This window comes from Parambassis ranga, chromosome 7, assembly GCF_900634625.1.
Source record: "Parambassis ranga chromosome 7, fParRan2.1, whole genome shotgun sequence".
Lineage (NCBI taxonomy): Eukaryota > Metazoa > Chordata > Actinopteri > Ambassidae > Parambassis > Parambassis ranga.
This window is the reverse complement of record NC_041028.1, coordinates 7630956-7689021: the sequence shown is the minus strand read 5'-3', so window position 1 is coordinate 7689021 and position 58066 is coordinate 7630956. Positions and strand designations below refer to the sequence as shown.

The window sequence follows — 58066 nt, the reverse complement described above, 5'->3', positions numbered from 1 at the left end:
ATAGCTTTGATGTTGTGGAATCTAAAAGTTAGCTTTTTTCCCATGTTAACACTGCATGGATGAAGGTTTACTTGTAGCTCCGGGGGGGGGGGCAGAAAATATGAATTATGAATAATGTTTAGGAACATATATATTTTATTAGTATGATAGAATAAACAGCAGTTACAAAAAGGAGACCAGATTCTTAGTATAAAGTATGTTGACATTGACATGTACAAGTTAAACCTCTATGTACTGTGTGGTCCACAGTACAGTACAGACAGATGGCAGTGTGATTGGTCTGCAGGTGATCATGGCTTTGTATTACACCCCACAACTTGCTGTTCGCTCTACTCTACACAAGAGTGCACGCAGTAGGGAGTACTACAGTACACAAAGGGGTACTGACGCAGGTTTCTAAAATCAGACACACTATGTCTCTGAGTTCCACCTGATGATTGCCGTAGATGGCACTATATTATGTGCCGAATTCAGTGCCACAAGGCTTCAAGGTGGCACAGAGGAAATTATTCTGATGAATCAGGCCACTGAGTCACACTGAAGACCATGACTGTACAAAACTCTGCTGTAATCGATGCAGTAATTGGATAGGTACTGACAGGGTGACCGATGGACCAATTTTGAAACACCATGGTAGTTTCTGCGCTATTGTACCGTCTCGGGGTGAAGACATGGGGTCTGACTGAAAAATCCTTACCCCACCACACAGCAACTTCTCCTACACACACACCTCCAACAAAAATGACTTTGTGACCTCTGTGTTACAGTACAGCCTGAGCTTTAACCTCTTATATCAGAAGTGTGCGTGTAAGCCACCACACTGGAAATAGACAATTTCACAGAGGATGAGAGGCTAATCTCACTGTAATGAGTATTCTTGGGCAAAACATCACACATGTACAAGACCGATATAGGACACTCATGTATTACTGTGTGTGTGTGAGTACCAAGTCAAATTCTGATACATCACTCTTTTTTTCACAGGGTAGGTCTGACCATATTTATTTTCCTTTTACCTTCCCAAAATAGGACATTAAAATCCTTGTCAGACACCCAGGGCCCATACATCAGCATTGCTCTCTTTTTGTCTCTCTCTAACTGATGAATGAAGAACAATATTGATCAAAGCTGACATCCAAAACTTTGCAAACACTAGGAATAGGCACCTATTCACATTTAACCACTATAACAGCTGGCATCCAGTTGGTGTGTTGTGCTGGCATTCGTTTTTGAGGTCTTAGCCACGGGCATTTGTTCTATAAAGGTAAGAGTGAAATGTACAAACTCACTATATCTATGCATCTATACTGAAGGGCAACATCAAGCTAATGGATGGATATGTTTTTTGTGGATTCAGTTTTAAGTGTATCTATGCTCTCGAGCTACGTTGAAAGAACTTTCCACCCCAGGGTAAGCCGTAAGCTCGTGTGTTATTGTGATATAACTTAAGATGTCTGAAAATGGATTCCAGGGACACTCCCTATTGCACAGCTTCAACTTCCCATGGCATCAGTATGAAATACCATTATGCCTCAACATACATATGACCTTCACATAGGAATGTGAATTTTTAACAGGAATAAAATTGGCCTGTCGTGTCTGCTTGCTAATGCTCTGTATTATTCATGAATGTAGCAGTAATGTTCTTGAACCATCCCTTACTTTCTGTTGCAGCATTTCATACCGCACACTTCTATACCACATTAATATGGATAATATAGATTTTATTCAACTGAGAACTTGGCTGGCTATTGAATAAGAAACAATTCAGTCTAACATTTGATTCATTTTTTTGCTACGATATCATTAATGTGCACACATAGGATAAGGCACTGAGAGCCAGCACAGCCTTTCTTCCTGAAGCGTGGCGTGCACTGCACCTGGTTCCTCTGGAAATGTTCCTGGATCAATAACTCATACAAGATATGCTGTTAAAACACAAACTCCTGTTCCTTCCAGTATTAATAACCATACAAATTAATTTCCATTATAACAAGAGGCACGGAATATTTGACTAAAGACTCATGTATAAAAATACTTTCATTCTCACTCTAGTATGCCTGCTAACATGATAATCAAAGTGACCTGTAGTTTTACAGCAAACACGCAGCAGATGCACCACACTCTCAGTCCACATTAAGGCTTTACACCCTCATTAGTATGCAATACAGTCCATCTCCACTTAAGAAATGGATTAGTAATTGATGACGTTATCAGTTCTGCATCAGATGATGACGAACACCATCACTAAAGGCATTTATCCAGTTGGAACATGGCAGCTGAGTTATTATTCTCATGTCTGTTAGGAGAGTTATTTTCTGTCAGAGACACCATGTCCTATCAGATCTTCAAGAAAAAACAGCCATTAGGAGCTCACCATGCAATCCGAGCCTCTCACATCCACCCAATTTTCCCTGGAAAGTGACAGCAAACAGCCAGATTATTCAAAGCAGCAAGAGGCTTTTTTTTTTTAGCTGTAAAGAAACCCCACCCTCAATCAGCCCCCAACTTCCCCTAAAGCACAATCAATGCTTACCAACAAGGTTGCCTAGCACCAGTTGCTTAGTAACCACTGGTCCATTGCTTTCTACTACAAAACGTCTCACTAATTCTATGTCAGAACTAAATTTAGAAACGCTTTTGATTCATCCCCCCTCCCTCTCCCCCCCACTGGATTGACAGAAGGAGTCTTTCTTGAACGGCAACGTGCTGCTTGATTTTCTCCCTCATCGCTGCCGTTCTGGTGTCGAAATCAGAAGCTGGCAGCTATCATAAACAGGTATGTTCTCATTAAATCAGCGCCAAGAAGAACAAATGATTCACACACCCGTGTGTTACAGATTGCAGCCATTGGTTTTGTAGCTGACTCAGATATAAAAAGGAATACTCTTTACTCAAAAGTCAAAAACACAGATTTACATTCTGCAAGCACGTTCTGCAAGCTTGATTAAAAATGATGCATTATTCGTCAGTTAAAGAGCTCAATCGTCAACATAAAAGGGATGAAATCATTTCCAAGCAAATACATTTAGAGAAATTCTTCAGGATACATAACATTCCATTCACCAAATGTCTTTCCAGGCCAACACAATAGACTGACAAGTTAGAGCTGCTGACACATCCCTCTCACTCCAAATTCACAGAGACAGAGAGGGAAAAGTAAAGAGAGAGGCTGAGGAAGGAAAAACAAGTGGGGGATGTGCCAAATAATGAAGCAGATGAAAGTGAGCAGAACAGAAAGAAATTGAGCAGAACTAATAATGCAGGACTATCATTTAGTAGGAGCCCCCCTTATGTTAATGAACTTAAAGTTAAACGTGTTGTGTGCTTGCATAAAAGGTATCTCTGTCCTGTGTGTGTGTGTGTGTGTTCACATGTTGGCTTATTAAGATGTAGTAGCATTCACCTCCTTGCCTTCCAGACATCCATCAATGTGCTAAACATTTAGATTGATGACAGGGCCACAGACAGAGCCCAGCAAACTGCATCATAACATGCAACAATCACATCGAGACCAGTTTTAGATCAGGCACTTTAATCTTTTTGAATGTGTCTCACAAACCAACATATGGCATCGTATAGTTCCTTTTCTTTACTTCCCTTGTGCTGCATGTTTTATATTTATATATCACTTGACCCTTATTTTCATAGATGTTTTCAATAGTCTAATCCCTTTTAATACCTTAGCTCATCATGCTATGTATATAGGTGTGGCAAAGCCTGAAATGCTTAGTCACTTCGGGGGTGACTGCAGAACTCCAGGCATCCCCGCGGATCCCCGCCGCTGGGGGTTAGGCACGCCCCTTACTCCCATGACTCCCTGAGAACTTTAGGACTATTTGTATGGTGTTCGCACGCCATGTCGTTGCCAGATCGTCTTCGAATTCCCTGCGTTCCAGCGATTCTCTTTGATTACTTACCTGTGTATGACTTCCTTGCCTGGTTTTGGATTCTCCTCTTTTCCTTGTCGGTACTTTTGCCACTCTCGGACTGCCATACAGTATTGAATGGAGTTTGTTTGTTTGGACTGCCTTTGCCTCTGCCCCACGGTCTTACCTGTTGGCTTCGAACTCAGACTGGACTACGTTACTGCCTTGGTCATGCTTCCCATATAGTTTGCTTTGGAGGACTGATTTCCTGTGTACCGACCTGTGTTTGAACTGTGTTTCTCTCTGCCTTCGTCCTGCACTGTGAGTCCTAGCTCCCGGCCCTGACATTTTATAGTTCTAAGAATACTTATTTGACTCTTTAGACAGCCTTGCAGTGGAAACACCTCCACCCCTACCAGGCCGCTGATTGTAAGCCTCTAAATTAAAAACAACAGGAAACATCCAGGCTCACCTAATGCCTAAATAATGCAGAAATGTTTTTCCAAGCGTCTTCTTTTAACCATTATACCATTTAACCACCATTAGATTCTTACACCACAATCAACATTTCCCTTAATTGAGCTAAGCACGGAGACCTTTTGCTAAATGTTACAACAATTATTTCCAGACAGCCACACACGCATTCACACGCACACACACTGAATGATAATGTCGCTGATTTGATTATGACACAGCTGTCATTTTCTTCAGAGACACAGCCAGGAACACTTCACATTGACAAACAAGCCAAAACTGAGGTAAATTGACAGAGTCACAGGCGTCTGCAGTTAACAAATATTACATTAGCTGAAGGTTATGGAACCGTGCTGGATTAGAAGAGACAGGTCATCAGAATCTCAATCAGGACTGTTTGATCGTGTTGCAGCGGCGCTGATGAGGCAGCTAACAGGTTTGCTGTGTCTGCTCTTCAGGAGCCTTGACAGTTTTATCTGCTGGGTTTTTTTTGTGCAAGGGGAAATGAACGGTCTGAACAACACATGCCATGTTCTCATTAGTTCGATACGGCATGGTGTGCAGTTTAGTGACAGAGGTGGTTGGCCTGACAATGTCATCATGTAATACCCGGGCTGATGTCATTGCAAACAGCCAATGAATGGATGAATGAATGCCAGGAAATGGTTTTTGGCAATCACATCTTCAAAAAAAAAAAAAAAAAAATTTAAAGAGATTTCTTCCAGTCATGATGGAATTTGTCACCATTGTAGCCAAAGAAGGTGGAGAATACAAAGGTCATTGGTTTGTGATAAATAATTGGTGTTAGATGAATTCAACACGATGGTTACAGTTAATAATGCAGACATGAATGTGTGTGTGAGTGTGTAATTTCATGGCAGTCCATGGAGATATATCACACATGTCAGACTCATGACTGACTCATGAGATCATGACACCAGGCTGCACACTGTAGGAACCATGTATAATATCTCATGGTGACTTGAGCTGATGTGATCTGATGTACTTTGACCTACAGTCACACTTCCCTCCTGACTAAACTCTAATCTCATCATAATTCATAATTCATCATAACTAGTCATCACAGCTAATCAAGATATAGTAACCATGTAATATATATGTTACCATATACACAAAACCATACAGTATGGTTCAACAAGGCTGAAAACTTTAGCTCCAAGTTTTGAACCTTACTACTGAGGAAATAACCTGAAATGTGTCATTGATTTTCATTGGTTTTCAGTGTCTAGCAAGACCTCCACAGTAAGAGTCTACACAGGAAAATTGGAAAATTGACTACAAATCATCAATAAACCAAATAAAAAAGTGTCTTTTAATTCCAACCTTAACTTTTTCATCTGTCTAACCTCTCTGCACCACTTCCTTCAGATGGACAGAGAGGACAGGTGTGGAAAGACAGACATGTCAGACTCTTGTATTGTCCGGCTCCCACCAAACCATTATGTGGCACTCTGCTGTGTGTTATTGTGACACCGGCCCTGCTGCTGTCAGTGTGCACACTCCACAGTGCTTTGACATACACTGTGATATGACAGAATGACTGCGCTGTATGACGGGGGAAAAAAGCCTCTGCTGCACATGATGGATTTAAGAGAAGGAGGCAATATACTGTACTATATTACATGACCTCTAAAGGCAGTGTGTTCCTTTACTGACAGCAGACAGCATAGAGACAGCATAGAGTAACACACTGATTTCTTATTAGATTTCTAACACTTCAGTAAAGTAGCAGGAAAGAATTTATCTAATAACATTAATCCTGCATTTTATTTACCTTACTACTCCTGTTTTGATGCAGTCTGCTGTGTGCACTTACAGTTCACTCCTTGCACAACAACAATACCGGTAGTGCAGACATGCAGAAATTCAGGCACTGAACCTATTGGACACCATGTTAAATGTCTTTTTATTTAATTCGAATGAATTAAATTAAACACCTTAAATTAAATTGATTGACCAAAATTTAACTGAACGCCCTGACTGTTCTTAAGTGCTCTGACTCCATTTGAACTAAAGCAACATTTCAAATAGAAGCTCTTTATCTGCTGTGATCTTCCTACTCTGCTCTTCTGCTCTGTTTCCATAATGAGACCTTGAGAGGGCCCGGTTGGGCTGTCTGCGTGCAATACAGATCAGTCCAGATGTCTACACTTGGCTGATTGCTTTCCTTTGAATCAGAGTGAATGACTTTTCCTCCTCTATCCTCCTGCTATGATTTCCCATGAGTTCCACCTTTCCCTGAAAGCTTGTGTATGTGCTTGTGTGTGCTACAGGTTGTATGCTTGCATGGTTGTACATTATTGTCTTATTCTATTTATGTGTTTATTTTCCAATCAGCACTATGAGGGTTTCCCTGTAATCATTGACATTGCTGTCCAGTGTGCACCAGCTCTGTTTGTCTCTACAGCGATGAGTCGTGTGCGCTGCTTCAGCTGAACCCAGTGAAATAAAAAATAATCCTACTCACAATCTGTTAGGGTAAGATGATCAAAAATATATTTTTAAGGTTGTTTTGCTTTTCTTTTTTCTTCTTGTCTTTTTTTTATTTTGTGAACTTCCATTTGTACACATACATGAGGTACCATGAACACACCATGTACCAGGACAGTACGTATTTACATAATAGGATCCCTGCTATCTTAGCATGTGTATAAGTAGCTGGCCCGATAACTTACTATCCTCAACCGTAACCATTTTCAATGTCATGTAACAGTTGCTGTGCAGTTGTAAATTACTATTATCTGTTCATCCTTTGTACCTGATGGGCTTATCAAGATAATGACTGATAAATGAACTCATTAAACGCTTATGACTTCTATTCAGCAATAATATGTGATATTTTGGACTTTGTGTTTTTGCACTGTTCACTGTGTCATCTGCAGCAAACTGGTGATCCCTTCTCTTCTGCTTCATAGCCAAAATGGCAGCCATTAATTACATATGAAGCCACACATCCTCACGAATAAACAACACATTCAGTCAATAATTAAATCCCCCAGATACAACGTTTATGCTGCATCGCCAGAACAAGACATATGCACACACAGCTCAGTCATCTGACCACACAAGATGCATACAGCCAGGTAAGGAGGTTGGAGGAGCGGGTTGTTGACACCAACCCTGCAGCGGACCTTCAGCCAGAAGTCCTCCCACACAAAGTCGGGCATTCAGAAACAAGTTTAGGGGTTTATAACAAGGAAAAACGCTGTCATGTTATACATTTATGTGTACATGTTTGCGTGATAGAGAGGTTCAGGAGGCAGGAGGCATCGTGATTAGTTATCTTCTCCCCGTATGCCACATGCAGGACTGTGTGCGCATGCAGTGACAGCTCTGCGATACAGCAGATAAGAGCAATGAGTAATATCTCATGACACATGTACACACGTGAGCAGCAGATATGTAAGCAGTTGTCTTTTAAGGACTGGAAATATCACCCTCATATGACTTTTTCCTGGAGATGATGGGCTGGTAATAAGTGTCAACACTCAACACTGTTTCAAGTATAACATCCAGATACTCACAGTGCACCACATGTCAGTGTAAATACATTTATGAATGCAAAATAGCAAGCAGGAGAATGTGAGCAGAATGGAAAGCAGAGGGCTACATTTTTTGAAGTATGTACAGATTCAGGTTCAAAGTAACTCTTTTTTTCTGCATGTACCAAAAACAGCGCAGAGACCAGGCAGAGTTAGTCTGCTGTGGTACCATCAATGTAGCTGCCTCACAATTACAGCCTTATGGTGAGAAGGAAAAAGAGCTTGAAGGTGGAAAGGTCTCTGTGATGGAGCAGTGGGTTGAGAGCACCTTACAAAGGCTCAGCTCTCCACATGACACTTTATAGCATGACCTTCGATCACAGCATGACTGTGTCTTTTGTGCTGTACATTTTCAAGCACCAGCTAAAAGCTTTTTCAGGCTCCTTTGAGGAAATAGATTTGATCATGGAGAGATGAGAGTGACACAGAACAGCAATCTATACTCTCAGATCTACAATATCTCCCCTTTCTCTCTCTCATATAGTTTCTCTCACATTGGAGGTATGTCTATGAATAAAAACATTCCTGTGAAAATTATGAATCTAGTGATAGAATATTTTTCATTTCTTATAAAAATATTAATGCACAGATATTCCTCTTTTTACCGTGCCGCCACATGTCTTCACATTTTTCCCTATATATTTGAGGCTGAATGAGAACAGCAGATCTGAGGATGTGGTGTTTACTTGGCTCCTTTTCTGATTCCTTTGAAAGATCACATGCTAAAGTATTTATTATTATTATTATTATTTCTCTCCTCTCTTTTACATTGTTTTGTAAAAAATAATAATATAATATATCTCGGAATAAAAAGAGTTTTGTGCTGCCATTGATGTGTGAAGTGGGACAGATGGGAGTTCCTGCAAGGTGTTTGCAATAACACAGATCTGGGTCATTCACTGATTATATCTGCATATTATTTATTCTGGTCACAGAGGCACAGAGTCTCCCCAAGGGTACCGATGTCTTTATAGAAAAGACAGCTTTATCCCTTGATGGTCTTTATTGACAGCCAAGATGGAACAGATCATAAAGTACAGGTTGTCCATTTGCAGCACTGTCTATGTTGAGATTAAACTTTGAAGCACCTCTGCCAGCCTTCTGCAGATACTCAGAACTCCTGTGTAATACATCCATGTGTACATGTTTTTGTGTGTTTGAGTAATGCGGCAGTTTACGAGGCAGGAGGCATCGCCGTATGTTACATGCAGGACTGTGTGTGCCTGCAGTGACAGCACTGAGAAATAAGTCATGAAGAGGCTGTCTTCCTCAAGTGACCACTCAGGCTTTTTAATTGTGTTTGTTTTGGAGGCAGTCACTGCATAAGCTTGCTCAGTAAATAAAAGTTTGTGTGGGTAAAGTGAATTTATCTGTCTTTGTGGCCTTAGTTAGCTCTTTCAGTCAAGTTTAAAGCCCATATTTTTTGTTGATTTTAAGAAATAAAAAAAAAACATTTGGGGTGGTTGTTCTTTCTTTCAGCGAGGTGAAGAAAACACCTAAAATATCCATGGAGGCCGAATATAATGAGGTCCACGGGTGAGATGATGGCCTCTATTTTTCTGGGATGCAAAGCTAGTGCTGCTAGTGAACAACTTGGAAATCCAGAAGATTCAATGTGTGAAGCTGCTTTAACAAGAGAAATGTTCTTCCAAAGTTCACAAATTTACTATTTATTCACCCCTTCTAGCAACCACAGTGAAATTCTGAGGATCTTGATATAATATTTACTGGTAGCAAAAACAGAAATAAAAGACATTATTCATTCCTGACACAACTACATGCTAGAAAATGACAAGAATGACAGTAACGCCAATACCCTCAACATCTTTGGAGAAACAGGAACGACAAAGGAACAGAAGTCTGACTGATTCTCAGTCAAAATGAAAAACAAAAAAATTATGCAAATGTCAAAATGAAACACCCCAGCAGAGACAGGAATCATCATTTTTTCCTGTCTGATAACAGCTGACAGGAAATGTGACATGTCTATAAAATGCAAAAGTTATTTTAAAATGCATCAGTCAGCTCTTACTGTAAAATAAATTCTACAACCCTAAGCTCTTAGTTTATATGCACTCCCGTTCAAAAGTTTGGGGTCACCAGGTCAGTTCTATAGCTTCTCTGATCAGCATAACAGTTCAGCTGTGCAAACAGGAGTTTTCTAATCATCAATTAGCCTTTTTAACATGACTAACACAATGTAGCATTAGAACACAGGAGTGATGGTTGCTGGAAAAGGGTCTCTGTATACCTTTGTATATATTCCATTAAAAATCAGCCTGTTCTAACTATATAGCATTGTACATGTGTATAAGTTCCTCCTTTTTCTGTTGTGTGCCATGCATTTGAGAGAAACTCAATATTAATATTCAAAGTCTTGTTAAATGCTAAGCTCTGCTCTTTCAGCACATTAGCCTTAGTTAAATCCCTCCATTAACACTTTGTTCTGTAGCCTCAAAAACAAATATGTGCTGTGAAAGTACAGGATCGTACTAAAAGTCTTTGTTTTTTTATTGTGTCATCTTATGTCTGTCAGTGTATGGTGATCAATTATTTATGTGTGTATGCTCTAACACCTTGAGCTACTCCAACAGGCAGCAGAGGAGCGTCAGAGAGGCATAAATAAGTCAGCAGCGTGCCCTTATAGACATATGCAGATAGACACACACATTAGAGATTGTAACAGTGTTCAACAGCAGCAGCATTTATAAAGAAAAAAAACACAACACAAGCCTGCAAGGACTTCAAACACTGTACAAAACAGAAAGAATGCCGCCGCCAGTACAAAGAAAAACACACACACACACACACACACTCACACACACACACACACTCCTGTTATATTCTTTTAAACACAAAATGACCCATGAAGTGGCTCTCAGTGAGCAATATCAAATATCTCAGCACGAGTCCTCAAATCCACGCTGGATTTTTAACGACCAAGCACTTGTGTTTATATGTGTGTGTGTGTGATTGTGTGTGTGTCGCACATGTGCTCCTACAGTGTGGCAATACTGATGATGGATGGTGGGTCAACATGGGAGGCTGTGTGATCCATGAGCAGTGCGAGTCCATCACCACACTGACAGGCTGGAGTATGATTAATTCCCTCTTCCTCTGGGCATTTGTCATGAAGCTTTGATGTATACGTATTTCCCATAATGTGCTTGTTTTCATGCTGACAGTTGAGGGTTTTTCTGAGAATGTTGTGTAATTTTTTTTTCCTCAAGATAGATAAAAAGTTTCCTTTTATTTGCACTTGAGTTTTATCTTCAAACTTGGCCATGGTGGCCTGAGGCATAATTGTTTTGGCTTGTTAATTCTAATGAATTCAATATCTCACAGAATGCATTGATGAAATTTCTCTAAATTTAGCACAAACATTATAGACTCATAGATGAAGCGGTTGACGTTACTGTGCACGGCTTTGGCCATAATTCAAGAATTATGTATGACTGAATACAACTGTCTCATCGTGTTCCTTTTGACTAGGCCATTACCACTGGGACTGGTCTCAATGTCAATAGGTGAATGACAGCCTGCAGGTAATTGTACATACAGTTATGGTTCTATGGGACTCTCAACCTCCCTGCACTAATCATAATAAAAATTTAATTCTTTCACCAAAAGAGTCAAAACACAATAATCCTTTTAATATTGTTATTATAAATGTGTCTAGACACAATAATTGCGTAGTGAAAATTAGAGCATAGAATGATATTTATCATATAAAATAAGTATCCAAAGTATAGGCTGTTTAATTTCATCTGTGCTTTGGGATCCTAGGCCCTATCAGAACCTTTACAACTGTTCAATGCTGCTCTCATGCACTCTGACAGATATAATTGACTCTAATAACAGCAGCTAACAAGGTAATCCAGGTTGTGTTGAGCCGGACAGTCTCTAATCTTCTGTGTTTGCCGCTCCCTGGTTGTGAGGTTAAATAAGAGAGAAGACAGAATTCTTTTCCATCAGTAAATCCGCATTACACTTGTAGAAGCAAGAGAGCCTAAATCCAACAAATGTATTTTATGGAACCTTTCCGTACTGTCCTTTGGGGATTATAGAGTCTACCTCAGAGGGCAGAGTGAGATGTGTGTGACACTTCTCACATAATAGTACATAGACAGATGTATACACACACACACAGTGTGTGTGTGTGCCTGTGTGTGTGTGTAATGTGAGCATTTTATATTTGAAAATCCCAAACTAGGATCAATGTCAGAGCGCCTGTCACAGTTGGGGGCTTTAGTATGATAACAGCTGCATCATCCTATACATCTCAATAAGCCTCAGAGTGCAGGGAGAGAGGCTGGGAGAGGCTCATTGTAACAGGGTGAGAGACAGACACTGAAATAGACATTGTCTTTTATGGGATTCAATATTTTGAGTTTGGGGAGGGGTGGGGTCTCGGGGTGATCAGACAGTTATGACAGCTGTCTGCGCAAAATGTCCCATGCACAGTATGAACATCTTTCTTGTGGTTTATAAAGCCAGATGAAAGTATGTCTTAGATTTGTGGGGTCCTGAAAAGGCTGTGCGTCACACACTGCTGCTGCTGCTGCTGCTGCTGCTGATAGAAGTGCAAAATTAAAAAAGTTGCTATTCTCCTGAATGTTAAGTAAGCACAAGGCCGTTTTATTTATACTTGCATCACTCAATAAATGTTCAATCTTTTCTGAATAAGCTGCAGCTTTTCTTTTTCAACAAACTGTGCTCATGTGGAGATGGATATTTTTCAGAATAAACTCATTGGATTCAGACTGACACACAGTCATATACCATACAGTATTTCAAAGTACACAAAAATACTGAAAACAAAGCCCATTAAATCAAAACATTATTTTAACTCATTAAATCTGTTTTTGTCATTCCAAGTCTCCATAAATCACCAAAGGACAGCACGATTTTGTGTTTGGGTGACAAAATAATTTATTATGAAAATAATGCCAGTAGCATCCTTTAATGTAGCCTCCAAACATGTGGTTACATTGGCTGACATATCAAAATATCTCCCAAAAGGATCACATGTGGACCATGTGGACACATCAAAATGTCAATGTGCATTCCTGTGTCCACTGTAAGTGAAATGTTACATACTAAGCAATAAACCCAGACTTTTTATGTCATTGCACACTATATACAGGAACTGAGGCCACAGGTCTAAAACTTTAGCATTAGCCACAGTTGCTTGGCTTTAAACACTCATGGTATTTCTCCTCATTAGGTTGTATTTGCCCACACACAGGTCATCATTGTCTAAGACTGATCCAGGTGCTACAGTGCATTGCCTCTACACTTTCTTTCTTATAATCAATTTGTACTACATATGCGTGATTTCTTGTCTGCATGCTAATCTCTATCATACTAGTAAGCAGGGTTACTTGTCACTTGGACAGTGGTCACACATCCTGAATGCAGACTCTAAACCTTTCAAAATAACCCAAAAATGGATTGAGGGATTATAATCTCTCATCTCCAAGCAGCTTTTTTCAGAATGCCCTCAGAGTTAGTGTTAGAGTCAAAAACCCTGCAGCCAGAACACATGTCTTTTTTGTACAAAGACTCAAAGCTGCTTAATTTTGCACTGAAGACACAATTTGAGATGAACAAGTGAGTGATGGTCAAGATTTACTGACTAATCATTTATTACCTTTACTGGTAGAGTAAACATTCTACACCTTGAAGTCAGAAGCCCTCCAGAGGGCCATAAATAAATGTGGCTATTATAATATGAAATGAGTGATTAATCTGACATATTCAATCAGATGCAGCTGAAAGGCTTGCAGGTACACAGCAGGGATATATCAACACACCACAAATGTAAAGTAGAAGCAGTTTGTGTTCCATTTTATGGTGTCAGTTTTGTGTTCAAAGGGACTTTTTTCCTCCATAACTAGTTCAACTTAGCAGGGATCGGATGGTAAGCACTACACTTGTAGAATTAATAGTAACAGTGCATTAAAACAGCAGTCAGATAAGGACACAGCTCTGACCAAATCTTTTCCCCCTCAGGCTGTTTTAAACCTCAGCTTGGCACTGCATGAAGCTGGGATTTAGAATTACATTTAACTCTGCACCTCTCAGAAATCTTTTTGGTAGGGCAAGTTGAATGTGGAGCAAGCAGATTTAGTGGAGTCATTGATTTTAGCACATGATGGTGGTGATGGAGTCTTGGTCTTCACGGTCTTGCTCTTTACAGTGGAGATCTATGAAGGTTTTTACTGCCTTCCCTGCTCACTCTGCACTTTCCAATGCATCAGACAAGAAACAATGTAATGGACTCTCAAGCTTTCTAACCCCATCAGCCTCAAAACTCTGGACCAGGCCACTCCCAGTGTCTGACAGAAGTGGAGTCTTATTTCATGTAGTGTACCGGTGTGTGTAATCAAGTACTGCTGTGAGAGAGAGAACGACAGGCAATTTAGGAATGATTAAAAACCACTAAATCACCCTGTCACTGTAGTGTGTGTGTGTGTGTGTGTGTGTGTGTGTGTGTGCTGTAAATCTATGTTCCTTCTTGCACTTTTCCCAGCAAAGTTGTCTTTCCTCAGCACACTTGGATGAGCAGTCATAGCTCATCGAAAGTGGCCAGCAGACATGATTTCCTGTCGAAACTAATGGGCCAGATTGGACACCGGAGTTGGCATCAGACAAGTAAACATTACACACAGCCTCAGAAGGTTGCATCAGTTGTGTTGTTATTCATGCACACAGATTCATCTCCATTTCTCTCTTCTTCAAATCACCTATACAGTTTTTTTTGTCACACACAAAAATGTGAAAAATATAAAGAGATGGTGTACAGTGTTGCAGGTGTGTGACTTTGCAGCAGCTCAGCCGGGACAGTCACAATGTTACTCAGCTCCCTCGGGTGGGGGTCCCTGAGCACGCTGCTGTACAGAAGCATATTGCACCAGGCTGACTGCCATTAACTGTCCCTGTATGACTGCCACCGTGACTTAACGTTGCCATGTGGCTCTTCCTGTGAGACATTAATGGGGATAGTGTATCCAGACCGATGCTCAGAGGACTAAAACTAATTGGCAAAAGGTGCAGCTGCTTGAAGAGAAGAAAAAAAAGTAAAGAGGCAAAGAGCAATGAGCTGCTGAAAAGATAAAGAACACAGAAAAGTGCGCAACTATTCAGAGCAAATGATGATAGAATTGGTGACCGTATTGTGAGATTAATAAGGCACCACTTATAAAGCAGTAAAAGGAGATAGCAGCTGTCTACAACTACCCACTGTAGGACCAACTCACATGTTACCCTGTACTGCCCTCTGCTGGCAAGTGTTCCTACACCCAGATTTATGTGGACACCATACTTTCTAAAAAGTACCGTGTGGTCAAACATTTCTGTTCCACAGCTACCTGATAGCTTCAATTGATGGCTGTGCCTCTAAGTTAGTGTGAGCTGTAACATGACTTTTCTCTTACCTTCACACCCAGGCACTAAGACTCATCTGCCTCCACTCCATGCTGCAATTTAAACATGTGTTTCTGCTCAGAGATGGCCAGACATTCCCACCTCTCTCCAGCATGACTCACCATGCACTGCTTACAAACACACAGCAGTAAAAGAGACAGATACACACACACACACACATACACTGGCTGGTTATAGAAGGTGACATTCACTGGGGCCGTCCGCCAAACCACCAGGCAAGCCAGGGTGGTCACAGCCGACCGCACATAGGCGCAATTAACTTTGGGAACCTCCTTGTTGATCTGCTACTAAATGTGTGTATTTGTGTGGGAAAGTGGTGGCTGGCTGATGAGAAATTTGTACACATTAACTCAACATGAAGGCAAAATCTCACATGGAGGAATGCACAGATATGAAAGTGTGTATAAATGACAGAGAGAGATGCTGTGTGCCTCATTACAGCTCAGGTTTGCTGTCATCTGGTCAGACAGGCAGGTGTCCCCTCCAATGTCACAGACTGTCTCTAATGTTCAGGGCTGACAGGAGGAGCCCAGACTTCATTAGCAGGTCAATTACTGTTTCCCAGACAACATCTGGAGGACACACTGGCCATCCAGCTGCTATTAAATACCCCTTAATATGTCCTCTTCTCAGAATAGCATCAGAAATTGTGCCTTCTCATGCAGTCAAATGTATACACACCAGTTTCCTTCACATAACATGTGTGTGTGCCCTCAATGGCCACAGGCGGCCTGGCACAGGAGGGATGTCTAGTCCACTGTCATACTGTATCATGTCAATCATATCAACAGTGAGTAGAAAAACACATGCATGCATCGAATGCATGAGAAATGGCCTGTACACCACTCATATGACTCTAGTCCACTTTTTGGGGGAAACAAAAGTATATCTAACAATTTGTATTCAAGTGTTTTACCTCTCTCTAAAATAGGGTACACTGTTGTTTATGTGAAACAGGTTGAGAAACTACTACTGCTACATTCTTCATTATGTGCTTAATAGCCTGACCAACCAATTCAACTTTTACTGTTCTGTAAAAAGAATTAGTGGATTACTTTTTAGTGGATTACTGGATTTCTAGGGAGCGGTACCAACAGACGCAGAATAAATTCCCTTATGGATGCATTTGGATGGCCCTACCCTCTCATCAGAGAAACAAAGCATGTGTGACTATTGTTTTGCCAAAATAAACATGAAAATCCAAGGTGTTATTAGCAAAGACAAGCAGCTACAGGTAGTGAACTAGGGTTTATACCATGGGGAAGTGACGGTGAAGGGGCTTTCTACAGAGTACAGCCCACAGAGAAAGGCCTTAATCACACTGGAACCAGGAACCTTTGTGCTGCATAGTGAATGTATGCTATCTAATACTGTCTTGCAATTAAATCCAAATCCAAAAAATCGTATCTATGGACTTTATAACTGGGATGTTAGGGATGAAAACCACAGTTTGATATATCATTGCATTATATTCTTCTTTCTGTGTGTTCAGACTTCACCATCCTTTGTTTCTTTCGGTCTCAACTCAATACCTTACCTGTCTCTCATGGCCTTCTCTCTCTACTGCTTGGAAACTCATCTTTACACAATTGATCTGAGCCAAACAGGAAAAAAAGGCACTGTTGCCACTCAGTGTAGTGCTGCGGGCAGGCAGGCAGCCTTTGTAAAATTGTGGGCACCTGAGCACACACAACACACACAGCCTGTTGACATTGATACATTCACATGGGATCACAGAAATACGAAACAGCACAGAAACAACTCTATTTATTCTCTGCTGACCCAGCAACAGCCAAAGGCAGCCTCCTCACATAACAATGAAAAATTTGTTCTACAAGCACGAGATGACAGGTGGGTCTGCCTCTCTTTTGGTGCTTTTATTTTATTTTATAAGGACAGTCATAAAAGCATCCAGAAGGAAATGTCATCAGTATGATACATGTTACATATTATTCAGTAACATGTTGTAAGTTGATGATAATAAAATTGAATGTGAAAGTTGATTTCTGTTAAATAATGCACAACCAACCACAAGGGAAATTAACTTTCTATGATATACTTTCTTACATCCTGTTCACCTTTTCCAGAGAGATGACAGTTTGATAACAGATGCTGAGATACACATGTACTGTGTTTTTACTTAGGACCAATATTTAATTGTTTTTCTGCCTTAATTTAGTGTCAAATGTCTGTCTTGTAATTTATATCCATTAAAATTACACAATATAATAGTTACATTCTGCATCAGCTGCAACAGCCAGCAGGGGGAGCTTTTGCTGTATGTGCTGTATCCTGCAATCTAATCTAATCTCCAATCTAAATAACTGAGCACTGTATTTTTTTTTACATTCAATTCATATTTCTATAATAGAGAAAAGGTGATCTGGCAGAAAGAAAGAATACAAGCACTTAAAGGCACACAGACACTCCACACTGCGGTGATTGATGCATTCAGTGGGGACCAGAAAGGGACCAGAAAGTAAATAGCATCGCCTTGCCTCTCTGTAGCACTCAGCACTGTTATATCCTTAGAAGATGATGACATTAAACACAAAAAAACTCTGCAACTGTGGTTATAAATCAATGAATCAATGAATGAACAAAAATCACAGACAGGAGACTAAGCTGAGGACAGATGCTGGTCTGTTCTTTCATCAGACAAAGCTGAGCTCAAAGTGGTTTTGTGGCACCATCAATTGAGAATCAGTGATTGTGTTGGTGCAGTCTCCTTTCTCAATGATAAGCTGACTGGCACTGAATGCACTGCTTCTTCCTTCTTCTGGCACATGGCCATTCAGGGGTCCCTCAGCTCCCACTTCCTCACAGGAGCAAAAAAATAGAATAAGTTCTAGTTAGTAGAGTAAAGTTTACTGGATGTGGGAACTTTCTACCAGCAACTAACATAATTTCCCATATCTTTGATAAGTTTAAGCTCTCCATCGCTCTGATTCTGTGTACATACATTTTTAAAATTTGTCAAAGATATATGGTAAAAAAAGACTATGAATTTAATGATAATGAGCTAATAACAAATATGTATCATATTCAGAAGTATCCCATGTGTGACACAGCTGTATATAATAATCTACTCCTGCTACCAGATAGTTCAGTTCATTTTTTGTCCAGTAAGCACAACGAAACATGTTACACAACAAGAGAGCCCACCTCCTTCCGGAGCTTACTTCCTGAGCTGGTCTGAGAGTAGTTGTAGATAGTAGTGTGTTCGCTGAAGAGAGAAGATGGGTTACTTTCTGGACTTTTCCATGGAGACCTGGACTTTAATAGTAATTGTCCTAACTCTCATCATGGTGTAAGTATATTCTAGATTTAATTACATTTTTACTTTATCTAAATGTCTTTACTTTATATGTATACAAAGTCTAAATGTGCATTTAGACTCATTGCGCATTAGGAACAAAGTCTAATGAGATATTTTCCCATCCAATCCAGAAATAATAATCAAACTGTCACACGAGATGCTGCACATTTAAAAGGACAGAATTCAACTTCACTCACAGCTGGCTGTTTGTTTGAAAGCATGACAACCTTTTCTGTAATGTGACGTCAAGGAAAGGAATGTTTGCAGTCCTGAGCACAGATCAGTCAGACAGATAACGTGCCTGTATAGAGGAAAGATGCACGAGAGATTTGGGAGAGTTCAGAATAGTTTCTTCTAAATAAATAAAGCCTTTATGTAGTAATACATTTTTAGGCATATGATTGGTGGAGGTAAAGAAAGTGTACACATAGCTTTCTCTACTTTAACTTCCTATGTGTTGGCAATCCATGTATAAGGTGGAGAAGCAGCTGTTTTCACAACACTGGTCAGGTTAAAGGTTGTGTGTGTAAATTCTTAATGGTACCAGACTACTTGAGTGTTGCCAAAATCTATTCATTATCCTGCAGGACCAGTTTGTTTGTGGTTTGAGGATTGTTTTCATATGTGGATGACATCAGCAGTTTTCTCTGTGAATGAGGAAACTGCTACCTTCTGCTACTGTCTTTCAAGCCTTACAAACACAACTTGATTCATGAGAAATTTAGTTGGGCACAGGAAATGATGTAAGGGGCTGCAACATGTTGTAATCAGGGAGTTTTATTATTACTACATGATCATGTGGATGATTGTTTGCTCTAATCCTTCTTTTCTACCTCAGGTATGGCTATGCTCCATATGGGTTTTTCAAGAAGTTAGGCATCCCCGGACCAAAACCTTTACCCTTTATTGGGACGTTTTTGGAGTACAGAAAGGTGAGACACATACTGACACTCTGCTGATGTTGGTTTTGACTGTTTTTAATACATTTCTTTCATATCTTTATTCCTCAGGGCGTCCACAACTTTGACACAAAATGCTATCAGGAGTATGGGAAGATTTGGGGGTAAGTGTTTAAAAGCAGAGACAGACTATGTGCCATGCATTTCTCATTCAAATTACTACTAAGACATTTTCCTACACGACAAGGTTGTATGACGGCAGGCAGCCTCTACTCGCTGTCATGGACACTGACATGTTAAAAACAATCCTGGTGAAGGAGTGCTACACTGTTTTCACCAACCGACGGGTGAGGACAAAACACAGCCGAGACAGTTTGTTAACCTAATAAATAAATCTCAGAAGAGCTCAGTTTATTTCTTACAGAGGAGTGTTTGTGTGTGTGTTATTAAGGATTTTGTCCTGAATGGACCATTACGTGATGCTGTATCAATAGTGGAAGATGATCAATGGAAGAGAATCCGCAGCATACTCTCTCCATCATTTACAAGTGGACGTCTGAAAGAGGTTAATAAGCACTTTTTATTATTATTTAGATTGACAGTAAAAGTGACTGTCATCATGTAGTAGTCTGATATTTTCTTTCTTTTTTTGACAGATGTACGGCATAATGTTGAAGCACTCTAGTAATTTGATCAATTGTTTGCGCAAAAAAGTGGAGGCAGATGAAGTCATTGAGGTCAAAGAGTGAGTAACTTGAAACAAATCAACAATTTATAGCACAAATGTTTGACGGTTTCACTTATTTTGCTCCATGTTTGCTTCATTCATTAGAGTATTTGGACCTTATAGTATGGATGTTGTGACCAGCACTGCCTTCAGTGTTGACATTGATTCCATCAATCATCCCTCTGACCCTTTTGTAGCAAACATTAAAAGAATGGTGAAGTTTAACTTCCTGAATCCTCTGGTTGTGTTTGTAGGTATGTGAAACATTATGCTATAAAAGTCAGTTCATGTTTTCTGCATGTCTTCTAGAGGGGTTGTGACATTTCATCACATGGGCTTCTGTGGGCACTCTTGCAAATGGCCACATTCAGCATATCATTTGTGGCTTCAACATGAATGGCCATTAGGCTTCAGGTAGAAATGGTCTGTATTTGTACTCAAAGGTACTCAAAGTGCTTTACAGTACTTTACACATTGCAACTACTGAGAGCAACTTGGGGTTGTGTCTTGGCCAAGGACATATAGGCAATCAGTCAGGGAATGGGATCGAACCACCACCCTCATGGTCAGTGGATGCTCTTGATTCTGCAGAGCGCAACTCTGTCTCATCCTACATTCATGCAACAGTCACAATCATCAGTTAGCTCTAAGCGACAGTGCCCATCACAGTTTTACCATAAAGAAACAGACTGATGCATAACCTACCATAATTCTACCATAAGCGGAACTGTTGCAGACAAACAAATGCAGAAGTCATGAATTGGCCTCAGCCTGTATTTTTATTCTGTTCTGTTGAGTTCTGAATTAACCATATTTTTTGATATTACTTTTTTCCAGTTCTGTTTCCATTCTTGTTACCAATTCTTGGAAAGATGGACGTGACATTCTTCCCTGCTGATGTGTTGAAGTTCTTCTACAGCTTTCTAAAGACAATCAAGTCAGACCGGAAAAAGAATGAACACAAAGTAATTCAAAACATCTACCATGGATGTGATGTTGTGTGTTGGCCAGTTTATCTTAATATCTTAGCTTGTTCCCCTTGAACATTCCTGCTCTTTGTCTGGCAGAGTCGAGTGGACTTCATGCAGCTGATGGTGGATTATCAAACTTCAGAGAACAACACAGAGAAAGGACAACAAAAAAGTAAAACGAGAGAGAGACAAATCATATAGAAAAGGTTTTATAAAGTGTCTGTAGTAAAAACAGACATAAGTGTTTTCTTTTCATTCATTGCTGTATAGACACTTAAGAGTACAACAGTCATTGGCTTCTAAAACACAAGGTTCACTAACATCATGACAGTAATCCAAGTTCATTACTGTGTCTGTGTTGCAGGCTTGAATGATAATGAGATTCTGGCTCAGGCCATGATATTCATCTTTGCTGGTTATGAAACCAGTAGCAGCGCACTGGGCTTCATATCTTACAACCTGGCAACCCACCCTGACATACAAAAGACCCTGCAAGAGGAGATTGATGAAACCTTCCCAGAGAAGGTTACCTTAGCTTTTCTTTTCTTACATATATGCTGATGTGTGATTTACCTTCATCTTTACATTTTCCATTACTGTTTCAGAGTCAGCCAACATATGAAGGCCTGATGGAGATGGAGTATCTGGACATGGTGGTGAATGAAACCATGAGGCTGTACCCTATTGCTAATCGACTTGAAAGAATGTCAAAGGTCTCTGTTGAAATAAACGGTGTGGCCATCCCTAAGGGAACCACCATCTTGGTACCAGTTTACACTCTCCATCGTGACCCTACTCTGTGGCCTGAGCCTGAGGTCTTCAAACCTGAGAGGTACTACACAGACATAAATAGCAGGTAAATGTTAGGTATTTATCTTTATTGGACATTTATTCATTGTTCTTTTTTAGGTTCAGCAAAGAGAACAAAGACAACATAGATCCCTACGCCTTCCTGCCCTTTGGAGCAGGACCAAGGAATTGTATTGGCATGAGATTTGCTGTCTTGATGATGAAGCTGGCCATTGTGGAGATCCTTCAGAACTTCAGTTTTGTCACCTGCGAGGAAACTGATGTGAGAAGACATAAGCAAATCTGTGCTTATGAAATATTTCTATTCTATACCAAGAACTGCTCTCTGTGAATTCAAGTTGGTAGTACCAACACAGACAGAATATACCACCAAGATATACAACATAGTCAAATATACATGTGACTGGTCTGGCTATTCATTTATAACTGAATGTATATATATATATTTCTGTGCCTTTTTAGATTCCAATGGAGCTGGGAAATAATGGATTTACCCAATCCAAGAATCCAATCAAGCTGAAGCTGGAGCCCAGAACAAGCTAACTGTGATCATCTTTAACCTGGCTTTACTTTCATGGGCTGACTCTCAAATAAAAGTTACCTGTAGCACATACTTGTTGTATTAAAAAACAAAACAAAAAAAAAACTGTATTGAAGGGTGTATTTTTAGCATGGACGGAGGGGATGCGTAGCCACCAATAACTTGATCCCTTCCTAAAAAGGAAGATTCTCATTGGGTGCAGCAAGGGTTAAATTCTACTTGAATCTTAAGTCCCCACCAATGTCAGAAACAAATATACACTCTTGACTGTATTTCATAGCCAAGATGAAGCCAACTCTGGATCAATAGCCTTCATTTAATCATGTAAGAACATGTAGTAAAATACACACGCCTTAATAAGCATTTCTTGAAACAAGTCACTGCTGATTTTTGTAGTATTTCCGATTTATTGATTATGTTCTATGTGATTGTTTGTAATCTTTTTGTAAATCTTGACAAATTCAATATATAACATTACTAATTCGGCATATGTTGTCTTTCTTTTTTTAATAAACATTTTAAATACATGTCACAGAGATGAGTTTTCCATGTTTAACATATTTTTATGAAACCATAATACCACAATTAACTGTATATCATTACTGTGTTCTAAAAAATATAATATGTGATACAGATTTGAGGGCATTGCTTGATGTGTCATCATGATGCACTGAACTGAAGACATTGTGAGGGAAGGTTAGCTACAACTGTTAAGGTTAAGGCCCTTTATTAAAGCAAAAGATGTGAAATGTATTGTGTGTTTGGGAGTACCGGGATCATGTTACAGCAGCTTTACTGGGAAAATACAAACACAGTGGAAGACACACCTTATGTGACAGTATGATACATAATAGTGTGTAATATGAGGAGTGGTAAATTGTAGTCAAAAACAGTCTTGTGCTAAAAACTGAGAGTCTTTGTAAGTGTTAGGTTTACAGGGAATTTAAGATCGACTAAACTGTGGTCTGTATTTACAGATTATTCAATACTTCAATGTGTATGGGGTGAATAAAAGAAGTGTAAACATAGCTGACAGAAAGGACTGCTTTTCAGCACACATCTTATGACAAAGTCTTCTCATCGGTCCAGTTTTAGTTCTTTATTTTCAATAAGACGGGTCTATAAAAGGATGGCAGAGGAACAAAAGCAAGATTAGACCATTCACTGCCATGACCTCTCTCTTGTTGAGCAACAAAACCAGTCCTTTCTTCACTATTTTTTTGTGTCTGTAGAAGGTGTGTTACATACCCTAAACAAATCAGGCTGACCCTAAAATAGAGCTAAAAAAATAGATTCCTGCTATCAGATAGTTCAGTTCATTCTTTGTCCAGTAAGCGCAACGAAACATGTTACATAACATGAGAGCCCGCCTCCTTCTGGAGCTTGAACTTCCAGCAGAGCTGGCCTGGGAGTAGTTGTAGATAGTGTGTTCGCTGAAGAGAAAAGATGGGTTACTTTCCGGACTTTTCCATGGAGACCTGGACATTAATAGTAATTGTCCTAACTCTCATCGCAGTGTAAGTATATTCTGGATTTAATTACATTTTTACTTTATCTAAATGTCTTTATTTGTGTACAAAGTCTACATGTGCATTCAGACTCATTGCGCAATAGGAACAAAGTCTAATGAGATATTTTCCTATCCAATCCAGAAATAATAATCAAACTGTCACACGAGATGCTGCACATTTAAAAGGACAGAATTCAACTTCACTCACAGCTGGCTGTTTGTTTGAAAGCATGACAACCTTTTCTGTAATGTGACGTCAAGGAAAGGAATGTTTGCAGTCCTGAGCACAGATCAGTCAGACAGATAACGTGCCTGTATTGGGGAAAGACGCACAAGAGATTTGGGAGAGTTCAGAATAGTTTCTTCTAAACAAATAAAGCCTTTATGTAGTAATACATTTTTAGGCATGTGATTGGTGGAGGTAAAGAAAGTGTACACATAGCTTTCTCTACTTTAACTTCCTATGTGTTGGCAATCCATGTATAAGGTGGAGAAGCAGCTGTTTTCACACCACTGGTCAGGTTAAAGGTTGTGTGTGTAAATTCTTAATGGTAGAAGACTACTTGAGGAAGATAAATGTGGTGTAACTATACAAATATTTTCTCACACAGTCCTGAGAAAAGCTCTAATCCTGCGTGATAATTACATTCAGATGTAGGACTGATGTAAGAGAACACCACTTGTGGACACAGGCATTTAGAATTGTCCAGGTGTTTGTAAAATCATATCTGTGACAAATCAAAGTACAAACACCAGCTTCACACACAGCACACACCCTGGGCCAAGTCCATTTAGGGGAACAAGTCTACACAAGTCTAAGTACTGCTTATGGTAAACGTAGTAAAGAGATTAATTACACCTGTACATACTTTGCTTTCACCATGCTTGCTGTGACAAAGGTCTACAAATGTTGTTTTGCCAAAATCTATTCATTATCCTGCAGGACCAGTTTGTTTGTGGTTTGAAGATTTTTTTTCATATGTGGATGACATCAGCAGATTTCTCTGTAAATGAGGAAACTGCTACCTTCTAACTGTCTTTCAAGCCTTACAAACATCTTGATTTATGAGAAATTTGGTTGGGCATAGGAAATGATGTAAGGGGCTGCAACATGTTGTAATCAGGGAGTTTTATTATTGCTACATGGACATGTGATGATCGTTTGCTCTAATCCTTCTTTTTTACCTCAGGTATGGATATGCTCCATATGGGTTTTTCAAGAAGTTAGGCATCCCCGGACCAAAACCTTTACCCTTTATTGGGACGTTTTTGGAGTACAGAAAGGTGAGACACATACTGACACTCTGCTGATGTTGGTTTTGACTGTTTTTAATACATTTTATCATCTTTATTCCTTAGGGCGTCCACAACTTTGACACAAAATGCTATCAGGAGTATGGGAAGATGTGGGGGTAAGTGCTTAATAACAGAGCAGAATATGTGCCATGCATTTCTCATCCAAATTACTACTAAGACATTTTCCTACACAACAAGGTTGTATGACGGCAGGCAACCTCTGCTCGCTGTCATGGACACTGACATGTTAAAAACAATCCTGGTGAAGGAGTGCTACACTGTTTTCACCAACCGACGGGTGAGGACAAAACACAGCCGAGACAGTTTGTTAACTTAATAAATAAATGTCAACAGAAGAACTTACAGAGGTTCGTGTGTGTGTGTTATTAAGGATTTTGGCCTGAATGGACCATTACGTGATGCTGTATCAGTAGTGGAAGATGACCAATGGAAGAGAATCCGCAGCATACTCTCTCCATCATTTACAAGTGGACGTCTGAAAGAGGTTAATAAGCACTTTTTATTATTATTTAGATTGACAGTAAAAGTGATTGTCATCATGTAGTAGTCTGATATTTTCTTTCTTTTTTTGACAGATGTACGGCATAATGTTGAAGCACTCTAGTAATTTGATCAATTGTTTGCGCAAAAAAGTGGAGGCAGATGAAGTCATTGAGGTCAAAGAGTGAGTAACTTGAAACAAATCAACAATTTATAGCACAAATGTTTGACGGTTTCACTTATTTTGCTCCATGTTTGCTTCATTCATTAGAGTATTTGGACCTTATAGTATGGATGTTGTGACCAGCACTGCCTTCAGTGTTGACATAGATTCCATCAATCATCCCTCTGACCCTTTTGTAGCAAACATTAAAAGAATGGTGAAGTTTAACTTCCTGAATCCTCTGCTTGTGTTTGTAGGTATGTGAAACATTATGCTATAAAAGTCAGTTTGAGTTTTCTGCATGTCTTCTAGAGGGGTTGTGACATTTCATCACATGGGTTTCTGTGGGCACTCTTGCAAATGGCCGCATGCAGCATATCATTTGTGGCTTCAATATGAGTGGCCCTTAGGCTTCAGGTAGAAATGGTCTGTATTTGTACTCAAAGGTACTCAAAGTGCTTTACAGTACTTCACATTTACCCTTTCGTGCTCACAAGCACACACACAGACACACTCACACACCAATGTTGCAACAACTGGGAGCAAATTGGGGTTCAGTGTCTTGGCCAAGGACGTATAGGCAATGCAGTCAGGGGATGAGATCGAACCACCAACATCATGGTCAGTGGATGCTCTGCCACCTGAACCACAGCCGGTAGAACGAGGCAATTTTAAAAACGCAGAGCGCAACTCTGTCTTATCCTACATTCATGCAACAGTCACAATCATCAGTTAGCTGTAAGCTACAGTGCCCATCACAGATTTACCATAAAGAAACAGACTGATGCATAACCTACCATAATTCTAGCATAAGCGGAACTGTTGCAAATGCAGAAGTCATGAATTGGCCTCAGCCTGTATTTTTATTCTGTTCTGTTGAGTTCTGAATTAACCATATTCTTTTGATATTACTTTTTTTCCAGTTCTGTTTCCATTCTTGTTACCAATTCTTGGAAAGATGGACGTGACATTCTTCCCTGCTGATGTGTTGAAGTTCTTCTACAGCTTTCTAAAGACAATCAAGTCAGACCGGAAAAAGAATGAACACAAAGTAATTCAAAACATCTACCATGGATGTGATGTTGTGTGTTGGCCAGTTTATCTTAATATCTTAGCTTGTTCCCCTTGAACATTCCTGCTCTTTGTCTGGCAGAGTCGAGTGGACTTCATGCAGCTGATGGTGGATTATCAAACTTCAGAGAACAACACAGAGAAAGGACAACAAAAAAGTAAAACGAGAGAGACAAATCATATAGAAAAGGTTTTATAAAGTGTCTGTAGTAAAAACAGACATAAGTGTTTTCTTTTCATTCATTGCTGTATAGACACTTAAGAGTACAACAGTCATTGGCTTCTAAAACACAAGGTTCACTAACATCATGACAGTAATCCAAGTTCATTACTTTGTCTGTGTTGCAGGCTTGAATGATAATGAGATTCTGGCTCAGGCCATGATATTCATCTTTGCTGGTTATGAAACCAGTAGCAGCGCACTGGGCTTCATATCTTACAACTTGGCAACCCACCCTGACATACAAAAGACCCTGCAAGAGGAGATTGATGAAACCTTCCCAGAGAAGGTTACCTTAGCTTTTCTTTTCTTACCAATATGCTGATGTGTGATTTACCTTCATCTTTACATTTTCTATTACTGTTTCAGAGCCAGCCAACATATGAAGGCCTGATGGAGATGGAGTATCTGGACATGGTGGTGAATGAAACCATGAGGCTGTACCCTATTGCTAATCGACTTGAGAGAATGTCAAAGGTCTCTGTTGAAATAAACGGTGTGACCATCCCTAAAGGAACTACCATCATGGTACCAGTTTACACTCTCCATCGTGACCCTACTCTGTGGCCTGAGCCTGAGGTCTTCAAACCTGAGAGGTACTACACAGACATAAATAGCAGGTAAATGTTAGGTATTTATCTTTATTGGACATTTATTCATTGTTCTGTTTTAGGTTCAGCAAAGAGAACAAAGACAACATAGATCCCTACGCCTTCCTGCCCTTTGGAGCAGGACCAAGGAATTGTATTGGCATGAGATTTGCTGTCTTGATGATGAAGTTGGCCATTGTGGAGATCCTTCAGAACTTCAGTTTTGTCACCTGCAAGGAAACTGATGTAAGAAGACATAAGCAAATCTGTGGTTATGAAATATTTCTATTCTATACCAAGAACTGCTCTCTGTGAATTCAAGTTGGTAGTACCAACACAGACAGAATATACCACCAAGATATACAACATAGTCAAATATACATGTGACTGGTTTGGCTATTCATTTATAACTGAATCTATATATATATATATATTTCTGTGTCTTTTTAGATTCCAATGGAGCTGGGAAATAATGGATTTACCCAACCCAAGAATCCAATCGAGCTGAAGCTGGAGCCCAGAACAAGCTAACTGTGATCATCTTTAACCTGGCTTTACTTTCATGGGCTGACTCTCAAATAAAAGTTACCTGTAGCACATACATGTTGTATTAAAAAATATGAAACATTGTATTCAAGGGTGTAGTTTTAGCATGGACGGAGGGGATGCGTAGCCACCAATATCTTGATCCCTTCCTAAAAAGGAAGATTAAAGAATATTGATTATGTTCTATGTGATTTTTTGTAATCTTGACAAATTCAATATATAACATTACTAATTCAGCATATGTTGTCTTTCTTTTTTTAACAAACATTTTAAATACATGTCACAGAGATGAGTTTTCCATGTTTGTCGTATTTTTTTATGAAACCATAATACCACAATTAACTTTATATCAGTACTGTGTTCTAAAAAATATAATATGTGATACAGATTTGAGGGCATTGCTTGATGTGTCATCATGATGCACTGACCTGAAGACATTGTGAGAGAAGGTTAGCTACAACTGTTAAGGTTAAGGCCTTTTATTAAAGAAAAAGATGTGAAATGTATTATGTGTGTTCAGGAGCACCGGGATCATGTTACAGCAGCTTTACTGGGAAAATACAAACACACTGGAAGACACACCTTATGTGACTGTATAATACATAATAGTGTGTAATATGAGGAGTGGTAAATTGTAGTCTAAAACAGTCTTGTGCTAAAAACTGAGAGTCTTTGTAAGTGTTAGGTTTACAGGGAATTTAAGATCGACTAAACTGTGGTCTGTATTTACAGATTATTCAATACTTCAATGTGTATGTGGTGAATAAAAGAAGTGTAAACATAGCTGACAGAAAGGACTGTTTGGAAAAATAAAAATAAAAAAAGATCAAATCTTGTGAGGGAGGTTAAACATGCTGACTCCATGCTCAGTGTTTGCTGCACTTACATTCAGAAATATGCAGCCGTGATGTGGATCCACTTCCACATGCACTCTATCTGAGTGGGTTTCTGCATCCTAATATGCTTACTTTTATTGTGATAGGATACTATTACTTGCAAGCACTTGAAAAGGTTACTCTAAAATCCTACAATGGCCAGGATCCTAGTGCGCATGCGCGCACACTGAGTGGCAGAGGAAGCACAATTGTTATACTGTCATTCGGCCAATAAGGGGAGTCGAAACACCGAGTGAGACGCTGCAAGCTTCCAAGCACCACGAGGCGTCATTTATTTGAGTGCAATGTCAAAAACAACCTACTGAATGCATTTACGACACAACTCAGCATATTGTCTGTGCAGAAGCAGGATTTTCAGGCACTTTTTAATCAATTAAAATGTGTTATTGTGCAAAATAAGACAAGGCAACTCTAGTTTCATCACATAAATGTATTTTGAACTGCCAAACAGAACAGAAGTGATGTAGACAAAATCTCCAAAAACATCGAGAAGTGACGGTTAAGATGCAGGAGTGGGAAACAAATCTAACATTGGACGTCCGAAACAAAGAGGTTTATCCCCTCACACCCGGGAACGCCCTTATCCCCGCCCACCGACGTCAAATCCGCTCGCTATTGGTCAGATTATTGCACTACGCTCCTCTGATTGGCTGGAGGCCCAGTCGTTGAAAGCCTGTTGTTCACCGCTCCCCCTCAGAGCAGGAGCGTCTGTGACAGTGGAGTGCTTTGATTCATGAGGTTGTGTGGAGACTGCTTTTTGGATTTGCAGGGCGATTAATGCGGCCAGAGAAAAGCGCATGAAGGTATGTTTACGGAAATATATGCTGCTGGTTTCCACACAGTCTGTCAGTTTGGTCTGGCTTTTTAGGAAGAAAGCAAAATGTAAAAGTGCAAAGATGAGTGAGCCAGTCCGATGTGTACTCGGTGTGTATGGGGCTTTAGGATTTCTAGTCAGGTGAAACTTTACAGTCGTGATCTAGGCGGGACCTTATGATAAAGGAAGAGTGTTCTTCATTTATTATTTTGTATAAATAAATATATTAATACAGAGAAAAGCTGCAGTTTTATTGTGAGTTCAGTTTCAGAGTAATGGGTGTGTGTGCTTCAGTATATTGATGCAGTATTGATTTTTTTACCTTCACCACTTCAGGAAATCTATAAAGATAATTACTAATTTGGTGTTGTTGTGAGATTTGTGGCCATTAATTATTGATAATGTGTTACCAGCACGGGAAAATAATGACAGTCCCCCCGAGTCAGACAAAGGCCCAGGAAGGCAGGTGGATCCTCTGCTGTTCCTGAGCAACCACAGCCACCATTTATTGCTCTGAACACACTAACACACTAAGCAGGCTCCTCTTTACTGTGAACATATAAGTAGCTTCTGATAGAATGAGTAAACTGCATATAATGAAAAACAATGAGGACAAAGCAATGGCCAGTTAACACCCACAATCCAGTGTTGTCACATATTCTATAACTGTCCTGATTTGTTTATTTGCATGAATGCACACATAGCATCTCATGTGTGTAAACATATTTATATAGGCAGGGGTTATTGCTTCATCTAACTGCAACAATACCACTTGAAAGCATGTGGGCTGCACAGTAGGATTCAGACACTTAGTGGTGATTCCCATGGTGTGGGTATCCCAGGAATGCTGGAATCATTTTCCATGGATTTATAGTGGATATCGGATGACACAGCCTATAGCAAGTTTGGCCTTCACTGACAGCCAAGAGTTAAAAAACAGTATATCAACATATATGTGTGTGGTAAAGCCTTTCTCGTAGCACATGATAGGTTAGTAGCCAGTAAGTAACCAGCAATTCACACTCTGTTGCTTAGCTGTGAATGTGCGGTAAGCCACAGAATACACCCTGGAATTCTAGAGAATGTTCTGGGACGCTGCTATAAAAGTAAACAGTTCACTTTAATCTTTCATTGCACTGAGGGTGAGAGTTTTGTTAAAAGTGAAAGCAAGGGCAGTTGCTTCTGTTTCTGATTATTGAAAAAATGTGAGAAAATTAGTGCATAATTACAGATTTGATCCTGTACACAGACATACAGGGTGCCGGAGTGTCAGATAACTCTCATACTGATCATTTTTTAACCCTGCAGCAGAGCTTCAGAGACTTGACAAATATTTGCCTAGATTCTCTGAACTTATTGCAGTCCAACAATTCAAAAAGACTCCAAGAGGTGTGAGAGAGGCTGATTATTACCGAGCTTCTGTTATCTACACGCACACACACATACCTTGTCAAACACATAATTAACACTGTGAGCTGCAGCCACACTTTTCCAAGGAACTGATCTGAATGTGACTTCATCCCTGATTTAAAACATGAAGTCAGCTTTGAGATAAGTGGTTATTCAGGGTGACGTGTGCTGTGTGAGGTGTGTTTTGTCTGGCCTATGTAACTAGACTGGGCCTACAGTAAGTGATGAATCACAGGCACACTCAATTGAGTTCAGAGTAGATAAAACAGTGAAGAGAGTGCAGAATGCAGTGTTTTTCTGTTTCTGTTTCTATGAGTTGGACTTTGTCGTCCTTTTGTGAGACTAGTGGCAGGTACTGAGCAACCTGAGGGGCTGAAAAATAAAAAACCAAACATCGAAGTGCCAAAATTTCAGTTCTGGAGAGCTGAAAAATATTTGAACTATTATTTTAAATCGTATTTGCTGAACATAGCTTTCTGCAACTTTGCATTCTGGACTGAACAGACCATCTTCAGTCCCTCTGCAGCTTAATGTGCTGATATGCTAATGGCTTCCTGTTTATAACCCCGAGCACAACCCAGTGAGGCCACAGATGGAACCCCGAGTCCCATTGTGTATCACATCTGTGCCATTCACTGATAAATGAATATAGAGAAGCCACCATTGTGTGCACTTGTACATATAAATGCTTTCTTAAATCCAGGCGTATTATTTATTTTTATTATTATTTAGTCCTATGAGTCGCCACGGTATTATAAGAATCTGTATCAATAAGACTAACTTTTCCCCTCTTTTCTGTCATTAGGAGGAGACGATGAATGTGGAGGCTCTAAGCAGAGCAGAGCTGCTAACTCTCCTCAGTATCTTAGAGGGGGAGCTGGAGGCCCAGGATGTAGTCATACATGCCCTCAGGGTGAGTTGGCCACTACATCTCATACAGCAAATCTTCCTGTGGTCATACTCACATCCTGTCAGCAGGATTTGCACTTATCAGTATATGAACAGAATTATAACTAATAATATGATTGTTCCCAAAAAAAATTCAGGTTTAATTTTTTTTTCTTTACCCATTGGAACCTTTGACACTAAAATAAACCAGTTTCAGCATAATGCCCCCAAAAAGAATGTGCTAACATGGACATCGTGTGTAAACAGGAAACTGAGGAAACCAAGCCAGTGAGGACAATGGCACAGGAGTCCCCTAGGTCTTTTAATCCACCAGTATCAGTCTTTGGGCAATGTTTCTTCAGTTCAAGCACTTTAAGTATGACTCCACTGTTGTCAGACAGAGCTGGTGGTGGTGCTGACATTAATCTGGGAAATTCCCACTGATGCTAAACACACACACAAAAACCACGGTAAAAGTGGTGTAGTGCCTCTGGTACACACACTTCAGACCTCTACACGAGTTGTTTGGCTTGATGTTGACTAATATAACGTTGGCTTCATACTGCATTTTCATGTTTCATTCACTCGTATTCATATGAAAACAGAGCTTTCCCTCAGCAACACTGGATTTCAGTGTTTGAAGCTCTCTCCATGCCCCTGGCTCCTTTTCATAGTCATCACAGCAGCAGCTGTTTCATGCCCGGATGAAACAGCTTAGGCTCCAAACGCTTTGACTCATTGTCTGACATACTGATTGAGTCTGTGACGAGGACAATGAGTAGGGTTGAAGGTTATTTAAAAAAGATAGTGACATTGTCATCATGAGAAAATTTCAGTGGCAGGCACTGAAGGAAAGCCATGATAACCACACCAGCTCTGATACAACTTAAAAGAAAAACTCACACACACCCTGTATACACAATCATCCCCTCAGTACAGATCTATGGCTGCCTTGTTGTCTAGACTTATTCCTCTTCCCTTTGTCTATAGCTAATACTTCCTTCTTCTCTCTGGCTCAAACACAACATCATTAGGGGGTCTTTAATGTTTGACACACACACACACACACACACACTGAGTCTCTGTTGGGCCACTCAGAGGCTGCACTGTTTATTGTAGAGAGGATGAACAGAGTTGTAAGCTCAAATCACTGACTTCCCGTGTTCCCACTGGGACCTGTACTGTAAATTGCGGTCAGCCTGTGTTTGGGCAGATTATGTGTAGAAGGGAGTGTCAGGGCTTGATAGCAGGCAAATTTGTCCAGTATTGAGGTCTATGCATCAGTCTGGCACACAGGAAATCTATTTATACAGTGCATCTTTCTCCATCTTAGCTGCTTTTCACCTTCCCACTGTGATTTTTCACAGGCTCATGATATGCCCTAAGCCACTCCCAACACAGCGTTCTTTTGTCTTTTCAGCGTTGTCAGCTAATATTAATGAACATTCAGTGAGTGCCAGTGATGTTTACTTGCGTGTGAGGATGAGTGAGAGAGAGGCTGTCAAATCAACGTCAGATATTTTCTCCTCTTGGCGGCACGTACTTGGGATGCCTGTAGATTGCTAGGGACAACAACGCTCGGATGCTATTTTTAACCCTTTCTGCACACAAAACCCTTGAAAAACTTGGAAAACATGTCAGTGTTTGCTTACTTACACAATGAGATGGTGTCATTATGGGACTTGTCTCTGCAGATACTGCAACTGTACTGTTGCTAGTTCCCATAACTAAACAGTTTGACTAGAGGGAACATTCCTGAGAGCATGACAACAGAACAGGTCCTGCATTCTATGAGGAGGGGCATATCTTCTAAGCTGGGATGCTAATAGCTAATGCTATTATTGTTTCCTATTTGTTAGGCTATAAATGTCACAAATCCAAGATGGAGTTGGATCTCATTAGCTTAGAGAAATGGCAGTTACAGGAACCTACATAACCTTAAAACCTGCTGGAGTACACAGAAACACAAATGATTATGTTTTTGTAAGGTAACATAATCAAACATTAGACTCAATCAATCAATCAATCAATCAATCAATCAATCAGTCATTATTTGTGACTCACATATCTGAGAAATAAAATGAAACATGGAAAGTGTAGCCTGTCAAATAAAAACAAATAAGTAAACACATTTATGACACTAAAACAGATTCTGACATCCCTTAACTCTGCGGTTATGAGTACGTGTGATTTAGATCTGAATAACAATGAAATTAACTGTTTATGTTAACCCAGGCGATAAGGTTTGAGCACTTAGAATGCTGCTTTCATCCTCAGTGAGTCCTGTTTTTTTTCAGATTATGTCATGTCCTGTAATCCTGAAATGCTTTGTCTATTTCTGTGGACTGACGTTGTTCTTCCTGACTCCATAAACAATAGGGCCTGGCAAGAGTGTGTCGTTCAGATAAGAGTGTGTATTCTTTTACTACTCAAGAGCCACTGCCCAGTTTGGACATGTTGTCAGGATAGGCAGGGGAAAAAAACGGCAAATGTACTGAAAGTTCCCTTAAAAGCGAAGCAGGGTTAAAGTGCTTCCATACTAACAGCCTGAGGCCTGGAAGAGTGCAGCTCCCTGACCTGAAAATATATAAATGAGATCAAAGGACCAAATGCTACCTTCATGCTTTTAGTAAAATGCTTGCTCAGAAGCACATACATCACAGCAACAATGCGAGCAACTTCGACCAGGTAATGTTTTCCTTCCTAACTCCACCCTTGAATGCTATCTTGCACTGAACAAGAGAGTATTTGCCTGCCACAAATACGATATAAGATAAAGGAGGTCAGGCCGAATCAACACAAGAGCCACTCTGAGAGAATATAAAGGAGCTTTCTCACTGTTCAGCATGTACCACCCTGTCTCATTTAATTTTCAGTCTCCAGATATACCCGGTCACTTCCTTGTTCCAAAAGCAGTGTGAGGCCAAAGACAGAGAGCACCTGCTTCCATGTTTCATTACTAACCACTGATAGTAACATTTGAGGTCGTTAAACATTGCTTAGAAGGCGGCGTCTGATGTTTTTCTAGTTATCTCAGCACTGTTGTGGTTAATGTGTGTGGGTGGGAGGTGTGGATGATACGGCTGGAGCCTTAAGCACACACCTTTGCTCACGCATCATAAAGCATACACCTAAAATCTGTCTCTTCCTCTTTATCTTTCATATATAAACATGAATTAAGCTTGCTCTGATTATTTTTTACCATTACAGTATACACCCTCAAATTACCTGTTACTAATAACATATAATGTAATCATTAGTGCAAAGATGCTTGCATTGTCAGTATGTTTGAAGGGGCTTATTATAGCACTGCATGTCCATACCATAACTTGGTTTGGCTTAATTTGCATGCATAGACAGATAGCAGGTGCGTGCACACATGGATGCTGAGGACAGCTTAGTTCCTACTCATCACATTAATTACACAGACCTGTTCTATCCCTACTGTCAAAACCTCTCCTGTGAACAACACCCATTACATCCTCTTTCACTCACAGTACGGTAATTTAACTGTACATTTGTAACAGGAGATCTGCTCTCAGTATCTGCGGTTTGTCCATGTTAGCTGCTGTGTTCATTGTCTGACTGTCATTATAGTGGCTTGCTGTTGAAACCAGACTCCTTGGCTCTTTCTAGCACACAGAATGGCATGAATGTACCCTTCGGCTGTAGGTGACTGACTGACAGAGAATTCTTCCAGGTGAAAAGCATCAGATTATCTGCCCCGCCTTGTCACAGCAGCAAGAAAGCATTACAAGATAAAGGCTGCTGAAGAGGGCAGTGAACAAACAGCACGTTTCAACGACACTACATCTATTTGCAGAAGAAATCTCATACTTTTGATTCAAGTTGAAAAATAAGCCTTTATGATTTTTACCATGACTTGTTGCAGACATTTGACATCAGTAGTTCAGCAGGAATTAAAGCTTAGCAGTGGAAGGTTTGTCTGTTGTGCCCTCTCATAAAGGAAAGCACACTCTGTCATTATGATCAGAACCATTCCGACAAAAAAACCATGAGACCAGACCTGAGGCTACACAGAGAGAGAGCCCGGCCCTTAATGGTCTGTTTAAACAGCTTAAACCCAGGAAGCTGCAGTTTTGTCTCCAGTTAGATGAAGCAAGCTTTACAGCTTTGCTCTAAAGGTCAGCGCAAAAACAACCACAGGTAAACATACGCACAATAGCTCATTCACATATTTGTATTCATACAAGGATGATACTTTATGCACACTCGCACCCACTCTCACAAAGACGCATTACTGGGTCAGAGTTGAAGACAATGCATGAGACTGAAGGCACTGAGACAGTGTCTTTGTGTGAGTTCTGTAATCTGTTCTCTTAGGGTCGCATTCTTTGTTCAGCCAGAGAAAAAGCCTCCTTACTAGAAACCCTCAGGGTGTGTGCATGTGTGGATGTGGTTGCGTGTGTTGCCAGGAGTGTATGACAAAAAAAAGAGGCTTGATGGAAAGACGGAAGTAGCAAGAGGCATTTTCTAAGAAGCGATGATGAATTAACAGAGGAATGCAATGCCATGCGTGTTTGGGCAGGGGAATGACGGGGGCCGGCGGACCCGGGTGTCTGCTCAGGATCGCAGTGGGAAGACAGAGCTGGGTGTCCTGAAGGCACATGGAGTGAACTGTTTGGCATATGCTTACATCACTAGGACCATCAGCTGACACTACATGCCTCCAGAACTCAAACTTGTGTAACTAATGAGACCTCCTGATGATCTACCAGTGTGCACAGGAGGAAGGACAAAAAGCTCTATCATGTTTCACTTCACCAGATTAAATAATGTTCAAAAAATTAAATTAGCATGATTAGTTTGTTCAGTTGTCTTAGAATATGTATAATGTAAGCACTTCATTAGAAGCAACTCTGTGTGTATGTGTCTGATGTCTTGACCCAGTCCCTTGACCCTGCATCCCTGGGGAGGAGTTAACATCTGCCCCTGGTGGGGGTTGTATGCCTGTGCCTCACCTCTTTGTGTTTGGGTTGACGGGAAGGACCATCTGCTTGTGTTCACACTGAGCTTGTACTCATAACATCACTCAGCACATGATTTCCTGCACACACAGAAAACTCTCTACAGAATGTCCAGTGATGAGTTTTAACTACAGCCTTCTCTTGTGTATCATTTTCTAAAGTATGGGTTTGTTTGTGTTTTTGGAGGCTTTGGCCATGTTATCTTCCTAACACGTTTTTGTCCCTTGCTGCAGTGTAGAAGGAAGACTTCATCCTGTCAAGCCCATTGACTGATGTAGAATAACACACAGGTTTCTGTTCATCGGGATTGAAGATGTACATGGGCCTACTGTGGATCAATTTGTTGTCTTTAAAGTAAATGCCTAAATACATGTGTGTTTGTGTGGATCCATTAGGCTCAGCACAGAGATTCATTTGTCCAGGAGCGCTACGGACAGTATGATCTCAGCGATCCATTCCTGGCCCTGCAGCGGGACAACGAAACCGCAGAGCGCCAGAACACACTCACCCAACCACACACACATCTGCAGGGACAGGCAGTGGGCCCAAACCCTCTGGCTGTGCTTAAACTGGTCATGGCTCACTGCAAGAGGATGCAGGAGAGGATGATGGGACAACTGGCTGCTGCTGAGAGCAGACACAGGAGGGTAAGCGGAAGTGCACGCTCACATTCAACCAGCTCACTTGTCTCTGTCAGATATGCTTGTGGGGATATCGTTGCAACCAACCAAGTATCCAAGCACACATAAGCTCACACTTGTACAATAGGCTTGTTGTTGTGTGAAAATGAATGTGTATCTATTTGTCTCCATGTTTCTGCTACTGGCTTGGCTTAGGGTAATGAGGCAGACAGCACCAGCCATACCCAGGGCTTAGAGGGGTGATATGGAGCTTTATCACAACAGAGCCTAAGGCTGAATGGAGTGATAGATCTTGACCACCCCTTAGTGAAGGTTAAAGTCTATGAACCTGGCTGCACATCATGTCATCTCATTTTTCTCTTGTTTGACAGATGATAACTGATTTGGAGAAGGAGAAACAACGGCATGCCCAGGACTCTGCCCGGCGTGCCGATTACACCTTCATGCTGCAGACAGAACGAGACAAACTGTTGCAACAGGTGTGACTCACATGTAAAAGACATCATGTCCTATGTGTGTGTGAAAACATGTCTTTGTTTATAAAAAAAAAACTGTTGCTCACTTGCTAAAAGATGAGCACATCTGGTGATTCTGCTTCCCTTTCCTCTCCACAGTGTCCTTCTATATTGTTTTTGCTGTGATTTAAAACCCAGTCCCTGAGCAGGGAAGCATCAGTGCTAGCTCCACTGTGTAACTCAGTAGGGTGGAGAGGGCTTGGCCTGTAAAAGCAGAGAGCAAGCGTAGGACTGTTCCATGGGAAACAGATGCGGAAGAGGCCATTGTTTAGTTGTCCAGCAGCCAAGGGGCTTTACGGCCTCAGGAAACCTGAGATAATGGAGGTGCACGTCTAATGCAAGGCCAACCAGCGCACAGCACACTGTCAGCTAGACTACTATGTCAACAGTGTACAAGAGCCTTATGTAACACAGAGTTCCTGAGTGTCTCCCATTCTTCCTTGGGCTTTCCTGTTTTATTTTGTTTTTTTTTACTTTTTTTAATCAATTATATTTCAACTTACAATTTTAATACCTATCAAAACATTTAAGTTACCTGCTAATTGCCCTTTTAGTGATGCCACTTCCACCAAGCTCTAAAATAACCTACGCTTCTTCGCTTTTCATTGGTTTTTGTGTGACATATGGACAAACATCAACATCATACATACAAACAACTAAGAAATTTGGCAAGGACCAATGATGTTAATACTGTCAGCCATTCTGAGCCCCATTGCATCCTATAGTGCATCATATTTATACATTTCTAGATCAACTATTAATGTCAGTCAGGTCGACCCAATATCATGAATATTATTTGCAAACAATGGAAACATATAGAAGAAAAGGCAATTATGTGTAGACAGATATATGAAAGGTGTAGAAAAAACACAAGTGTTTGAACTGTAAAACTACAGGTGCTGCCATCTACACAGTGTTAGTGGATCTACAGTGATAAAACTCAACAGTGATACTTTGCCTCCTTGTGGTCAAATATGGAAAAGCTGTTTTCTTGACTTTTTTTTCTGTTTTCTCTTCCCAGCTGGAGGTGGAGCGTGCAGCAGTGCAGAAATTAGAGAGAGAGCAGGCACAAGTGGTAAGCAAGGTAGAGGAGTCGCTGTCTCACCAGCAGCAGCTTTCCTCAACCCTGACTCTGGAGCTCCAGAAGGCCAGCAGTCAAGCACAGGAGGAGGCTCAAAAGGTCTCCCAACTTCACACGATGCTGCAAGAAGAGACTGGTGCTCTAGAGAAGCTCCGGGCAGTTCTTGAGATTGAGAAAAGCAAGGCAGCACAGCTGGAGGCCAGGTCTGAGAGGCAGCTGGCTGAGTTTGACACAGAACAAGAACAAATGAAAGCCAGGCTCAGCAGAGAGGAGGAAAAGAGTCGGGAGCTTCAGAGACAGGTGGAGGAGCTAAGGAGGCGCTTGGCTGAAAGCGAAGGATGTAAAAAGGAGGTAAAAGAGGCTGTGACAGAGGTGAAAGAGTCACTGTCCAAGATGCTAGTGTCTACCGCAGTTCAGACTGAGCCAGATGTAAAGATAATGCCTAAGTCCAGCACACTGCCAAAGGTCAATGGCCATCAAAGTCCTAAAGAGACACAAGAAGGGAGAGGAGCAGAAAATGGAGCGGTAGTAGAAAATGGAGGAGCAGCACCTCTACATTCCCCTCTTCACCCTCTTCCTCACCCTCACTCCCCCTCCAGCACAGCCTCTTCTTCGCTCTCCTCCTCCCCTATTTCCTCCCCAGTTCTGGCCAAGCGTTTGGGCAGCCCAGGCTTCCACCAGTCCTCCTACCAGGCTGGAGTCAATCAACGATTCCATGCTGCTCGGCACAAATTTCAGAGTCAGGCTGAGCTGGAGCAGCAGCAGCAGGGTGGGCCTCTTTCCCCCAGGGACCTCTCTCCCACCACCACCTCCATCCCTCCCCCACCAGAGCACAGCACAGCTAAGCAGCTGGCCCGCAACACTGTCACTCAGGTGCTGTCCCGCTTTACTAGCCAGCAGGCTGGAGTCAAGCTGGCACCAATCAGCAGCTCGCCATTTGGCACAGACTACCGCAATATAGCTGCATCTCCTCCAGGGGGAAGGTCGCCTTCAGGGCCTCTCTCTCCTGGCATTCGCTCCCCACTCACACCTCGCTCGGAGAAGACCCATCCTCCTCCAATCCCTCCTAAGAAACCAGGCATGAGTCCGACCCCTGGCTCTCCAAGCCACACTGCAAGGACCAGCCTCTTCCCAGAGCTGACAGGGAACTGTGGACACAGCAACAGTGGGCAGGAGGGAGCCAAGGAATCCGACTTGGTTTTATCTTCTAGCAGCTAATCAGCAGATAATGCAAACAAACTGCTAATCAAGTCAAATCAGCTATAACATCAGCCTTTGCTAACCTTTATGAGCCCTCTTCATGACACTTAAAATCAAATCAGTTCAAAGCTGTAAAGGGGTGAACCCCTATTTCTATATCACAGCTTGAAAAACTTTTGGAGTATTTAAAATAAATATTGAATAAATTCTTTTTATTTTAACTTTGTATTTTTTTTTTTAATCTAGCTGTGATTTTTACATTTTAGAATAAAAATATTAAGGGGTTTTCTTAAGCCTTACATACAAACTGAAAGAAATGTCGACACTGCTTTTTTTATTGCTCAAACTGCCAGTCCTGATGAAAGTTTATAGCAATTAGAAGGGCTGGAATATGTTAAACTGCAAATGTGTAGCTGTTTCACAATGTAATAGTAGCTTTTAAATGTTTTCCTAAGGATCTTTTGCAGTTTCTATGGAGACAGTCAATGAAAAAATACTGTAAATATGTTAAAGATATCAGATATCATTCTCAGTGAATGAACATCGCATTGCATGCAATTACTGTTTTTACTTATCATAAAAACACTGAGCTCTGAGAAGGGAAAGTACACCTTTGCACTACACTACTGTATGTCTATAATTTCACATTTTGATTCAGGGAACGTTGATTTCTGCTTCACACAAATGGATGTGACTACATGAGATATTCCATCAGTGAACGTAACAGGACACTAAACTGTAATTACTTAGTATAGTTCAAATTATTTACGTGTTCTTGTGTATTGTTCCAACAGCGCTATGAGAGATGATTGCTTTAGGTTTGAGACCAATATTTCTGTTCAAGTAATTATTTTAGTTCTATGTATACACTGCTGTCTTTGAGGGGAAACATCCCAGCATATTACAACCACCTGCATCATTTAGTGCTTTTTCAAAAATAAACTATGTCTATGCCTTAAAGTTTACCGTGTCTTAAATTGTGTTGTACTCAAACACAATGCAAAGAGTGTGGACAAGATGCTCAATCCATTTATTAGACCAGAATGGGGCAGTACAGTTTTGAACTTCATCACTGATCGGCACACAGTTGTAGTATATTGCGAGGGTTGAACACACAGCACATAGTATAGCTAACGAGTAACTGACACAGAGTCAGCCTACTGAGAAGTCACGTAACGTGTAGAGTATGACGTAGCGTTTACAGAAGTCATGCAGCTTTTACATGGCAACTGCTTTGTGCTCACTTGGCATTGACCAATACACAAACTGTTTTGTTACAGTAAATAGTGCAATATCCTAAGACTCCAACAACAAACAAAATAACAGCATATTAAAATAGAAATTTGCATACATGGGTGGGAGAATGGAGTTCTTTACCATAGGAAAGAGATTTTGGCAAATAAATCTGGGTTAATATGAGTATGTTTTCCTTTTTATAAAGGAAAAAGCTGTGCAGTAATAGAGGTGTTGCCAAAGTAACAGAACAGAGAATGCATTATAGATGCAGCAGCATAAAAGCTGCTTTATCTTTCAGTCATCATAGTTTGCATGGGTTGTGAGACCATACGTCCATAGAACACAACAGAAAACAAGTACACATTCCCTCAGCCCTAACAGATGGATAAACATACAGGTGCAGGAACAGAGCTATGCTAAGGATTGTGCTACATCATTTTAGCAGATAAAATAAGTCAATTTCTTTCGCACTGCATAACCAAGTTCAGTTCAGTAATGAGTTGATGTTTGAAATCACAACTGCATTACATTCTTCTGTCATGATTTTACTGATACACCTGATTTCCAATTCCACCATATATGGCAACACAAAAAATATTAGTTTTCAAAAGTTAACCCTGATATGTGGTGGTGTGCTTCATTTCTCTCATCAGCTGCCTTGTGCATTCTTCTTCTTTTTCAACTCTGATCTCACACTTAAATCTTTGGAGGTCTGCGTTTACTTAGATGACAAAAGGAAACTGACATCCCCATTGTAGCAGTCCTGAGCACAGCCCTGCACACTGTCCCAAATCTTTCACAATACACATCCATTAGTAACCACTTTCTCCCAACCATGACTATTTCCATAACTGCACCTTCCTCAGAGCAGACAGATATCTGTGCCTAACAGTCTGCGGATCATTTTTCTTAATTCCTTGCCCCATATTGATATAGTTTTGCTTTGGTTAGTCCTTGCGCCTGTATTTGAGGGATGTGAGCCCATAGGAGTTTGCATCTCCCTGGTCAGAACCCTGACCCCCACCCCCCACCCACCACCAGAACCTAGGCATTCTGCATCTCCTTGCCAATTTTGTAACTTAGAATCTTATTCCAGTCGATCTTAGTGCGTGTGACAGGCAGCTGGCGACGCAGGGCCTTAAAGGTTGTGTCAGACATGGTCTGGTAGTTCTCACTGATTGCGGTCTGAGGGCAAGATTTGAGGGGAGAGAAACATCAAGAACATATCTTTTAAATTCAAAATATTTCTGTATATAAAAGTTGTCTCAATGGATACATAAATCCTGTAACCAGTAACTTACCTGGTAGTCATTTTCTGCGTTTTCAATAATATCAATAAATTCCTTAGCTGTCTGGCTTTCATTCTGTCAAATATACATACAGATTAATCATCCTACCATCAGAAGTCTCTCTCAGCCCTCCTCCGATACATGAAAGGAAACATCGTGGACATGCTGCTTAGGTATGTCATTTTTACTTACATTAACTGGTATTGAATGTTCAACCTCCTTGTGGCTAACCAGCTGAACATTCCCATCTTCGTAATAGTGCACCTGGAGACATCAGGACACTTCATTAGAACGTTTTTTAAAACATATTCCCCTTAACTTATTTATCATTTATGTAGATGTAAAACACAGACCTGGATTTTCAATACTCCCACCACCTGAGCAGTTGACTGACCAATAGTAAGTTTCCACTCAGACCTACAGCGACCGTTCCTTTAAAAGAGAGATTATGAAAAGAATCAGACTGCAGCAAAATGAACCATAAATGAACCGAAAACCCTATTATTTTGTCTTTATTGTGTAATACTATGATTTTCTGGCTGTACCAGAAGTTTTTGGGTTGAAACTGATGCCCCTCAATGCAGGCTATGATTGTTTGTTGACCATCAACTGTTTTCCCATATACCTACAACACACAGTGTATATTAATTGGGTTAAATGTGGACATTTAACATATTACTGAATTATATTGCTATTTCATGATATTTTTGTTAGCCTTACCGTACAGACACCAGTAGGGTAGTGCTCTTTGACGTAGGCACTGAGGGCAGCATCACAGGCATCTCTCCAGCTTCTCAGAGCCGTATCTCCTTCATAGGGCTGCACATCACTCACCTCTTTCCTTAGGTGATCAAAGCGGAAGGATAAGTGGTTGCGGGGGTCCAGGAAACGCCCCTGACCCAGGTCGCCATGCTCTGTAATCAGGACCTACACAGATGACAAAGGACAGACAGAAGAAGCTAATCACTGACATTTTCTTTTCAAAAATGAACAGAATAATTCCAAGGAGGAAACATACCGGCTCATCATAGCCCTCTAGTTTGGCAGGCGTGAACTGATCCATATTGTACTGGGCAAAGGAGCTGGTCACCAAAATGGGCACAAAGGTACATCAAATTTCTGACATCAAAATACTTTCTATCACTGAGAATTTAAGAATATTTTCCATGTTTTCTCACTGCCTTAAAGTGCTGTAGTGTTATGAACTGGATTCATTTTTCAAATAATTCTAATGTAGCATCACTTACTATGAAGCCCCCTCCCTAAGGAGGTTGTCATTGTTGAGAAGAAGCCGCACATCTAAAGAAAGACAAAAAATGTTAATGACTGATTGGGCTCACGTACACCAAAAAAACAATAAAAGACAAAATATCTTACCATTGAAGACTTCATTGAACTCCCCCGGTGGGGCATGAGTCACAAAGTTGGCCGCTATGCGGACCTGTGGAAATAACATAAATTAATCTAAATATTACAGCCAAGGCACCATGTGGATTTACTACGCCCGTCCAAAAAAACAAAAATGATGTGTGTTGTAATATTCTTAAAATAAAACATAAAAAATGCTTATTGTTCCTGTAACTATATTTCCACAACGTATTACTAATGGGACAATTTAAAACCTGAGATAATAAAATATAATTTATTGTAATTGTAGTAAATACAACAAGAGAGAGAGATCACACAACTCCTATAGTTGCATTGATTCTTGTGAACATTTACTCCTCATATATTGTGCTTAGTTATGTAGAGTGTGACAAGTGAATCAGAAATAGCGTGTCTGGAATTTGTGTCATGTCTCTAAAAATCATGTCATCGTGCCATCCACGTCAACAGACATTCAATCATAAAGGTCTCCCGATAGCATCAGAAGAATGTAGCTGGTCTAGTTTTGTCTAATGATGTTCAGATTAGCTGGATTTAGATTTCCTCTCCAAAATCTATCACTGAAAATAATGCAAGCTTTGCCTGATATTGTGTCCCACCGTCCTGACAGTACAGAGGATGCCGCCATCAGGCACCATCTAAATTGTAGGCATCCATATCCTGACCCCAAGCCCTGTGAGGCTAAGTAAGTAAGAATCTGAGCTGCAACTGAATCTGTTTGACCCAGAAATCTAAGGCAAAGTAACGTTAGCTGCTAATGTTAGCTAATGTTATATGAGAGGAAGACGCAGCCCTTTAATGTAATTGTTGACACTGACACTGAAAGGCGACTTTTGGAATTGGAAGTCCGAAAGTTCTGTTTTAGTTTAACCCCCGAAAAGTTTCCACTTCCACTGTACAGTGGTAACCCCTCAGTCAACATTTGATGCCGCCTCCGCTAACCAACTATAAGCTTTAACTAGCACTGGCTGGCTAGCGGTAGCTTACAAACACAAGTTTATCATTTTACTATGCGACCAAAAACTGGCAATATCCCTGCAAATCGTAGCCAATAATCCACTGCTACACTTAACGCAGATACCACTTTACAAATAACAAAAACTAGCGCGGAACAAGTAATTAAATAGTCTGCAAACCTTCTCTTCATCTGACAGCGGCTCCTCAAAGTCAGCCATCTTGGCTCTTTGTGACCCCACCTACCCCAGCTGACTGACAGAACCAGTTCAGGGGCTGTCATTCGCATACAAGGAAGTTTTTAAAAATAGAACTTGGCAATATATGTGTGTACTACCGTGCTTCGATACGCATTTACACTGAAACCGTTACATTAGCACAATGTAAAATGGTCAAAACACTGTGATTAAAAACGCAAAGGGAGCATTGAAATCTTAGTTGTGTACTGCTTCCTGCTGTGCCGTGCAGAGGCGCTTACCTTCAAAATAAAAGCATACTGTTATAAACAAACTTTTGATTTGTGATAGGTGCTCTACGTTAGATAACACACTAATATTATTCACCCACATTCAGCATATATTCATTCTTGAATTTAAATGTATTGGTTGTTCTAGTAACAACTTAATGAAGACTTGTTTTATTTCTTAGGTACAAAGCGGAAGTATTTTTCTTGCTCGGCTAGTTTTTCCCATCTCATTGTTGTGCTGACAGCTTGATATTGGCAGTCTAGCGACACACACCGTCCCTATCATGGAGTCACAGGTATGTTTAAACTTAACTAACTGACTAACGTTACCTAATAATGTCCTCTGTACGGATAGGGTGCTCACAGAGCAAATCGTGTATGGGTGCAAATCTATAGCTAGCAGTAAATACGCTGTCACAACTGTCCGTAATAACATTAGCTAGCAGACGGACTCTGGGTCGGTTGTGTCTTGTCAGCCTAAGCAGGAAGTTCGTGATCATATGTAATAAATCCGCCAAGACGTAGTTCGTTTAGTTCTTTGTTTATCACACAGCTATAGCACGAATGATTCTCACGACGAGTTAGGCTAATGCTCACTTCTTTGTTTTGGTCAACTGTTGGCTAACTTTGTATGAATGGTTAGCTTCCTAGCTTAGATATGAATAGGGCATTGTTCGCCGTTAGACAGTTTGTGTCTGTGGGGCGCACCGTGAGCTCTTCTGCTGCATGTTATCAGGTGATGACCAATCCAGAAGAAATCGCCAGACTCTACAGAGAGCTCAGCCTCTTCCCCTCTTTGAGCAGAGCAGATGTTGGACCTGTGATCACCTCCCAGTATGGAGGCAAATACAGCAATATCTACACAGGTAGACGTTATCCCGTGCCACATAAAAGAAAATCAGATTTATATGTCGTCATTTTCATTGATAGATAATTGTGTTCTACTGCAGAATGGAGCCAGCGTGACCTGGAGAGGAATGAAAATGTCAAGTTCTGTCGGCAGTACATTGTATTCCACGATGACAAGACAGTGGTGTACTCTGGACCTTCAGGAAATTGCACTGAAATTAAAGGAGAGTATGTAACTTTTTCATTTTACCTGGAATTATTTTAAATAGACCTGACCCAGAACAAACTGATCATTGTCTCAATATTGGGCTTTCTCTGCCAGGGTGTTAAGTATGGATTCACCTTCTGGTGAAATGAAGGCAGTTGTCAGAGAATGCACAGTCAAGGGAGAAGAAAAACAGTTTCTGGAGGTCTGTGTCGATCTATCTGACACTCAACATTGAGTTTTTAAGGTCCAAGCACCGAGTGGTGCAAAGGCCCTATTGTAATTGCTGTGTTTATTATTATTATTTTTTTTTATTTGTGTTGTGTTTTTATGGTTTTATTGCCCCCTTGTATCTCTGATCTTAATTTCCACAATTGCATTGTTATTCTCCAGATCTGGAGTAAGAACATTAAGATGAAGAGCATCAACCTAACTGCCTTAAAGAAGCATGGTAAAGTCTATGAAGATGGTGAGTTCTCTGCAATGTTTTTGCAGCAAAAGCTTTGTTTCAAATTTTGCTTTTCATGTTCCTATGTTAATCACACTGTGTTTTGCATCCTTAGAACAGTTTGGCTGCTTGGTTTGGTCTCACTCAGAGACCCACCTCTTGTATGTGGCAGAGAGAAAAAGACCCAAGGCTGAATCCTTCTTCCAGGTCTACCAGCAAAACTGTTTCACATTGTAACTTCAAGTTGAGCTAATTCTTAGCTTATCTGATTACTAAAATAGCAGCAGCACACACACAGAATGATGACCAATAACTGTTTGAGCCTTTGGAGCTGACCAATCAGACCAGAGCACAAAATTTGCATGCCATTTCATGACAACTTAAAAGGTTAAAAGCTTGGAAATACGTGTTTGTTGCATGCAGGTGTGAGACATAGAAACTGGTCATATCATAAATGAATTCCAGGTATTTTCAGGGTCATTCAAGCAGAATAGCATGGCAACAACATGGCCCTGGCAGCAGTAAAGCAGGTTTTCTGATCATTCAAGTAAATAAAAGTTGTAACTTATTGTTTCTCATTCTCTTCTTGTAGACTGAGTCACCAGAGCTGTCCTCTGTTGGAGATGAGGAGGAGTCTATGAGAGTGGGGAAAAAGGAGACTGTGAAAGTGAGTGCAGTCACTGTTTAGAATTATAATTCAATGTTTTAGTGACAGCCTAAACTAAGTTCCTGTGCTTTTTCTTTTTTGTTCCTGCAGGGGGAGCAGTTTATCTTCCATGAGGACTGGGGAGAGGCTTTGGTTGGCAAGAGCTGTCCAGTGCTTTGTGTTTTAGACATTGAGGGTGATAATGTCTCTGTGTTGGAAGGCGTGCCGGAGGATATCTCACCTGGACAGGTTGGCACAACGGCGTGTACAGTGATCATGAGTTTGCTTTGATGTGCTGCACTTCTAGTGAGCTTTTTTTTTTAACTGTTGGTCTTGTCACTTCTCTCTGCAGGCATTTTGGGCTCCAGGTGACACAGGTGTGGTTTTTGTAGGCTGGTGGCATGAGCCTTTCAGACTTGGCCTCAAGTACTGCCCCAATAGGAGGTGATTACAACTTGGAAAATATTTATACATTATAGGCAATATAATAATAATGCAAGTCATTCAATTTTCTGTTTTCTTTGTCAGGTCATCTTTATTCTACGTGGACCTTACTGGTGGGAAATGTGGTAGGTGAATTCCTGTTCCATATTTTATAAACACAATCCATATTAGGTGTGAAATGTATCATACTGTAAATGTAAAATGTTATTATTTATGTTAGTAGTTTCACACAGATGTTCTATGTTTGTAGCACAAAATGGGCACAGCTACATAAGATTGCTGATGTACTTGCATTTGTGTCATTTAGAGCAGCTCTCATTGGGCACCAGTGCAGTTTGCTCACCCAGGCTGAGCCCAGACCAGTGCCGAATTGTCTACCTGGAATGTTCTGTCTATGGTCCACACCTGCAGTGCAACAGACTCTGTATGGTAAGACAAAAATGAAGGCACTTTGCAGCATAAAACACAGTTAGTCCGGACTCGGATACAAAGGTTTTGTTCTGGTTTATTACACCTCCCAAACATTATTTGGTGTTGTGAGGGCTTCACTAATTCAGTCACTTGAATGCTATATTTCTAGTATGACTGGTATACTAAGAAGACCTCAGTGGTGGTGGATGTGGTGAAACGACCAAGAGAAGGTAAGGAGTATTTTGTAGACAAAGGACTGAATCTTCACTCTTAAGTTAACACTTGGTACAAAAAGCTGTGTGCGTCTGTGATTACAGATGGGTTTGCTGGGATCTACAGTTACCAGTTGTCTCCTCAGTGCTGGTCAGCTGATAGTCAGCGTGTTATTGTTGCTTGCCCTCAGCGCAGCCGAAAGGTACGGTTAGCTCCTTAGAAATTACTTATGATAAGCAAAACCTGGATTATACATCCTGTTATTGTTTTCTGATAAATGTAGGTGGACTGAAAAGATTGCAGTTAATCTTCACCTTTCATAGTTTTGTTTTCTTGCTCTTTTAGGATATCTTAATGGTTGATATAAACACAGGAAGTATCACCTCTCTGACTGCAAGTGAGTTATTATATGTACTTGTGTTTGATGGTTTCTAATAGTTTATTTGCTCTTTTGAATGTGCCCACAGTCTCTAATGATGTTCTTTGTCCACAGATTCTGATGTTGGTAACTGGTGTCTGCTGAACATCACGAGAGATCTGATGGTTGTTAGCTGCTCTTCTCCCAGCTGCCCTCCAAGTTTGGTAGGATGTTATTAAGAAACACACAGAGAGGGCAGCTTTTGCATACTGTTAATTATTGCTGTGTGATTATTTAAATTTTTTTTATTTTGTATTTAGAGGGTGGGTTTCCTCCCTGCCCAGGATTCCCAGGAAAATGTCATCTGGGTTACTTTGGAAGACTCTCAGAAGTTGCCAGATATCGACTGGCAAATCATGACTTTCACCCCTCCACCTGAGCAAGACAACAGCCAATACCGTAAGAAAAAAACATTTTAGTTGTAGTATCTGTGTCACATGGGCAGAGAATTTCTACAGGGGAAGATTTCCACTCTCAGACCTTCGTTGATTCATATGGGTTTTCCATTCTAGCAAAATACCTTTCTTTAAGTATTATTGACATCACATAGTCACCACTTTGATTTCACACAGCAAACAAGCAGCAACAGATCCCCATCAAAATTTTTCTGTAACAATCCATTGTTAATCCTTACCACTCAAAAAGATGATGTCTATAAGCTATGTATGTGACATTCTCTAACAAATTTCACTGTGTTTTAGCGGGCCTTGATTTTGAAGCAGTGCTGATCAAACCAAAGGAGGTTAAGGATGGAGAGAAGCTGCCTCTCATTGTTACTCCTCACGGTTCGTTTCTCTGAATGACTCTTTGGCCATGGTTGTTTTCTTGTATTGCGTCCACTAGTGCTTTGTGCAATTGTCACCTTTAATGCAGTATAAATGCCCTTATTGACAAACAATATGATATTTTGGAATTAATAAATCAATGCTAGATTTTGTTATAGTATTGGATTTATAAGATTCTGTTTGCTCGAGAGTGATAGTGCTGTTAGGATTGGCATTACAGACAGTGGTTGCTATGACAATATTGCCTTTAGTGGCAAAAAAATTTAATCATATTCTGAAAACAAAGAATGGTCTTTTGAAACACAGCCTATAGCCCTGATAATGTAGTAAAACAATTCATGTACTTTAATGCTACATGTTAATTACTTCCTGACATTTATGTCTCTCAGGATTATGGCACCAAAAACATAGGTGTTAATACAGCCCATCAATCTGTCTGACACATAACTTGTTTTTCGTCACTAGGCGGTCCTCACTCAGTAATTGTAGCGGAGTGGCTCCTGTCCTCCTCCGTGCTGTGCAAGATGGGCTTTGCTATATTATTAGGTAAGTTCGTATGAGCATGTGATGTACAGTTATATGATACCTGCTGATTTTACACAAAGTAGTGTACTGCACAAGGCAATCTTTAAAGCTCACGTACTGTTTAATGCAGACCCTTTCTTGAAATGTTTAGTTTTCATTAAGTACAAGGCCAAACGTGCATTTCTGAATAAACATATTTTTTACTGCTTTTCGAGATAAACTGTATTTCTTGATGGTTTTAGTGAACTATCGTGGCTCTCTTGGATACGGTCAGGACAACATCTTCTCATTACCAGGCAACGTGGGAACCCAAGATGTCAAGGATGTTCAAGTAAGAACAAACAAAATCCTATTTTGTCAGGTCATAGCAGTAATAAGCTTTAAAACCAAATGGTAAAATGGCTTCCATTATTTCCTATGCTGTGTGATCTACTTACTTTGTGTCTATATTTAGTGGATGTTAGTTGCCATAGTTTATATCTTAATCATGTTTCGTAACAGCAGTTGACCTAATCAGTTTTTCCTTTTCTTTGTTCTCTGTGTCTTTTAAATGGCTTACACTTTTTTCTTCTGTTTTACCATCAGTTTGCGGTTGAAAGTCTTCTGAAAAGTGGTGAATTTGATGCACAGAAAGTGGGACTTTCAGGGGGCTCTCATGGGGGTTTCCTGGCCTGTCATCTGATTGGCCAGTACCCCGGGTTCTACAAGGCCTGCGTGGCCCGCAACCCTGTCATCAATTTGGCTTCTATGATTGGCAGCACTGACATCCCAGACTGGTAGGCCCTGACATGCTCATTTTCACTTCTGCCCACATTTGTTCGTTCGTTTAGTGACTGCACAGCTTCGAAAGCGGGGTGTGTTTATCAGTTCCATCCCACTCTTATGGTTGTAAGAAAGATTCTGTCCAAAAAAAAGAATAATTCCTGATTTATTTTGTCTCCACGTAAACATTTTTATGACCATACACCTCTGCTCTGTGACTATGGCTGTATTTGCAAGACCAGTGAGGGAAAGGCAATTAAGTCCTTTATGTAGTGAAAACTTATTTTCCTCTATTTTCTGTCAGCTTCTGCTGCTTGTGTTCCACTATGTTTGACTGGCAAAGCTCACTAATGGTGCTCTTACTAAGGAATAAGCAACAGCTCATATAACTGTTCTGACTCCAGTGAAGTATTTCTCGTTGCTACTGCTGGGTTTACATGAGAGACATCAGAGAAAACAAGTTCAACTTCAAAATAGTTTTTTATAGACAAACAAACGCTCCAAGTGAGTTAAAGGTCGTGTGTGCCTCATTGTCAAGGGGTTGGAGGAAGTATACAGTAACAGACTAGAGGAACAAAACATGTCAAAGCCTTAGTCAAATGTCTCTTCCTGTTGATGCTTGTTGCAGGTGCATGGTTGAGGCTGGCTACGACTACAGTACAGACTGTCTGCCTGACCCAGCTGTTTGGGAACTGATGTTGAACAAGTCCCCAATTAAACATGTCACACAGGTATATATCATTGTGTATCTGTTGAGGGTGGCCATGTGACGACTTTGGTGTTTTTACACAATGTTAGTAATCTAAGGTCTCTCGTGTAGGTCCAGACACCAGTACTGCTTACCTTAGGAGAAGACGATAAGCGTGTTCCCAACAAGCAGGGAATTGAATATTACAGAGCTCTGAAAGCAAGGCAGATCCCAGTTCGGTAAGCAGCCCAAGAGAAACTTGTTTTATTGGTTATGTCACATATGCACTGCATAATAGCAGAGTATATTTTCCTTCGGTAATGCTGTGATGTGTGTTGCTTAGGTTGCTGTGGTACCCAGGGAACAACCATTCTCTCTCCAAGGTGGACGCTGAATCAGATGGCTTTATGAACATCGCTCTGTGGTTTATCCAGCACTTTGGTCTGTGATATGTAAATTAAGAAAAAGAAGCAAGACACTACACCATGTAAGGCCTGTCAGTTCCTGTTTATGGGACAATGTGAGGTCCAATCTAAAGCCAAAGCATTGAAAGTGCTCTCCAACTATAATTCATGTTGTGTAACTGTATTGTACTTATAATCTCAGTGGATGGGAAAAAAACACAGCACTTGAATATTAAAAACATTTTTATTGATTGATTGATTGATTGATTATATTTTTGGCTGTGTTTATAATAATCCAACTTTGGTTTGAGGTTAATTCAATCTCTTCCACTTTGATATTTTTTTAATCAGTACTCTTTTGATGTCATGATAAAGTTCACTTAATAAACTGTTTGAGGAAATCTTAAGTGTGTGATGAATCCTTGTGTATATGAATCCTTGTATGTGCAGTGCTGTTCTCAGATTAGATTTTTAAGCAGGTGGCTTTATTTCAGTTTTTGTTTTTAGAAATTGTAGTGACTGTACTTTGTCGACATTAAAAAAAAGAAATCAACATTATTTGTTTTGAAACTGGAAGTCAAATCAGGCACATTACTTTTAAAGTATTGATTCCCCCCCTCCAAATTCTTTAAAGTGACATCCCTGTATGATGTCTCTGATGCATTTGACTGACATCACATGGTTTGTATCAGGTTTCTCTATATATGTGACCACAGGCTTTCACTTCTGCATAAATGGATCCTGTTTTTCTCACTGTACAGACTTGCAGATATTCATTGGATTCTAGACTCTCTCCTCACAGATTGCTTTGTCTCCTGATGAGAATTTTGAAATGCATGCTCAACCTGCTATGGTAAGTAATGTAAAATTATGTTCTACTATCAGAAGTGCTCATTCATTTAGAAAACAAACTTTCACTATTGTTATATATATAGACAAAAAAATTCACCTGAGCATCCTCAAGTACAAAAAAGCTGTTTGAAGCTTCTTTAGCTGTGTGTATATGGTGTTACAGTTTGGATAATGTTTAACATGTAAAATTACATTTTCATCAACTTGCAGCCGAATCAAATTTGGTTCCTTTTTTCAGGCTCTGGTGAAAAATGTCCTCATCGTTTGTCAGCTTCTTCCATTAGTGTGGACCATAAATCTTGCATTTTTTCCATGTGAATCTGATATAAATGCCACTACAGTTGACTGCCATGGCAGACCTCTCACATACGTCCCCATCATCAAGGCTACCTCGGTACAGTCATTGGATTTAAGTCTGACTAAGATACGGGGTGTGGGGAAATTTGCTTTCTTAGATGTACCAAACCTCAAGACTCTGAAAATAATGGACAACTGTCAGCCAGGCAGACTTCAGGGTGACAGTTCATGTAAAATGGACATCCACACTCGTGCCTTTAAGCCACTACTACACCTTGAATCTCTGTATCTGTCAGGAAACAGTCTTACCTCCATACCATGGTTACCTAAAAGTCTGAAGGTGCTGGATCTGCAGAATAATCACATCTTCAATATCATCGACCCTCTAAACACTCCTCATCTAGAAGAGCTCTACCTCTCAAGAAACTGTTATTATGCAAACCCATGCAACCAATCCTTTTACATAAGTGAGAGGGTTTTCAGGGAGCTTCCTAAACTCAAAAACCTTACATTAGGGTACAATAATTTAACTGCTGTTCCTCACGGACTACCACCCTCACTGAAGGTTCTGGATTTAAGAGAGAATACAATCACGGAGGTCTATGACGGAACATTTGCCAACCTTACTGTCCTCACTCATTTGGTCTTGGAGTGGAATTGCCAGCGCTGTGACCATGCAGCAAGGCCCTGCTTTCCTTGCCCAGACAATCACCCACTACACCTGCATCCAAATTCATTTTATATGGAGACTAGCTCCATTGTCTTTTTAAGCTTGAGGGGAAACTCTCTGAAAACATTTCCAAAAGGCCTTTTCAGACCTCTGAAGAATTTAAAGGGACTGGACATTTCTGACAACCTTCTGGCCTATGCTATGCAAAATGGCACCTTCTTCTCTGAGCTGAAGGGCCTCACTTGGATTAGCCTCATCTACAATTATGAACCACTGATGACATTTAATGAACTGATTCTATCCCCTCATTTTAGCAATATATCTGGTCTGCAATATCTTCTCCTCAGTGGTAACTTTTTCCACACACTGCCAGAGAAAAGCCTCAATGTTCTGTCCAAACTTCGACAGCTTAAGAAACTGGAACTGAGAATGAACTTCATTTATAGTTGCAACCTGACATCTCTAAACCAATCACCATCTCTCGTCAACATAGATCTCTCCCAAAACATGCTTAATTTCCAGCAATGCTGCTCAAATTCTGTGACAAAGACTGTAGCGCAGGGAACCTATCAAAACGAAAACTTTAACGCTGATTATTTTCACCACCGACCATTTTTTTCAAGAGATCGGGAAGTCGCATCTAAAAGTGACATCTGGGACAATAACCAATCAAATGGGCTGGAAATGGTGGAGAACAAATGCTGGAAAATTTCATCACTGTTGGACTTTAAATATCAGTTTTGCCAAAATAAGCCGACATATGACCTGTCTCAAAATGACATTCTGAGTCTTAACAAAAATGTGTTCATAGGGATGGAAAACGCATTTTGTATAGACCTTTCCTTTAATTATATAAACCAAGCATTGAGGCAGGGTGTTTTTGAAGTTATGAAAAACTTAGTGTTTCTTGATTTGTCATATAACAGACTGGATCTTTATTATAACAACGCCTTCAGTGAACTTAGGTCCACTCTAAAGGTATTAGATGTTAGTAACAATGACTTTCATTTTAATATGAGGGGCATGGGCCATCGTTTTGAGTTCCTTAACAATCTGACTCAACTGGAAGTCTTAAATATGGCAAACAATGGCATTGGGATGCGAATAGATCGGAGGCTGATCAGCAATTCTCTGAAGTACCTTTACTTCGGTGGAAATCACCTGAACATCATGTGGGAGTTTGATAACAACAAGTACACCAGCTTCTTCCAAAACCTGACAAATCTCCTCTACCTGGACATCTCCGACAATGATCTGACATTGGTCTCACAAGAAGTGCTGTCTAACTTCCCAAGAAGCATACAGGCCCTCAGCATCAGCAACAACTTCCTCAGCTATTTCCCATGGCAAAACATCTCCATTCTAAGCAATTTATGTCACCTAAACCTGAGCCAAAACCTCCTCGCAGATTGGCCTTCTGAAGCAATTGAATTTGGAGAAAATTTTTCTCTGTTGGACCTCAGTCACAATCAGTTCAGTTATATTCCTGAGTATTGTTTCAATAAGGCAAAGTCACTGCAATATCTGTACCTCAGTCACAATCAGATCAAACAGGTGACTCATCAGTATTTCCCCATCCCCTTTAAAAACAACACTGCCTTGAGGAAACTCACACTGCATGCAAACCCATTTAAGTGTGACTGTGATACATCCTGGTTTGCCGACTTCCTGCGTACCACTTCAGTAGAGATTCCTTACCTGACCACATATGTACAGTGTGAATTCCCAGAGTCCCAACAGGGCCTGAGTGTACTATTGATGGACCAGCGATCATGTCAAGACATATATGGCAGCTTAGCCTTCCTCGTCTCTTTCTTCTTGGCTGTGGTATTTACTGTTCTTCCACTGCTAAAACACCTTTATGGTTGGGACATATGGTATTGCTTGCAGGTGCTCTGGGCAGGGCATAAAGGCTACTCCCAGCTGGCTGGTGGTGATTCACAATACCACTATGATGCCTTTGTGGTGTTTGACACCAGAAACCAGGCAGTGAGAGACTGGGTTTATAATGAGTTAACTGTCAATCTGGAGAACTCGGGCCAAAAGAGGTTTTCTCTCTGCTTGGAAGAAAGAGACTGGATTCCTGGCCTTTCATGTATTGACAATCTACATAATGCTGTCCACAGCAGTATGAAAACAGTTTTTGTGCTGTCCAGGAGTGTAAATGGAAGTGAGACAGTGAATGGTGTGATCCGTCAGGCTTTCTTTATGGTTCAACAGAGGCTCCTGGATGAGAAGGTTAGTAAAACAGACATTTAACTTTTATCATGTGGATGACACCCATTGCCCTAAATACGATTTTAACATTATGTCTGAATTTATATCCCAAAAAGGTGGATGCAGCTGTGCTGGTTCTGTTGGATGAGATGTTTCCCAAATTGAAGTACCTTCAGCTGAGAAAGAGGTTGTGCAGAAAGTCTGTGTTGTCCTGGCCGAGAAATCCAAGGGCGCAACCTCTTTTCTGGAATCACATGAGAATGTCCCTGTCCTCAGATAACCTCAAGTTGTATGACAACAACATGAGTGAAAGTTTCATATGAGCCCTTTAGCATCTGTTAAGAGACATAACTGTGGGGGAAAAAGTTTACATCTCTCATTACCTAATTTTACCTATAATTCAATTGAAATAACTGTATAAATACTTGGATTGTTAATTCTCACCTTGAGCAATGTTACAAATTACACTCAATTGCAGGCTATTCATCTTATGATCTCTAGTAGAATACTAAAGTCTAAATAATGTTGCTTTTTGTAATTATGTATTGCAGATTTTTTAAATTTACTTCAGGCTTTATTTTTTGTTCCCCTCTTATTAAAGAGCTTTTCAGAGAGCCTGGACTGAGGGTCACTTTGCTGTTGTGAAACACTTTAAACTATTTAAATAAGCTTCACTTAATTTCCAGTAAATTCTTTTTATGAAGAAACAATGCAGTGTACCTGTAAAACACCTTCACCCCAACTTGAAATTTCACTTCTCTTTGGACAAACATTGAGAGGAAATGAAAGTCGTGTTTTTTATTTCTGTTGCAGGTTGCTTCATCAGCTGCATGCACACACAGAATTGTCACCTGTTTTTTTTTCCCTTAACATACTTTAAGAAGTTGCGTGTACAGTAAACGACTGTTTGCTTATGGTTCCTGTTCTGCAGGAATTCAAACATAGGCTG

General features: G+C 40.4%; 6 protein-coding genes across 7 annotated transcripts; 5 read left to right on the top strand and 1 right to left on the bottom strand.

The window, feature by feature from the left end:
- The first annotated feature begins 18531 nt into the window (after positions 1-18531).
- Positions 18532-23149, top strand: LOC114437942 (cytochrome P450 3A40-like). The gene is made up of 13 exons (XM_028408890.1): positions 18532-18665; positions 19513-19606; positions 19685-19737; positions 19821-19920; positions 20025-20138; positions 20230-20318; positions 20406-20554; positions 21138-21265; positions 21368-21443; positions 21636-21796; positions 21877-22103; positions 22181-22343; positions 22544-23149. Exons 1-13 carry the CDS (start codon positions 18595-18597, stop codon positions 22622-22624), a joined length of 1506 nt encoding a protein of 501 aa, XP_028264691.1. The 5' UTR covers positions 18532-18594; the 3' UTR covers positions 22625-23149.
- An 835-nt stretch (positions 23150-23984) lies between these two features.
- On the top strand, positions 23985-28811 carry LOC114437941 (cytochrome P450 3A40-like). Its single transcript, XM_028408889.1, has 13 exons — positions 23985-24139; positions 25323-25416; positions 25492-25544; positions 25627-25726; positions 25820-25933; positions 26025-26113; positions 26201-26349; positions 27016-27143; positions 27246-27321; positions 27512-27672; positions 27753-27979; positions 28057-28219; positions 28424-28811. The coding sequence occupies exons 1-13, from the start codon at positions 24069-24071 to the stop codon at positions 28502-28504; spliced, it is 1506 nt and encodes a 501-aa protein (XP_028264690.1). The 5' UTR covers positions 23985-24068; the 3' UTR covers positions 28505-28811.
- Positions 28812-30116: 1305 nt separating this feature from the next.
- Positions 30117-41887, top strand: cttnbp2nlb (CTTNBP2 N-terminal like b). Its single transcript, XM_028410708.1, has 5 exons — positions 30117-30218; positions 32445-32552; positions 37911-38162; positions 38528-38635; positions 39693-41887. Exons 1-5 carry the CDS (start codon positions 30213-30215, stop codon positions 40968-40970), a joined length of 1752 nt encoding a protein of 583 aa, XP_028266509.1. The 5' UTR covers positions 30117-30212; the 3' UTR covers positions 40971-41887.
- Positions 41888-41959: 72 nt separating this feature from the next.
- On the bottom strand, positions 41960-46119 carry capza1b (capping actin protein of muscle Z-line subunit alpha 1b). Its single transcript, XM_028410709.1, has 10 exons — positions 46000-46119; positions 44855-44918; positions 44725-44776; positions 44496-44559; positions 44198-44404; positions 44023-44102; positions 43831-43909; positions 43670-43741; positions 43490-43552; positions 41960-43373 (listed from the first exon to the last, which is right to left on the bottom strand). The coding sequence occupies exons 1-10, from the start codon at positions 46036-46038 to the stop codon at positions 43233-43235; spliced, it is 861 nt and encodes a 286-aa protein (XP_028266510.1). The 5' UTR covers positions 46039-46119; the 3' UTR covers positions 41960-43232.
- Positions 46120-46498: 379 nt separating this feature from the next.
- On the top strand, positions 46499-53488 carry LOC114439003 (acylamino-acid-releasing enzyme-like). 2 transcript variants are annotated; one of them, XM_028410707.1, is made up of 23 exons: positions 46499-46579; positions 47020-47149; positions 47234-47360; positions 47455-47542; positions 47731-47806; positions 47901-47992; positions 48378-48452; positions 48543-48680; positions 48784-48875; positions 48960-49000; positions 49183-49304; positions 49456-49516; positions 49604-49701; positions 49845-49896; positions 49993-50081; positions 50178-50316; positions 50619-50702; positions 51168-51248; positions 51470-51558; positions 51813-52003; positions 52618-52720; positions 52810-52916; positions 53021-53488. In XM_028410707.1, the coding sequence occupies exons 1-23, from the start codon at positions 46568-46570 to the stop codon at positions 53124-53126; spliced, it is 2193 nt and encodes a 730-aa protein (XP_028266508.1). In that variant the 5' UTR covers positions 46499-46567; the 3' UTR covers positions 53127-53488. The 2 variants fall into 2 exon arrangements, with proteins under 2 accessions (XP_028266508.1, XP_028266507.1); XM_028410706.1 differs by lacking the exon at positions 46499-46579 and having other exon boundaries at positions 46655-47149.
- A 335-nt stretch (positions 53489-53823) lies between these two features.
- On the top strand, positions 53824-57683 carry tlr9 (toll-like receptor 9). The gene is made up of 3 exons (XM_028410705.1): positions 53824-53934; positions 54172-57138; positions 57234-57683. Exons 1-3 carry the CDS (start codon positions 53914-53916, stop codon positions 57438-57440), a joined length of 3195 nt encoding a protein of 1064 aa, XP_028266506.1. The 5' UTR covers positions 53824-53913; the 3' UTR covers positions 57441-57683.
- Positions 57684-58066: the final 383 nt, after the last annotated feature.

Bases quoted from the DNA above. Each gene is read 5' to 3' on its own strand.
- LOC114437942 (XM_028408890.1), top strand. From the start codon at position 18,595: ATGGGTTACTTTCTGGACTTTTCCATGGAGACCTGGACTTTAATAGTA. The intron at 20,139-20,229 runs GTTAATAAGCAC...TTTTTTTGACAG, and splicing joins CAAGTGGACGTCTGAAAGAG to ATGTACGGCATAATGTTGAA. The intron at 21,444-21,635 runs GTAAAACGAGAG...TCTGTGTTGCAG, and splicing joins AGAGAAAGGACAACAAAAAA to GCTTGAATGATAATGAGATT.
- capza1b (XM_028410709.1), bottom strand. From the start codon at position 46,038: ATGGCTGACTTTGAGGAGCCGCTGTCAGATGAAGAGAAG. The intron at 43,742-43,830 runs GTCTGTGTTTTA...TGATGTCTCCAG, and splicing joins TGGGAGTATTGAAAATCCAG to GTGCACTATTACGAAGATGG. The intron at 43,374-43,489 runs GTAAGTTACTGG...TCTTGCCCTCAG, and splicing joins ACGCAGAAAATGACTACCAG to ACCGCAATCAGTGAGAACTA.
- tlr9 (XM_028410705.1), top strand. From the start codon at position 53,914: ATGCATGCTCAACCTGCTATG. The intron at 53,935-54,171 runs GTAAGTAATGTA...TCCTTTTTTCAG, and splicing joins TGCATGCTCAACCTGCTATG to GCTCTGGTGAAAAATGTCCT. The intron at 57,139-57,233 runs GTTAGTAAAACA...TATCCCAAAAAG, and splicing joins AGAGGCTCCTGGATGAGAAG to GTGGATGCAGCTGTGCTGGT.
- LOC114437941 (XM_028408889.1), top strand. From the start codon at position 24,069: ATGGGTTACTTTCCGGACTTTTCCATGGAGACCTGGACATTAATAGTA. The intron at 25,545-25,626 runs GTAAGTGCTTAA...CTACACAACAAG, and splicing joins GAGTATGGGAAGATGTGGGG to GTTGTATGACGGCAGGCAAC. The intron at 27,980-28,056 runs GTACTACACAGA...GTTCTGTTTTAG, and splicing joins GAGGTCTTCAAACCTGAGAG to GTTCAGCAAAGAGAACAAAG.
- cttnbp2nlb (XM_028410708.1), top strand. The intron at 32,553-37,910 runs GTGAGTTGGCCA...TGGATCCATTAG, and splicing joins TAGTCATACATGCCCTCAGG to GCTCAGCACAGAGATTCATT. The intron at 38,163-38,527 runs GTAAGCGGAAGT...CTTGTTTGACAG, and splicing joins CTGAGAGCAGACACAGGAGG to ATGATAACTGATTTGGAGAA.
- LOC114439003 (XM_028410706.1), top strand. From the start codon at position 46,942: ATGAATAGGGCATTGTTCGCCGTTAGACAGTTTGTGTCTGTGGGGCGC. The intron at 47,361-47,454 runs GTATGTAACTTT...TTTCTCTGCCAG, and splicing joins TGCACTGAAATTAAAGGAGA to GGTGTTAAGTATGGATTCAC. The intron at 52,004-52,617 runs GTAGGCCCTGAC...TGCTTGTTGCAG, and splicing joins AGCACTGACATCCCAGACTG to GTGCATGGTTGAGGCTGGCT.